General features: G+C 37.7%; 1 protein-coding gene across 1 annotated transcript; it reads left to right on the forward strand.

Annotated features, from left to right (window-relative positions):
* Positions 1-14,023: 14,023 nt before the first annotated feature.
* Positions 14,024-60,398, forward strand: OTUD4 (OTU deubiquitinase 4). Its single transcript, XM_074338473.1, has 21 exons — positions 14,024-14,766; positions 19,196-19,279; positions 21,770-21,820; positions 32,179-32,225; positions 32,880-32,952; positions 34,440-34,521; positions 36,130-36,262; positions 39,503-39,560; positions 39,788-39,905; positions 39,998-40,062; positions 42,419-42,513; positions 43,500-43,603; positions 43,705-43,888; positions 46,927-47,089; positions 49,151-49,274; positions 49,559-49,614; positions 50,308-50,388; positions 51,932-52,070; positions 52,660-52,920; positions 53,935-53,975; positions 55,431-60,398. The coding sequence occupies exons 1-21, from the start codon at positions 14,608-14,610 to the stop codon at positions 56,643-56,645; spliced, it is 3,333 nt and encodes a 1,110-aa protein (XP_074194574.1). The 5' UTR covers positions 14,024-14,607; the 3' UTR covers positions 56,646-60,398.
* The last annotated feature ends 550 nt before the right edge of the window (positions 60,399-60,948 follow it).

The following is a 60,948-nucleotide window of genomic DNA, read 5'->3' on the forward strand; positions in this document are numbered from 1 at the left end:
TGGATGATAAAATATTATATCTCCCTGTAATGGAATGTTATTCGGCTTTAAAAAGGAAGGACATTCTGACCCATGATACAACAGTGTTTAATGGGTATAGAGTTTCACTCGGCAAATGAAAAAGTTTTGAAAATGAATGGTGGGATGGTTGTACACTTAAAATTTATTAAAACGGTAAATTTTATGTTATGTATATTTTACCATAATAAAAAAATTTCAGTGGTGGTTTAAGCGGGATGAGATGCACTAGTACACTGCTGACAAAGTGATGTAATATTGCTGGAAAATATGTGATGATTAGTAGCAAGAAATTCTTAAATGTTTGTATCCTTTGATTTGTTAGTTGTGTGTCAGGACTCTACCCAAAATATATATATCAGCAATACATTCAGAGTATTATGTACAAGGATGATCATCAAAGCCTTATTTACAATAGAGAAAACAGAAAAGAGTTTACAAATCCTATATATAACAAGGGAATAGATAAATAAATTATAGAGGACCCCTATAGATTGGTGTGTTGCATTTATAACCATGTTTATGAAGAATACTTAATGACATGCAGAATGAAATGGAAAAAGGGGATTCTTGTCTGATTTATTTTTGTGTATTTTACATTCTATTATCAGCATTTCTCACTGTTAATTGTAAAAATGTTTATATACATAAACAATTTGTGACATGAGAGAGTTGAATTAATTCACTATTTGAAATACATTATGAAGTTATTTAAGCAAAGTTTCAGAATACCTCATGTCACATAATACTAATGGCCAAAACTATATTCTGTTTTAACTTGATGAGAAATCCATTGAGAATGTTTAAAAAATTTTAAGGCTTTTCTTGAGATGTAATTAGTCCCTTGTTTCACATAAAAAATTATTTGGATATTCAAATTTATTAAAAATTCACTATCTACCATTATTAGAATCCTCTATGAATGAAAAGATCTTACAAATCCTGTATATAACAGGGGAATTATTAGGCCCTATATTAATAGGCCATTAATAGATTAAGTAAGTTGTATCTAAAACTACCATCTCCTTTCAATCACCATTAGACTTTGCTTGAAACTAAAGACGTGATACAAATTTTAGATTAACAGAAATCTTGTTCTGTTAAAATAAAAATAAGCATTTGGCTCCATGCCAAAGACAATGTTTCAAATATTGATTGTTTTATTCAATTTAATGAGTATTTACTAAGTACTGTCTAGGTAGGTATGTGAGATACAGCAGTGACCAAAACAGATTAAAAATCCCTGCCCTCATAGAATTTACAATCTAGTGAGGAAGAAAGAAAACAAACAATAAGTAAAATATAGACTATGTTAGATTACGGTAAGTGCTGTAGAAAATAATAAAACAGAAAAAAAAGATAAAAGAGTTTTGAAAGGAAATGAACAGGGTGATAAAGGAAGGTGATCTTTGAGGAGACGTGATGGAATTGAGGGAGTAAGCCATGCATTTGGATACCTGGGTAAAAGGTAAAGGGCATTCCAGACACGTGCAAAGGTCCTGAGGTAGGAGAACGCCTGTATTGGACAAAGAAGAGCAAGGAGGCTAGTATACCTGGAGCAGAATAAGCAAGAAGGAAAATCAGAGATCAGAGAGAACAGGAGCTCATATAGGGCCTGCCCTTGTCTATCATTATAAGGACTTCGGCTTTTGTTCCACAAAAATGCCTGGGAAGCCTGGAGACATAATAACTATTTGTGTTATTTTAATTTTTACAAATTGAAGATGTCCTTGATAGCATTATATATATTAGCCTATGTTTTCAGACACACCTCTGCTCCACACGTCTCATCCTACCACAGGTTACCTTAGAGATGTTCCCATGGAAAAGGAACCAGACACCAAGTGGCAATGGGCATGCGCTTTTTCAAGTCTCTACTTGAAAACATCTCATTGGTCAAATCAAGTCACATGGCTAAGACCAGTATAGAGTCCTGAGGCAGAAAATCCCATCCAGAATGGGAAGGTACTACAAAGTTACAAGGGCATGGATATGGGAAGGAGTGAAGAAGTGGGGCCAATTATGAACACAACTCGTGGTTGAGAGGGGGTGGCTGCTGGTCCTTCTCCTTTCTGAGTCAGATGATAACCTAAGGACCTGCACTAGAGGACACCAATACTGGCATCTAAAATCCATCGTTCCTGTGGGAAGTGTGGTTGTCAAAGAAAGGTACAGCCCAACATGAAGATCAATCTATCTAGGTCCAGCCAGCAGGGAGAGGATGAATAAACAGAATCCTCAGAAAGATTCCTTATTGAAAGAGAGCTGCTGGAAGAGAATTAAAAGTATAATAAGAACTCAAAGAGTTTCATGAACAGCACAAATGGACTAGGAATTTAGCATATTAATACAAGAGAAGATGTTTAAAGTTGACAAATTACAGGCCTGAAGATCAAGTGAAAGAGATCTCAAAGCATAGAACAAAAATACAAAGAGATGCAAAATCATTAGGGAAATGAGAAGAGATTTGAAAGATAGGTCCTAAAGACCCAACATATGAATAATAGGCATTCCATGGAAAGAAATAATGGGGAGATAAAAGGGCAATAAACATAGCATAAGAAAATTTCCTTGAGCTGAAGAAGGACATGCAGACTGAAAGGACTCACCGAATTTCAGATGGTCTTAATCAGGAAAGATACATTCCTAGGCATATTCTGGTAAACTTGAAACTCTAAGTATTTTAGATAAATAAAAGCTTCCAGGGGCCGGCCGGTGGCTCAGGTGGTTAGAGCTCCATTCTTCTAACTCCGAAGGCTGCCGGTCCCATTTCCAAATGGCCAGTGGGCTCTCAACCACAAGGTTGCCAGTTCAATTCCTCAAGTCCTGCAAGGGATGGTGGGCTGTGCCCCCTGCAACTAGAAAATGGCAACTGGACCTGGAGCTGAGCTGCGCCCTCCACAACTAAGATTGAAAGGACAACAACTTGACTTGGAAAAACTTCTTGGAAGTACATACTGTTCCCCAATAATGTCCTGTTCCCCTTCCCCAATAAAATCTTTAAAAAAAAAGCTTCCAGGAAGAAATTTTTTCTTTTTTTTTTCTTTTTCTTTTTTACTTACGAAGGAAGTAAATAGAGAAACTGCCATCTAACTTCAACTCTGTAATATCAGAAGCTAGAAATTCGTAGAATAACATCTATACATTATTATAAAAAGAACTGAAACTCTAGGATATTTTACATAGATTAAAAAATATTTGGCCAACTGGGAAAGAAAGTTAAATGACTTGGTGTGAGCGAGTCCCAGAGTACAGATAATGTGTATTCAAAGCAGACAGAGGAGGCCATTTGTGAGAACAGTGAGAGTCACACATTATCCAGTCTGAAATATAAAACAAGGCCAGCATCTATGGCTGCAGTTCAGGGGTGGAGAAAAGGCTAAAGAAGACCTAGGACCTTGCTCTTAAGCCTCTTCCAATGACAGGGTAGCCTCATGTTTGCTGGAGAGAGGAAGAGCCATCCTGCATGGCTTGTTACCAGTCTTTCTTATCCTTCCTCTGTCATTGCTTCCAGAGTCATAACTAACTAGAGTCAGATGCCAGCATGCCCCAGAGGGACAATAGCAAGGCCTGATTCAGGAGGAGACAGCTCTATCCTAACATAAAGCAACACATAATAGCTGCACTATTATGGGCTCAGGTCCTTCAGAATAAAGGTTGTAGTCACCCAATCAGGTAAAGAATTCCAACAATGAAGGCCCTGGGTGAGGACAAGAGGACTATGGAATGGGAGGTGAAGGAAGTAATAAATATCACTTTGACCTTGTAATGGTTAGAGAAATAAGAGTTGTAGCACGTATGCAAAAATACACACACGCACACACTCACACACAATATCTATTTACCTATCATCTATTTAATCTATGTATACATATACACACCAGATCTTTTTCTTTCAGATTTTCCCCCTCTCGCTTCCCCACTATGTTGAAAGAATTGGTAGTGCTTAATTTTACAATTGAGTTCATAGGTCAATGTCAGGAGCCACGTTAATGAGGATTGCACGTCACCTGCAGAACCTTGAGATGGATGCAATGGCTGATAATACTTCAGTCTCCCCTTGCTGAGAGGATGTCAGTATCTTTGTTTGCATGATGGATAGTAGCTTCATGTTAGGCAGAGCATGAAGTTTCTCTTCTGTTGATCTAAGGGTAAGAATGGATGCTAAATAGCAAAGAGGCTAGATTCTCGAATCCATTCTCTGCTCTTCAGATGCTCTACTCTCAGAGCGTAACTATTATACATCTCCCAGTTCCTTCTTCCGCTGGCTTTAAGGTAGGTTCAGCCTATGAGAGGCCCTGGCAGAAGACTGAAGGACAGGAGGAAGGGAGAAAGTAAATTATTTGCAACTCTGCCTCATGCAGCATCTGCAGAAGTGGTTGTGTCACATTCTCGGTTTGGGTTCCTGCCAGGCAGCCCGTTCTGTCCCACCTCAGTGGGAAGCTGAGTCCCCCCCATTCTAGCCCATTTTCTGGACTTTAGTAAGTACACCTCCTCCAGTGGTCCTGCTTTGGGGTGGTGGTAGCCTAATCTCTGGGTTGCCTCAATGTCCTATGTCTCAGCTTTTCTATCTTTGGTTTGTGACTATTTAATTCTCTGAATTATTATCCCCTTTTGTGAAAGACCTTGAGTGGTTTCTGTTTTCCTGCCTAGACTCAAACAGAAACGTACATGTATTTCATTATAAATGACCTCAAACTCTTTTAGAAGTAGATAGGAGTTTTAGAAAGTAAAAGATATTATAATCATCTAAATACTTAAAAGTTTATCACAGTCATCTCTTTTAAAAGTCACTGTTATTGATTTTATAAAATGTAAAAAAAAAACTTTGTCCCTTTGTAAATACCAAAGCCCTTTAAATGTAAGATGGTGTTATTATTTACATGAATATTATTGAGTATTTTTCTTGTAATGTGGCAAAGAAATAACCTTTTAAATAGTCTCTTGATTTACACAATGGATGTAGATGATCTTTTGATGGATGGAATTCCACGAACCGACCCAAAAAAAGCATATTTCCCAAATTTTATATTTGACTAAGCTCTAAATATATTCTTTCAGGCATTTCTTTTTCTCCTTGAAATTGCATGTGAAGTTGTAAATAACCCAGATGTTACTGATTTGTTAATATTTAAGTAATCAGCATTGTTTGGTATAAAACATTTGAAGGCTTATGATGTTTTTCAAATATCTTTATTCTTTGAAGACCAAGGTTGAGGACTGCCAAGGCTAAATGAAACTTGAACTACGCAAGACTGAAGTCCAGTGAACCTTAGAAATGTTAAATTTGCACAAAGCCCAAAGCTAACTGATGTTTTCACATCTGGCCTTTGATAGATACCATGCCACCAAGGAAGAGTGGGTTATTTTTTGTTCTGTTTTGCTTTGTTTTTTTGATGGTTAATTTTGCTCTTGTTGAACGTTCCCATTCAATCACAAATTACATTTTATGATTTATGATTTTGACCAGATGGCTTCAAGATTACACTGCATTGGCATGCAAGAAGGCAGCCAATCATATTTGGCCTCTATTCTGAAGCCATGTTTATTTTGGTTTGTTTTGTTGTTTGTTTGTTTGTTTTGTGTTTTTTTTTTTTACTGATCAAGTGAGATAACCAGTTGCCAAATAATACCTATACATTTTTTTTCCCCACTTACCCAATTTTAGTAAGCTGATTACAGCCAAAGGTTTTTGAAGGATTTAAGTATATTGAAAGAAGAAAAGATCAACAGTATGGCGGAGTGATTGCACACAAGTTTTTGAGTCAGTAAGACCCAGGTGTGGTTCCTAGCTGTGTCAGTTACATCAATGGCCTTCTCTGTAAGTGAAGATAAGAAATAATAGCAGTCTCATGTAGCTGTGGTAAGTAAAAGAGAAAATATATGTGAAGAGCTGAGTATATTGCCTGGCACATACCATATCTTCAATTAGCTATTGCTACTCGTATTTTAGTACATTTTTCAGAACATACTTTTTCCATGTTAGAAAATTATTTTATACAAGATGAAAGACAGAGATGATAAGACATTCCTATATGTGAGTAGAATCAGTAAAACGTCTGTGGATCAGTGAATAGTTTGTTCACCTGTATAACATTTTTGTTTTGTTTACATTTATTTTTTTTCCAAATGGTACATTTACATAGTTCAAAATTCAAAAGGTACTAAAAATATAGAATGAAAGAACTCCCTTTCATCCCTGTACCCCACTTACCCAGCTTTACTCCTTGTGAAGCAACTAATGTTAGCACTTTTCTGGTGAATCCATACAAGATATGTTATGCATATACAAACAAATATTAATATGATCCCTTTCTTTTGCATAAATAGTAGCATGCTATACAGTTTGCTTGTTACTGAACTTGGCATTTTTGCTTCACAGTGTATTTTGCCTATCATCCCATATCAATATGACTGCATAGTGTTCATCTACGCATTGTTTAGCATATGTGTATATGCTATACATGTCAGTAGGGTCAAGTCTGTATATCTGTAGGATAAATTCCCAGAAGACCTGCTGGGTCAAAGAGTATATGTAATTGTAATTTTAATGGTTATTTGCAAATTGTTTCCCATAGAGATCACACCATCTTATACATCAACAAACAATGTATGTGGACATTTAAGAATCCATTTTCAGGGTTAGAAACAGACCAAAGGTTCAGCTAGCTCAACAGTGCATGCTGAGATCTGCATGCACTTTGAATCCCAAGTCCTTTTTTTAGTGATAAGCTCCAGGCAGAAGCATATCTCAGAGAGATGTCTTTTTGTCTCCATGGTGACACTTACCTATTTAGAAACTTCAAATTATTGTTTCTATGTTACAAAGTAAAATTTTTGGATTAAAACATTCTGCCCACTCCATGTTTAAATAGAAAAGAGACAAGAAAAATCCTCATAGGCAAACAATGGTGCACACACATGCCAGGGAATCGTTCCTTTTAGGAATTTTCTTAGTATGAATTTGGGGGTATATTTTTCTGCTCTCTGAGGCTTTCTTCAATATGCCCTCTGACTTTTGAGAAAGACTTTAATTTGTTTTGTTTATTGACAGAACATGGAAACGGGACAGGTGAGAGTGGGGCAGTTATGAGTTTGCACTTTATTTTCAGCTCCTCTAAGGAGAGAATTTTGCTGGTGTGGACTTTGATGACTTAAATGCATTTATTTTTTTTTTTTTGCTATTAAGAATTAAGATTATAATAAACAGTGTTTTCCAAGGACAAAAATGTGCCTACTTTTCTAATTTTCTTTTCAATTAAAACAGTAATCAGAAAAAAAGAATTCAGCTGAGCTATTGGAAAAATCTCACAGGGCAGAAGTAAACACGATCCAATCCTTAGTGTTATGAATTACAGGAAGAAAAGTCCCTGCAAGATAATCCTTCAAAAACATCAAAGAGGTGTTTCAGGTATGTGTGTGTTCCTGTCACTTGGGGTCCCTATGTGAAAATCTGCCCATTTGAAGAAAGGATTCGATTGGCTGTGAATGTACTTGTTTGCAACACTGAGCAGTTCATTTGTGAATGTGTGCCTATTTGAAGATTAACTGCCTTCTGCATGTGGGCCAAACCATAGGAAGGTGTTTAAAACAAAAGGTTTCTTAGGGTTTAAGCATTCACTAGAATCTCCTTTCACAGCATTGATTTTAAATTCAAATTCATCATTAAGTGAAGCCTAATTTAACTGGTCCAGCTTTCTCATGCTTTTCAGAGTGAATACTTTTCTCCTTGTTTCTTTATTGGTACAGAATTACTCTTTGAATTCTGTATGACTTGTAATTTCAGTTAAAAGAAAGAAAAATAAAAGCAAAACTTTGTCTATTGTGTGATAATAACTCAAATCAGTTATTTGCCATACTTGAGAACAAAAACTTGACTGATACAGCAAGCATTTTGCTTTCCTTCTGTCTGTTTTGACATCATAAATACAGTTATTGAAACATTTTCTGATTGCAAGTAGTCAATACAACCCCACCAGTCTTTTCAAACTTCTAAGAACAGATGTAGAGTTGAAGTGTGAACTATAGCAAATGAATTACAATTACTTTATTTACATCAATAATAATCCTTTTTAAAAAGCTAATTAAAAACTCCAGCAAGTACATTTTTATGGATAACTGCTCACAGTAGCTCTGGGAAAAAGGGAATTAGTTGGGTCAACTAACCAGAAAATGTTTTAAAATTAAAAGTAATTTTGACTTATGACCAAAAATCTAATAAACCCACACCAAAGATGTGGTAATAATTGAGAAAAATGCTACTTCGTGTATCTTTAGGTTACTCTGTTTTTGTTCATCAATGCATATACTTAATTTGATATAATATTTTAAATGGTCTCATTTTATATATCAAGCAAAATTTAAAAAAAAATAAGAGAAGGCAATTTGGCCAGGGGCTATTAAGACAAGAATAGCTATCAGGCTTACTTGCATATATTTGTGTTATATTTTTCTCAGAAAAATAAAACTAGCTTTAAATGGTCACTGATTTTATTTCAAGACTATGTCCAGGGCTTCTCTTCATGGCAAAATAGTAGCGTCAAAGGCAATCAGGCTGATGAGACCACATTCCAGACATTGCCCCCATCCCATTGTGTGTATGAGATTAAACAGGCAGGTAAAGAGGACCCTATCTTGAGTGGATTTAATCTTTCCATGTCTTTATAAGGGAAGAGGTGGACGTGCCTACATGTTACAGCTAGCAGAATGTAGTATTGTATTAGCCAGCGTCCAGTCAGAGAAACAAACAAACAAACAAAACACTAGGTATTTTAATGGGAGATTTTAAGTAGTGAATTGGTTATTTAAGAGGTGTAGGCCTGAGAAAACAAGAGTGGAGCACTGGTGTTACCCAAAGCCAACAGCAGAAGCAATAGCTATATCTACATCTGGGGAAACAAAAGGAAGGATAATGGGATTACTGTTCACCTCCTTGGAGGAAGGGCCTCTTTGGCGGCAGGGAATTGGGCCTACACAGTCAGGAACTGCAAAAAAATCTGGAAAGATGTCTCTTTTCTCTTCCTACCATCTTCTAATCTCACTCTATTGCCTCCTATTGGCAGAACTTAATAGCCAGATGGCAAAGGAGCCTGGGAAACGTATTTTACAAAGTCCAAGTCCTACTATCAGAGAAGCTATACAAGGGTCAATTTGGGGTTGTAGGATTCAATTACTTGAATTTTTACAGAAAACGAACCAAAATGCTGTGTGGCAATAAAATTCAGACATTCTTAGGTTACTCTGTTTTTGTAAAGGATTTTATAAGTCGAAAAAATTCCTGGGCAGCCGGTTAGCTCAGTTGGTTAGAGCACGATGCCCGTAACACCAGGGTTGCTGGTTCAATCCCCGCATGGGCCACTGTGAGCTGTGCCCTCCACAACTCGATTGAAACAACTAGTTGACTTGGAGCTGATGGGTCCTGGAAAAACACACTTAAAATAAATAGAAAGTTAAAAAAAAAATCCTATTTATTGGCTAGTTTAGCAGAGAACTAATAAAACCACTAAAGGTATTAAATTAGTGATTATTTTCATGAATTATTGCAATATATTTTCTGTCTCCCGAGTAAAGAGAAACAATGGAGTATTATCTCTATTACTTATTAATTGCTGTATAACAAATTATTCCACAATTTAAGTGCTTAATACAACAAACATTTATCATCTCACACAGTTTCTGAGGTCAAGAATCTCAGAATTAAGAATCTGAGTTTAGCTGAATGGTTCTGGCTCCAGGTTTCTCATGAGGTTTCAGTCAAGATTTCAGCGAGGGCTACAGTCATCTGAAAGCTTAACTGGGTTGGAGGATTTGCTTCAAAGCTTTCACATGGCTGCTGGCAGGAGGCTCCAGTTCCCTACCAAGAGAACCTCTCTGTAAGTCTGCTTAGGACCCATAACACCCATCATCCACCAAAGTGAGTCACCCATGAGAGAGGGAACGTACGAGAACAACCAGAATGCCGAAAGTGTCTTTTATAATCTAATCACAGACGTGAGGTACCATTACTTTTGCTCTACTGTACTCTATTGATCATCCAGACCAACGTTGGTACAAGTAGGGGCAATTATACAAGAGTGTGAGTACTAGGAGACAGGGATCATTGGGGGCCATCTTAGAGGCTGGCTACCAGAATACCCAACCTTTTTTTTCCCCAATTTTTAAAATAATTTTACTTATTTATTTATTAGCTTCATGTGTACAAAACACTGTAATAGTTAGACTTTTATCATTTATACCCTCACAGAGTGATAACCCCCTCCCCCAATCTACTATCCCTCTGACATCGCATACAGCTATTACATTTCCACTGTCTCTATTCCTTATGCTGTACTCCGCTTCTTGTGACTATATATACATATATATATATATATATATATATATATATATATATATATATATATATAATTATAGGTGACATTCATTATTATTCAGCTTCAGCTTCAGGTGTGCAGCGCAGTGATCAGGCATCTACATCATCCCTGAGGTGGTCTCCCTAATAAGACAAGTGTCCATCGGAAACCCTATAAAATCTTTACATTATTGATTATATTCCCCAAACGGACTTTCATATCCCTGTGGCAATCTTGTGGTTATTACCGATCGTGCTTTCTAATTCCCTCACCTTCCCCCTTATCCCCCCCATCTAGCAACCCTCAGTTTTTCCTCTATGTCTCTGAGACTGTTTCTGATTAGTTCATTCATTTATTCTTTAGATTTCACATATAAGTGAGATCATATGGTATTTGTCTTTCTCTGAGTTATTTCACTGAGCATAACGTTCTCTAGGTCCATCCATATCGTTGCAAATGGTAAGATTTCATTCTTCTTTATGGCCAAGTGTTACTCCATTGTATAAATGTACCACAGTTTCTTAATCCAGCCATCTACCAATGGGTATTTCGGTTGTTTCAGAATACCCAACCTTTTACTGGAAAAAACTCCAGAAAAGTATCATTTTTTAAAACAAAAAAATCCCATCCAGTACTGTTTTAAGCTCCAAAGTTTGTCAAGCAGACTTGAGGTATTGATTATGCATAAGAAAAGAAAGGTGACACATTTGTATAAGTTGAACTTGATTAATTTCATTTGGTTCTCAGTAGCATTGTATCTTTCAGGTTTTATTTGATTAAAATGTCTGCTTAAAGAGTTCTTCGCTTTTGCTGGTCATAAATGGATTCCTCGGAGTGAAGATTTTCATTTTAGATGTGGTTTCTTGAAAAGTTTCATAAGTTAATGTTAACAAGTAAAGATCCTTTGAAAGTGAGTTTCTGTAAGTTTTGGTCCAGTTTAAGGTCATAGGATCCTTTATCGTTGCCTGAATAGTGAGCTATATTTGGGGATTTGGCATACAGAGGGTCTGTCTTGGACTAGGTATCAAAATACCTAAAGGATTTCCTTAAACAGGCCCAGGGTCAGATACAACAGGTGCTTTACTTCTAATTTTGGAACCAGAAGCAGATAGTTTAGAGTGAAGCTGTTCTGTTCTCATTCTGTAGGAGTGAGAACAATAAGTAATTTTGTCAAGACATCGAGTGTAGAAAAGACCAGAAATGTGTTATTCCTTCTGATAACAAACCACATTTTTACAAGATAACACAGAATTTTGATGAATTCTGATAAAGGCCTCTGTTTCCTTAGTATTTAAAAATTCATTTAAAAAATTTGAAAGTGGACTTTAGTGTCAGGTTCTATGCTAGGATATTTAAATGACTATGCTCAGTCTTATTTTGATTATACTATTGTCAGTGAATTAAATTTTTGTAATAGAAAATAAACATATTGTAGAATTAATGATGTATTTGGTTTTCTTTTTTCTTTGTTTTTTAACTTTTGTTTATTTTAAGTGTGTTTTTCCAGGACCCATCAGCTCCAAGTCAAGTACTTGTTTCAATCTAGTTGTGGAGGGCACAGCTCACAGTGGCCCATGTGGGGCTCGAACTGGCAACCTTGTTGTTAAAAGCACCGCTCTCTAACCAACTGAGATAACCTGCCACCCCAGGTTTTCTTTTTTCGTTTTTTCGAAGTATTTTAAAAGAATTTTGGGACTTTAGAAGATGGTGATATTACTTTGTTAAAAATATATTAAAGCATATTTAAATAAGATTGAAATATGGATAAAATAGAAAGTATGCTTGAAACACTATGAGTCACCCCAAATGAAATTATTGTGCATATAAAAGCAAAACTTTTGACTTGAATGACTTTTTAAAAAATGAAAGCAATATAGTCACAAATGTTTCAATTACAAAAAAAAAAAAAACGGTTGACAAATTTTCAAATGTGAAGTCCCTGGAAATATATTTCTTATATATCCTTAAGATATTCAATGCAATCTTACCACGATATATACAGTATACTTTCCATTAATACATACTGAATATGAGATTAGCTTCAGAAATTCTGATTGAACGAATATTAAATGTTAGGAAAGGCATGGTTTTTTTTGGCATATCAGAAAGTCTGTTGCTTATAAAATGAATACTACAGAATCTACTCATTTAGGAATTCAATATTTAAGCTCTACAGTTTAGGTGTTAACTCTCTTTGAATTTTTCTGCAGATTGAAAGGCAAACCATGCTTAAAAAAAAAGAAAAAGAAAAAGGAAAAAAAGACAAGCCATGTTGTAAGTAGTGACAAATTTCAGTAATTCTTTTTGAGTTGAATGAGAAGTGTATGTAGTGTAAATGTTTTTAGAGAAAAGGTTTGACTTGAAACTAGATTTTTCTAAAAGTGATTCCATATTGTTTATTTCTCTACTACATGTACAAAAGTTAATATTGGGACAAGAAAATTTATTTAGGTCACAGTAACTTTTGTAGTCTCCAAAAACAGCAGGACTGGAGATAGAATCTTTAAACATTAAGACATCAAATTGAGATGCTCCAAGGAAAGTGAATACACGTCATTAATTGCTTGCACTTAAAGTACTGAAAACAAATTTCTAGAGTCTTCGGTAGTTTGCATTGGACTCACCATCTGGCCTACCTTGTCCCCATTCCAGAGTTTGACTACATGTCTAAACCTACAGTAATCCCCCACTTTTCCCTTCTTCTGACCCACCCCTAAACCCCACCATGGCCTTGAGACTGGAGTACATTTTATGATTAACTATGTATTTAAATAATTAGGATACCAGCTGCTGTTGTATTGTAACAAAATAAAATTCTGGTGTCACAAAAACGTGCTGGAGAAATGCTGGGTTCTAAACATAACTTGACATTCAACTTCAGAGGGTGGGAAGTTGAGCTGGAAACCTCAAGCACTGGAACCCATGGCAAGTCCAGTATGTTATCAAGCAATTAAAAGATGAATTTTTTAAGAAAAAAAATTCTAAGATTTTCCGACCAGTGACATCTTTTTGTGCTGGGGTGCGCAGCTACAGTGGAAGGGTGAACAAAAGTGTCTGTGGCAAAGGCATCATCTTGCCACAGTGCGTGAGCTGTACTTTGAATTTCTAGCAGGAATCAGCAGTTCAGGGGTGATTTATGGACAGTCTGTGTCGTCCTACACTGTGCCAGTTCCACCAACCTTCGCCAATTAACTGTATTTTCTGCTTAAGCCGTTAAAGCCACCTCCATGGAAACGCCTCGAGAAGAGGGGGTGTGGGGGTGCGGGAGGGAGCAGACAGGTGCGCCCTCTGTTTGGGAATACACAAAGGGCCCACCCAGCCGCCGCCGTGTCCCTGGCAACTCCGCGCACTACTCAGGGCGCGCACTCACGGCGCGAGCTCTTTCTGCGGCACCGCGGTGCAGTGGGCGGTCCGGCGGGCGGGGAGGCACGCGGAGATTACTGCGCGTCAGCTCGCTGAGACCCTCGGCCAGCTCGCGGACGCTGTGCCCGGGAAGCGCGAAGCGACGTCCGGGAGCGCCCGTGCTGTAGGGACTTGTAGTTCGCGTGCCTCCAGGGCGCCGCCTCCACGGGCAGGCCGGCTGCGCGTCCCCGCCCGTCGCAAGCCGACTTCCTGCTGCTGACAAAACTACATTTCCCGGCATTCTCCCCGCTGTCGGGCCGAAAGCGAAAACAAATTCTGGGCTGCGAGGGTGCTGTCCTCCGCTAAGCGCCCCCACCCGCTCCCCGCCCCTCCGGCGCCCTTCTGCGAGGTGGGGAGACGAGAGGCCGCGTCTTTCTCTTTTGGCTTTCTTGGCTTCCAGTGTAGGGAGCGCGGGGGACGCAGGCGTCGTTTCACCTGAGCCGGCCCCGCGCGTGTGGGGGGCGGGGGCTTGCTCGCCTCACCCCAGTCGGCACGAGGAAACTTGTAGGGTAGACGACCCCCGGCCCAGGTGCTGAGCGGGGCAGCAAGGCCGCCGGGACGTGAGTGCTCACTCTCGGGTTTTCTTTAATTTCCACTCGGTTCCGTGGGGCGCGCGGTCCCTCGGGAGGAGGCCGCGTGCGCACAGCCATGCATTAGGCAGTGCTCCCCCATGCGCGCGGAGAGCGCGGACCGCTGCCTCCGGCTGCCGTCACCGCCTGCCGCCCGCGGAGCCCGAGCCCGAGCCGCCGCTCGTTCTAGGCCGAGGCGTTGAGGAGCCGGCACCGCGGCCATGTGGGGCTAGCCCGCGCCGCGCCTGGCCTGCAGCAAGACCGGCAACATGGAGGCAGCCGTCGGCTCCCTCGACGGCGGGGACCAGGGCGTCTCAGAGCCCCGCGAGGACGCGACGCCCATGGACGCTTATCTGCGGAAACTGGGCTTATATCGGAAACTGGTCGCCAAGGACGGGTCGTGCCTGTTCCGGGCAGTGGCAGAGCAGGTAATGGGGTTGGGGGTGGGGTGGGGGCGTTGGGGCCGGGTGGGAAAGCGGCTGCCGGCAGCTGTCCCGGCCGCCCACGTCCGGGGCTGCGCGTGGCCCCGCTGTCGTCACAGCCGCCCATTGTAACGCCGGAATGGGACGCTAGCCTGTCTGGAAGCTGTAAATCGAAACTTAAAAACCCGTAAATTAACTGGGTGTCGTCCCTCTAGGTTAAGAGGTAATGAGTTGAGGACAACCTGTGAGGCCTGCTGAGAGCGTGTACGTTTGATTGATTGGTGGGGACTTGGCGAAATGGTATTTTTCCATTCTGTTCCGCATTCACCGTCTCTCCGTTTTAGAAGCAGAGCGTTCACACCAGTTAACCAAATGTTTACTGGAGGAGGTGGTGCACCAGACTTGACTCGCAGAACGTTAGTTTTTCTGCGACTGGACTTTGGAATGTGGGGTAGTCAAGCCCGCACGATGTCCACTGAATCAAAAGGGGGACAATGTGCAATTTGGGAAAACCAACCTTTTAAAAATACAGAATGTCTTAAAAATCATAGTTTTTGAGTAGATCCCACACTTTATTATGTTCTGCAAGGCAATACAGATACGCTGAAAATCGTTTACTTTTTAAAAGTCTGTTTTGATGTTGGTAGTAGGAAGGGTGTAATTGAGGATTCTTTAGGCCCTTCTTGACCGAGTATTTTCCCTGTTAATGGTCAAAATAACTTTGTAACACAATTGCCTAGGAAGGTATTTCTGGTTTTTCTTGTAAGAACTTATTCTATGTTATATAACACTGTAGTTGGAAGTTATGCAGTTACCAAAACCCATCCTATATTGAAAAATAGCTGTTGAAATAGTTGAATAAAAGTTTCAGGTTACCTCCCTGGTGTGTATTTCATACCTTTCAGTTTGCTTTCCTTTCTTCGGTTTAAGATTCCTCCCCTCCCCTCCGTGGAGTTTTTATGTTTTTGTTTTCTCACCTTTTTTGAATGCTAAATAGCTTTCAAAATTTCTATTTGTGAGTGTTTTACTTAACATCTGTAGACCAGTCTATTTTCATTTTTTTCGACGTTGAAAGGCCAGCCGTTTATTTACCAAGGGCGCTTATTTTCACATCAGTATCATGAAATTGTTTTTTTGAAACAAATTGATTTAACTGGTACAAACCTTTGCATTATATTGCAGGCATTGTCATTCAGACATTTTTCCTAGAGCTCCCCAAATCAAGCTTTGTCTTTTTCAGTTCATTACATTTCTCTAATTTTTAGAAATTCCGGATGTTTCGGTCTTGCCACCCACCCTAGTCGTTACTATTAGTAGGTAAACAAGTCTGTCCCATTTGTGAGTTTGGGGATCTCCATCTGTCCTACTTCCTCTGTCTCAGCCTCCCTGAACTCCTCAGCACCTCCAGAAGCAGAGGGAAGAGGTGGAAGTGAATTCAGCCTCTATTTATATGTATTAGCACTAGTGAGCGTTTGGTAAGGGAAGAGGTAGAAACAAATAGAAATAAGGGACATATGGCACTTATTTGGAGTTGGATTATCCAGATCCTAGTTTATATTGAAGCAGAAAAGAGTGTCTGATTTCCAGTATTCCATGCCATAGATAATTGGTGAACTTATTGTAGTGTGGGATCTCTATTTTTAGGTAGAAAGGGGCGAGAACTAGTTATACTGAAAACTCATTGGTAACATCAGCTAAACCTCATTACAATAAGATGCAATAAAATAAGTTAGGCATAAGGGACTATCTCCTCCACTTATGTGACTGATTTTTAGTATACTGAGCTTAGAAAACTTTAATACCATGACTTTTGGGGAAATTTCAGTAGACATGCACTAACCATGTAGCCTTCATGGCCAATAACAAATTGTGTGTGTGGTGGGTGGGTGACTTAGCAACAACCTCAGGCTGCTCTTAAAAAATATGTACAAAGGATTTAATTTTTTGCCAATATTTTCTCCAAAAATATCAAAATAATTGAACATTACTAAGAAGGAGTCACAGTAAATAATCTGAATGGTGTCTGGGGGGAGTGGGGCAGAGACTTGAATTAGGAGTAAGTCGTACCTCTCCAAATTACCTGATTTAGATAGGACCTTCCCTTTTTACACTACTGGACTTGGGCCTGCAGGAGGCCTGACCTGAATCAGCTTTGTGGCTATGGAGCTAAAAATAGGGCACTCTTTGAGGACTTGCTAAAGCAGTGTATCTGAGCCTTCCTCGGTGTTTATCACTATCGTTTCCCAAGTAAATATTGGAAAGCCGCCTTTTTCTAGCTTATTTTCACGGGTATAATAATTTGCAGAGATATTTGTAATACCATTTGAATTTTTCCTGAGTGTCCTTGAACTTGCACAATATTAATACTTTTTAAACACTTGTCGTGTATGTAACCTTGCTTCTCTTGCAGTGCTTGGTTTTGTAAAGCACCAGCACCCAATACTTGATGGAAGTTGCTGGGAGTTTTGCTTCTGAGTAACAGGTTCAGATTTCATGTGCTAATAAAATCTTTGTTAAAAGGAGAAAAAACAGGAGATATGCCTACCGTTGTTTTTGACAGAAAATAAGCTTTAATTCATTTATGTCTGCCACCTGTTGCTAGGTAAATCACTTTTAAGACTAGCTTCACTTTGCTAACTGCAGGAAAGCCATATCAGATGACACTATGGTTTACTCAAACTAGTAATTCCTTGATTCACAGTAGTGTCCAATATAGCTTCTGTGAAAGAAGTGTTGTTATCATTTGTTGAATTGACAAATTGTGTAATGGTTGTTTTTTCATATGGACAAGCCTTCTGGTGCTGGAAGGTTACAGGGTATAAGAGTGTTTTTAAATATTTCTTAGGACATCAATGTAGGTACACTCAGTTAAGCTGAAAACCAGCTAGTACACTGAACACAAACTCATTGCCAACCTCACTAGAAATAGTGCATCTTCAGTGTATCTCAGTGTAAAGGGACATACTTTGTTTCCCGAAAATAAGACCTAGCCGGACAATCAGCTCTAACGTGTCTTTTGGAGCAAAAATTAATATTAAGACCCGGTCTTATTTTACTATAAGACTGGGTATAATATAATATATAATACTGGGTCTTAATATTAATTTTTGCTCCAAAAGTCGCATTAGAGCTTATTGTCCATCTAGGTCTTATTTTCGGGGAAACAGGGTTACTAGCTGTCCAGACATTTGTGCCTCTGATTCTGTGACTATATAAATGAGTCTTGGCTGTTACTTATCCAGAGACCTATAAAATGTGCAACTGGAACCTCCCTTTAACTTAATTCTCTGCTCACCCTGACTATAAGGAAGAATCACTCAGTTGGCATTGTAGCTTTTTTTTTTTAAAGTATAGTTGGTATACAATGTTATATTAGTTTTAGGGGTTCAGTATAGTGATTCAACATTTTTGTACCTTACAATGTGATCACTCCTCTAATTCTAGTAATTATCCGTCACCATGTAAACTTCTGACAGTATTATTGACTATATGCCCCTTCAATGTTTTCATCCATCCCTTCATCCCCCACCCCTCTGGCAACCATCCCTTTGGTCTCCCTGCATCTGTTTTTGTTTTGTTTTGTTTTTTTAGATTCCACATGTGAGACCATATGGTATTTGTTTTTGTATGACTAATTTCCCTTAGCATAATACTCTTTAGGTCCATCCATGTTATTGCAAATGGCAAGATTTCATTATATTTTATTGTTGCATAATATTCCATTATGTGCGTGCATGTGTGTACACATATACATGCGTGCGTACACAGGCACACACATCTTTATCCATTCGTCTCTTGATGGACACCTAGGTGGCTTCCATATCTTGGCTTTTGTAAATAATTATGCAGTGAACACAGAGGTGCATATATTTTTTCGAATTAGTGTTTTTGTTTTCTTTAAATAAACATCCAGAAGTGAAATTGCTGGGTCATAAGTTCTGTTTTTAGTTTTTTGAGAAATCTCCATACCTCCATACTGTTTGCCACAATGGCTGCACCAATTTGCAGTCCCACCAAAAGTGCACAAAAGGTTCTCTTTTCTTCACATCCTCGCCAACACCTTATGTTGACTTTTTGAAAATAGCTATTCTGACTGGTGTAAGATGATTATCTTATTGTGGTTTTGACTTGCATTTCCCTGATGATTAGTGATGTTGAGCATCTTTTCATATGTCTGTTGGCCACCTGTATGTCTTCTTTGGAAATTTGTCTTTTCATATCATCTGGCTTAAAAAGTACTACTGTTTTTATATGTCATGCCATCTTTGTGGTTAGAGGAAGAGGTGGGAATGAATAAAGATCTAGAAATTAGATAGGGAAATGGAGGGAGACTAATGTGTGTTGGTTGTGAGGTTATTTTGGTGTGAAAGATAGAACTAGGTTGCAACTTAAATCTTAACAAAATGCTTAATGATGTGTTGCTTTTTCTTTTTAGGTATTGCACTCTCAGTCTCGCCATGTTGAAGTCAGAATGGCCTGTATTCACTATCTTCGGGAAAACAGAGAGAAATTTGAAGCGGTAATTTGGAATTTTAGCATGCAATGGTGTCTTGACTTGTTCAGCCTTTAGAAGTGGCCTAGTGGGAATTTCACAGGCTGAATCTTAATGCAGGTTATGAAAATCACCCTATAAAAAAGAACTGCTTTATTGAATTTGCATCCAGTTATGTTGTGTGTGTTTTTTTTTTTTTTTTTTTTTTTTGGCTGTTTTGTGGTATTCATTTATTCAGACATTTAGAACGCTTCTATGACAGATAAGACACTGAGTTGTAGAGGATAGAAGGGTGACTTGGGCAGGATCCTTGCATATGAAGAGTGAGCTTTGTCTAACATGGTCAGGGAATTGGATGTTGTGGTTAATAGAGTTTTCTGTGATTGTAACCCCTATGAATTTAAAATATTTCAGACTTAAAATAAAAAATGCTGAGTATAGCTAATAACCGAGCGTTTTATCAGCAGGCATTACTAGGTTTTTAATTTTTAGGGTTCATAATTGTGAATCACATCAGAACACTAATTATGTAAATAATGATTAATAGTTAATAGAATTTTACTTAGCACCTTATTGTAATTTTTTAGTAGTATGTATAGAAGGCTGTGAAAAAAGATGAGTGACCTATTTTCATTTTACATTGAAAGCCTTATAGAATTTACTAGGTATTGGGTTTATGACTAGGATTATGTCATCTGACAACTTTCAATGGTATTTTCCTCTGTTGACTGCCAAAAGAACGTTTACACTTTGTAAATAACTCAGTTCTAAGACTTAGTAGGTAAATAGTTCTCAGTTTGGATGTGCTCTTGGGTCGGTGTTCCTATATTCAAGCAAAATAATTGTTATTGGTGACATTTTTCTGGATGCCATCTTACAAGATGGACAGTAATATATTCCAGAGAGGAGAGTTACCTGCCTGATCAGGAGATATGAAAACTTGTCTTATAAAGAGAAAAGTGGTAATGTGGAAGCTCGATAGAGAGTTTTAGGTTGTAGTGGAGATGAGGGGCATAAGTGGAGTGGTCTTTAAGTATTTGAACAAATTACAAGTGAGTTAGTCACTATTGGCCCCAGAAGGTAAAAACCTGTTGTTGATAGTAATGGAAATTGTTAGCATTGGTTGAGCACCTACTATGTGCTTGGCATTGTTTTAAATGCTTTGTGTGTATTTAGCCTTTACAGTCTTGTGAGGTATAATCAGAGGTTGAAAGTTTCAAGGAGGTAAGTTTCACTTTCCTTATAGTAATAAGCACCTTTAGTTTCTATTGGCCAGATTGGAAAAGGCTGTCATGGGAAGAGGGGGTGTACCCTGTGACCAAGAACGTTCAGTTATGGCCTAAATGGATACTTTCTGATTAGAAAGGAGAATCTCATATTGGATGCAGGCTTGTGTCAGAACACTGCTTAGGTCTCTTCCAACTTTAAATGGTTCCTTGGGGTTTTTTTAAGTCTGTTAATAATCACTTAGTACAGATCTAGCCTCTGATTGGTGGGATATTTAAAATATGTAGCCATTTTATTATAAGTATGTGTTGAAACTTAAGATAGTTTTTGGAAATTTGACAGTATACTATGTATAAAAGAATCTGAATATTAAAAAAAGAGAAACAAAAAAAGACGTAAATCCATGGACACTTAAAAGATTTTTATAGACTGGGAGTGTACTTTAATGTTTTTAAGTGTATTACTTTGCTAAATTGACTGGGAGTGTAATTTAAATAAAATTCAATTTGGTGTTTCAGACATGTCTTTTAGAGCTTTCTGAATTAAATTAGTGCAATCGCTCTTAGAAAAACAAAAAATATTATCACATAGCTTGAATAAACTCAATTTTATTTTTGTTAAAGTAACAATGATTAAGCTGTATTAGAAAATTTTTGTTGGTTCTTCAAAATATTTTTAGCATTATTCTTACCTCTGTTTTTAGTATAACTGACCCAAGATACAATGAATGTTCATATCTGTATTAGTAAACTAATTTCTTAGCTAATGTTATCTGTCTTTATTTAATTCTCTTCCTACCCATTGGCCATTAAATTAATCTTAAAGTACTGTTTTTTTATGTAATTTTTCAGTTCATAATATCACCTGTGGTGACCTTGAAATGCCTTCTCCCTCTTCTGAAAGTCCTGCCTGGGCTCAAAGCCCTCTATAAACAGGTGTCCAGTTGAGTTCCTCTCTCCCTACGAAGAGGGAAGTGTTCCTTCCAGCCAGGTCACTCCTGTCTTCCCAATACGGTGCTGTCACTGCCTTCATATGCCACGTTGTCCCTTTGCCCATCCAGATTCTGTCCAGGAAGCCTTTTCTGACAGTGCTTCCTTCTGTAAATTCTTTTCTATGTTTATGATCTTCACTTAGTCATTTGTATTTTCATAATTAGATTATATATGTATATATATTTTTTACCATTTCTAATGTATGCAAGGTTTGTGTAAGAACTTGGTAATTCACGGTGAAGAGGTTAATTATTGTTTTGATGTATTCTTAATAGACTTTCTTTTTTTCTTTTTTCAGTTTGTAGAAGGGTCATTTGAAGAATATTTAAAACGTTTGGAAAATCCACAGGTATGCAGTAATCTAACATTTTTTTAATATTTAAGATTAATATAGTATATGAAGAAGTTACAGTGAGTTACCCTGTTTCTTTATAAACATTTCTTAGGTATACATTTTTTTTTATTAGTTTCAGGTGTATAAAACAATACAATGTTAGACATTTACTCCTCTCACAAAGAGATAACACCCAAAATCTTACTACCCCTCTGATATCATACAAAGCTATTAATAGTACCATTGACTATATTGCCTATGCTGTGATTTTCACCTTGTGACTACCGTGTTACCCTGAAAATAAGACGTAGCCAGACCGTCAGCTCTAATGTGTCTTTTGGAGCAAAAATTAATATAAGACCGGGTCTTATATTAATTTTTGCTCCAAAAGACACTTTAGAACTTAGTGGCTAGGTCTTATTTTCGGGGAAACGGTATATATACAGAGGGTGCCAAAAATATGTATACACATTTTAAGAAAGGAAAAAACTATTAAAATTGTAATACTCAATATGTACCAATAACAAAAGATGAATACAAATCACGTTTGACTTCTGCAATTACAAGAGGTGCTCAAAGTGCTTACCATCAGCGTAATCTTAATACAGTTTTTGCCTTTCTTAAAATGTGTATATATTTTTTGGCACCCTGTGTGTGTGTGTGTTTGTGTATTATAGTTGACATTCAGTATTATTTTATTTTAGTTGTACAGGGTTGTATTAGGCATTTATATAGTCGATGAAGTGATTCCCCCCAATGAGTCCAGTACCCATCTGATACCCTACGTAGTCTACAACATTGATTACATTCCCCATACTGCATTTCACATCCCTGTGACTGTTTTGTGACTACCAATTTGTGCTTTCTAATCCCTTCACCTTCTCCCCCGACCCCCATCTAGCTCTAGCTCTTAGGTATACACTTTACACGGCATTTAATTAGAAGACAGAGCTGTGTATTGTGCACTGGATGTTGCCTAAGGACAGAGTCATGGTGTTTTTATTTTTGTTATAATGGCATAGATTGTAGCATAAAAGACCTAAAATAACAGTGGTGATGAATTTCAGGATGCTCTGTTTGTATGTGTATGGAGATTTGTGGACAGGGCAAGATTTTTATTTATTTTTAATTTTAATTTATTTTTTTAGTTTCAGGTGTACAAAGCAACTTAATAGTTAGATATGTAAACCCCTCATTAAGTGATAACCCACCCCGCAAGCTACTACCTCTCTGACATCTTACACAGCTGTTATAATACCATTGACCATCTTCCCTATGTTGTACTCCACATCCCGTGACTATAAATACCTATATATTTAATAATAGTTGACATTCAATATTACTCTACTTCAGCTTTCAGGTGTAGAACGCATTGCCAGGCATCTACACAGTCTATGAAGTGATCCCCCTGATAAGTCCTGTGCCCATCTGGCACCTTACATGATTTTTACAACATTGTTGATTCGAATCCCCATACTGCATTAACTACCAATTTTTTTTTTTTTTTTAAATCATTTCCAGCTAAAGCCTCCAGTCTTTTTTTTTGTTTTTTAAAGATTTTTATTGGGGAAAGGGAACAGGACTTTATTGGGGAACAGTGTGTACTTCCAGGACTTTTTTCCAAGTCAAGTCGTTGTCCTTTCAATCTTAGTTGTGGAGGGTGCCGTTCAGCCTCAAGTTGTTGTCCTTTCAGTCTTAGTTGTGGAGGGTGCAGCTCAGCTCCAGGTCCAGTTGCCGTTGCTGATTGCAGGGGGCGCTGACCACCATTCCTTGCGGGAGTCGAACCGGCAACCTTGTGGTTGAGAGGACACGCTCCAACCAACTGAGCCACCCGGGAGCTCAGTGGCAGCTCAGCTGAAGGTGCCATGTTCAATCTTAGTTGCAGGGGGCACTGCCCACCATCCCTTGCGGGACTCGAGGAATCGAACTGGCAACCTTGTGGTGGAGAGCCCACTGGCCCATGTGGAAATCGAACTGGCAGCCTTCAGAGTTAGGAGCATGGAGCTCTAACCGCCTGACCCACCAGGCCGGCCCTTAACTACCAATTTGGATTTCTTAATACCTTCACCTTTTTCACCCTGCCCCCAACCCCATTCCCATTTATCACCCTGGTAGATCTAGTACCTATTTGGCACCATATCCAGTTGTTACAATATTATTGACTATATTCCTTACGCTATACCCTACATCCCCATGACGACTGTGTAACAACCAATTTGTACTCATTAATCCCTTCCCCTTTCACCCATCCTTAACCCCCCTCTCATCTTAAAGAAGTCCCTCTAAGATTCCTTGTAATACTGGTTTGGTGGTGATGAACTCCTTCAGCTTTTTCTTGTCTCGGAAGCTCCTTGTCTGTCCTTCAATTCTAAATGATAGCTTTGCTGGTAGAGTAATCTTGGTTAGATGTTGTTGCTTTTCATCACTTGGAATATTTCCTGCCACTCCCTTCTTGCCCGCAAAGTTTCTGTTGAGAAATCAGCTGCCAGTTTTATGGGGGCTCCCTTATAGGTGACTGCTTTTCTCTTGCTGCTTTTAAGATTCTCTGTCTTCAACCTTTGGTGTTTTAATTATGATGTGTCTTGGTGTTGGCCTCTTTGGGTCTGTCTTGTTTGGGACTCTCTGCACTTCCTGGTCTTGTATGTCTATTTCCTTCACCAGGTTGGGGACGTTTTCTGTCATTATTTCTTCAAATAAGTTTTCAGTTCCTTGCTCTCTCTCTTTTCACTCTGGTACCCCTATAATGAGAATGTTGGTACGCTTGATATTGTCCCAGAGGCCCCTTAAACTCGCTTCAATTTTTTGAATTCTTTTTTTTTTTTTTTGCTGTTCTGGTTGGGTGTTTCTGCTACCTTATCTTCTGCATTGCTGGTTGAATCCTCTGCTTCATCTAATCTGTTGATTCCCTGTAATACAGTGGTACCTCGGTTTTTGAACATAATCCGTTCTGGAAGATGGTTCGAGTTCTGAAACATGCAAAAACCGAGACACAGTTTCCCCATAGAAAGTAATGCAAAATGGATTAATCCATTCCAGACCTTTAAAATCAACCCCTAAAACCGCAAATTTAGCATGAATTTTACTATCTAATGATACCATAGATCCATAAAATTTATGGCGTTCGTAAACCTAAATGTTTGTCAACGGAGATGTTGGAAAACCGAGGAGCCAGTGTATATTCTTCATTTCCATTATTGTATCCTTTATTTCTGACTGGTTCTTTTTCATGGTTTCCATCTCCATTTTTATGCTTCCTATCTCTGTTCTCCCTGAGATCATTGAGCATTCTTTTTATTTTGACTTTTATTTTAAGTGTGTTTTTCCAGGACCTGTCAGCTCCAAGTCAAGTAGTTATTTCAATCTAATTGTGGAGGGCATGGCTCACAGTGGCCCATGTAGGGATCGAACCGGCAACCTTGTTGTTAAGAGCACTGCACTCTAACCAAGTGAGCTAACCGGTCGCCCCATTGAGCATTCTTATAACCAGTATTTGGAACTCTACGTCTGATAGATTGTTTATCTCCGTTTTGCTTAGTTCTTTTTCTGGAGCTTTGTTCTGTTATTTGGGACATGTTTCTTTGTCTCTCTATTTGGCTGCCTCCCTGTGTTTGTTTCTATGTATTAGGTAGGGCTCCTATGTCTTCCGGTTTTAGCAGAGTGGCCTTCTGTAGTAGGTGTGCTGTGGGGCTCAGTGGCACAGTCTTTCTGGTCACCTGAGCTGTGTGCTCCAGGTGAGTCCCTTGTGTGGGTTGTGTGTGCCCTCCTCTTGTAGTTGAGCCTTGGTTGATAAGTGCACATTGGTGGGAGGGACTGACCCTAAGGCTCACTGGATGTGAGGACTGGCCTTGACTACAGTGGAAGGGTTGTTGTTGCAGGGCTGACCCTACAGAGCAGGATCTGCCTCAGCAGGACTCTGGTGCCCGCCCAATCCGCCCCTTAGGTGTGTTGTACTTGGAGGCAGCTGGGTAATGCTCCAGCTTGTTTTGAAGCTGGCCACTGGGGGCGCCAGCCCCAGGACCACCTTGGAGAGCATCTGCTGTAGGTCTACTTCAGCTGTGCCCTGCACCCCACGCACCTCCGGCCCCCCCCCGGGCCACCCAACAGGAGCCACAAAGAAATCCGCTGCCACCAGTCACCAGTGCTGAGCTTGGAAGCGCCTTGAGAGGCCATGCCACAAACGAAGGCTGGCTGCCGCTAGTGCCACACTTAGGGCTGCTCATCCAGAGGTACAGGACGCAGTCAAGCCAGATGCTGCTTGTCTGGGGTCTGCGAACCTTTAAGAGACCCTAGGAAAGTCTGCAGCTTGAGCCAAAGCTGGCTGTCTGCATGAAAAAGCCTCTGAAAGCAGCCTGGGTGTGCCCAAAAGTTGGGCGGGCCTGGGTCTTGAATCGCCAGGGCATGGCGAACGATAGGAGGAGACTCAGATATGGCAGTTACCTGCGTCTGCATGCAGGGAGCGGGAGCCCTCAGCAAAGAAACAATGGCCTCTACCAGCGCCAGCTCACCTGTCCAGGAGAAAGCCGCCTCTCCAGCCCCTGTCCCAAGGCAGACAACTTAATTCCCCACTGTATGTCCCTGCCGCCTTTCCAGCTGCTGCCCCAGCGCTGGAGCTCAGAGCGAGTGATTCTGTTGGTGGGTAAGTCCTCGTGCAGTCCATTTAAGCGGAGCCCCTGTGAGTGCAGCAGTACTTGGTCTCACTCAGTCACAATCTACTGGTTTTCACAACCGGAAATTATGGGGACTTCTTTCTGTGGCACTGGAACCCGGGGCTGGGATCTCTCGCTCCTCTGGGGGCGTGGGAGAACCTCCACAGCTAAAATACTCCTCCCCATCTTGAATGGTCACATGCAGGTGTGAGACCAGCCCGTTCTGGTCTCTGCCCCTCCTACTGCGCGTCCTTGGTTGAAAGGCTTCAGTTTAGATTGGTTTTAGGTGATTTTTCAATACTAGTTGTTTTGCAGATTAGTTGTAATTTTGATGTGGTTGTGAGAGAAGGTAAGCACAGCATTTACCTACTGTGTCATATTGGTTATCTCTGGACAGGACAAGATTTGATTGCTTCCTTAGGTAACTGAGAAGACAAGGTTTTTTAATGGAGGTTCCATTTCACATGATGAGCTTGAGAAGAAGGAAGAATGAAAGGATAGGATAGTACTTCCACACCAGGTCCTGATGCCACACTTTGTCAGTCATGTTGAGGTTAAAAGAATATTTTTTCTGTTTACGAAACTAATATTCTGTGAAAATCCAAATATTGTGGAATGTCATATAGAATGCCATGTAGAATGTTCCATCAGCCCCAGAGGTAATCATTGTTTAAAATGACTTTAGGAAAGGAAGAAGCTACGAAGAGGAGTCAGGTAGAGATGAAAGGGGATAATAATACAAGATCAGAGTGTTTGATCAATGACCGGTGTCTCCATTTGATTCCCTACCCCAATTTTAGTGCTTGTTGTGGGCCAACATTTGTCGGTCACCCTGGGAATACAGAGGTAACTGAGATTTGAATGCTATTCTTAGGAATTTCTTTGTGGTGGGGAAGAGTATCTAATACAAGTGAGAAAGTACATGTTTCATAAGAAGTATAGATATGATGCTGTCGGCATTCAGTTTTATTTGCAGCTGTGTAGGCAAAGCAAGAGTTGGAGAGTGAGTTGGCATTTGAAGTCTGAATAGATTCTGAATAAGAAATCCCTGGGGTGAATATTAGTTTCGTAAACATTTCCGCGTACTGAAAATTGTGAGCAAGGCAGATTCAGAAAGCAGTCCAGTTTGTGTGGAGCATGGAGCTTGAGAAGGTAGGAGGTAGTGAGAAATAAGTCACAGGGCAGGCTGTGGGTCAGATCATGGGAGGTCCTTCATGCTAGGCCCAGCAGTATGGAGCTTATGCTTTAGGTCAGCATTTCTCAAAGTGTGAGCTATATATCATCTGCCTCAGAATCACCTGAGATGGTTGTGAAAATGCAAATTCCCTGGCCTCCATTCCTGACCTGAATCAAAGTCTCTGTGCCTGAGGAATTGGGCATTGGGAAGCCTTTGAAGTTTTTTGAGGCAGGAAGTATGTTTTGTTCATTGTTGTGAACCAGAGAATAGTGTGTGGCATTTTTACTGACTGACTGGATGGACGGATGAAAGAATTTTGTGTAAAGATGGTTTGGAAGTGGCTCAGACCAGAGGCAGGAACATCAGTTGCAGTGGTTGAAAAAAATTGTTTAATGCATGGAAAATGTGCACACTATATTAAGTGTGAAAAAAGGAATACGTATAGTATGAATTCAGTTTGGGAGAAGAACACCCTCTGAATCCACTCCAGACCATGATTTCAACACTGAGTTTTGCCGATATACCATGGTCACAAATTCATTTTCCTGAAGTTTATATTTTTTTCTCTTAGTTTATGAGCATCTTTGAAGGCAAGCATTGTATATTGCTTTTGGAATTCCATAGTTATCTTTCAGTTTGGGGTGCCTAATTGATGGTCAATTTGTGTGTGTTAAATAAATGTTAAATCTATGTTGTGTTATATGTTATAGATAGGAAAAATAGAGGCCAGAATGTTAGAAGTTCTAATTTCTAGGTAGTAATATTACTAGTGATTTTTAAAAATTGGTAACACCCCATTGGTAGATTTTATTGCAGTCAAACTTGTAGAGAGATGAATCACACAGTTAACATATTTTAGTGTCTGTCATGTCCTTGGGTGCCAGAAACCATGGAGAAAAGGACATGTGAACAGACATTAAGATTCTTTAACTTGATTTAAGGTAACTTAAATGAGAGTTACTGGTCATTTGTACTTCTATAGAAAATAAAGGAGATGACAAAACCATTTATTTTTTAATCAGAACAAAGTCCACAATGTTATTTTATAGTAATCTTTGTGCAGCCTTTCAGGCTGTTGGACTGTGAGGGTCTGAAAAAGGATAGACATACTGGGAGTGGAACGAAGGGCACAGAGGGAGAAATGAGGTAGCGTGAACTGAACTGAGACTGATCTGAGAGCCTGGGAGAGGAAGGAGGGAAAGGAAGGAAAGTTGATGTGGTTTAAGTACATAGGACAGGTGCCTCTTCTCCAGGCTGCTGGATGGGAAGATTTTTAATTCTTATGACCCCCCCTTCCATCTTATCAAACTTCTTCCCCAGATGTTTTCGGTACCTTCTGAACAGTTGTTTGTTCTTTGTTATTAGCAACATGTTTATGTCTTCATTCGTTTTTTTTTCTCCCTGATATATGGGATGTATGAAATGAAAAGAAATAGTTGACGGATAAACTCCATTGCTTCATCCAATTCTCAGAGAAAGCATCTTTACCATTTTTTAAAAATTATTTATTGGAATATTGGGGAACAGTGTATTTCTCCAGGACCCAAGCAAGTCGTTGTCCTTCAATCTAATTGTGGAGGGCGCAGCTCAGCTCCAAGTCCAATCGCCGTTTTCAATCTTAGTTGCAGGGGGCGCAGCCACCATCCCATGTGGGAATTGAACCGGCAACCTTGTTGAGAGCTCGCGCTCTAACCAACTGAGCCATCCGGCCGCCCCATCCTTATCCTTTTATTTATGAAAGCAGTGGAACATTATGAAAATACCTCAAACATTTTGCAAGAATTTATTTTTGCCCACTTTACTAAGGTAAAATTGACATACAAGAAAATTCACCGGTTGTACAAGTAAGTGTATAATTTGATGAGATTTGACATACGTATTTAGTGTGTAACCACCAGCATAAACATCATATGGGACACTTCCATCACTGCAAAAAGTTCCTCATGCCCCCCCCTCCCCTTTTTTTAAAGGAGGGCGCAGCTCACAGTGGCCCAGGTGGGGATCGAACTGGCAACCTTGGTGTTATTAGCACCACACCCTAACCACCTGAGCTAACTGGCCACCCCTTCTCACACCCCTCTCAGCAACCACTGATCTGATTTCCAAGTTTCACCTTTTCTAGACTCAGAGAGTGATAACAGTGTGTAGTCTTATGTGTCTGGCTTTTTTTCACCTAGCATAATGGAACCTTTGAGATTCAGCCATGTTGTCAAATGTATTAGTAGTTCTTTTTTATTGCGAAGTAGTCATTAGTTATGTGGATACACTATAATTTGTTTATCCATTTACCAGTTGATAGATATTTGGTTTCTTTCCACTTCTGGGGCTATTATGATTAAATCTCTAAGAACATTTGCTTTTAAGTCTTTGTGTGGATGTATGTTTTCTTTTCTCTTGGATTAATACCTAGGCATGGAATTACTGGGTCATATGGTAAATGTATGTTTAAGTTAATAAGAAACCGCCACGCTTTCCCAAAGTGGCTGTGCCGTTTTGCTTTCTCATTAGCAATATATGAGAATTCCAATTGCTCTACATCTTCAATACTTAGTATTGTCAGCCTTTTAAGTTGTAGCTTAAGTTTTAGTGGTTGTGTAATGCTATTACTCTGATTTTTAATCTGCATTTCTCATAATGTTGAGCTGCTTTTCATGTGCTTATTTCCCATCCATATGTCTTCACTGGTAAAATGTTTAGATTTTGCGAATTTTTTATTATGTTGGAGGTTTTATTATAAGAATTCTTTATACTGCATGGGTATATTTTTTGTAAATATTTTCTTCCAATTTATATCTTTTCATTTTCTTAATAGTATCTTATGAGGAACAAAAATTTGCTTATGACTATGAACATTTAAATTATGCATTTTTGATATAGTTCATTGGTTAAAGCAGATCTTTGCAGAAATACTTTCACCCACTGTAAGGAAATATATCAAACATCATAAAAAGTGTCAAGTAAATAAAATTATAGCCTTAAGATAGAAGACAGTGGTAGAACGTAGATTTTTTTTTTGTAATTTAAAATTGATTGGTTAGAGAAGACAATAGGATATTATAACCATTGTTTAGTTAACCACACTACAGCAGAATTTATTCTGAAGATTAAATACTTATAAAATGGTACATTATTTAAGAAGTATTTTGTTGACATGAGTAGAATAGTTTTCCATTTTTTAAGTGATGTAACTAACACATTTTGCAGAAAGCAGATGTGCTTGTGATCTATGCAGACTGGTTTCAGTGAAGGATTTCATCTACACCAGAGGGTGTTGCTTGTAGCAGTTTATGAGATGCCATGATTGTTAAGCAGAGACTTATTTTAAGAAATCTGTTTTAATATATGGCACCCATTTCATTTTGAAAACCAGAGCCAACTTTTAAGAGCTACTAAAATGAAAAGTCTAGAGGGAAGGACTCTGTTCCTTGTCTGAGATCAAAACATTGTCTAAAATCTTTTCCCTATCTCAAATTTATTTCAAGGAAAGTGGCAGCATTCACTTACCATAGTTCATTATTTTTAGTGAGTGTTGGTTACTAATTTCATTGAATACATTGTTGTGTAGAATACATTGTCGTAATAAAAGATTTAATACAGAATGAAGAGTGAAAAATCTTTCATTTTCTCTTATCCTGAATTCCCTGTCTGCATTGTCAGTTTAAGATGTGTCCTTCCAGTTCTCTTTCTAGGAATGTACACATACATATTAAACATACCTTTTTGTTTGTTTTACACAAAAGGGTTATTTTACTATGACTTTTCATACTAGTCTTGAGTGATCTTTCCAAGTCAGTTCACATGGGTTTACCTCAGTCTTAATGACTGCATGTTGTTCCATGCGTAGTGCAGATGAAACGTAAGTTACTTAATAATTCTTTACCTATTAGTGGAATCTTGGGGCTTAAACTTTTTTTTTTAAACTATTACAGATAGGTACAGTGAACATCTTTGTGGACATACGAACTATTTCTTTAGGATAGATTTATAGAAATTGAATTGCTGTCTGAAAGGGTATATGGACATACTCTTAAATTTTTATGTATACTGTTCATTTCTTTCTAAAAGGCATAAAGACTTACAAGGACTGTAGAAGTTGTGTCTCATTTCAAAAATGATTGCTGGGACACTGCTCTGTTTCTGTCTTCAGTCACCCTGAAGATAAGAGACCTGTCCTTTTTTTCTCTTTCTGATTTCTGAGTTCTGCTTCTATTCCACATCGCGTTTTCTGGGCACATCTCATGTGCCGGGCTCTGCCGTGGGTGCTAGTTTGGAGGACAGAGCTCTTGCCTTCAAAAAAATTCAACAAATTCTCACCTGAGAGATACCACTCCAGGGTCTTACCACACTAGTACTAAGGATTTTTTGCAACAGAGACTTGGGCTTTTAAGTACATATTACAGCCTGTTTTATAGAAATGTTTTTGTAATATTTATAATAATGAGCTTTTGTAGTTTATTAGCTATATTGTGTAAAAGCATGTTAAGATTGTTTAGAGGTATGTTGTAAAAAGCATGAGACATTTATGTGCCAACTTTTTTTCTTTAATACAGGAATGGGTAGGACAGGTGGAAATAAGTGCCCTTTCTCTGATGTACAGGTAAACACTCTAATAACATTAAACAAAAATAAAGTTAGTGGGAAATTAGTATATTCCATTATACTAAAACTGTTTAAATAGCAGTTTTATGCATTGGTTATGAAGTGTATTTTCTAAGTTGTTTCTGACATTTAGATATGTCAACGTTTAGAAATTCTAATATTCAAAATATTTTTGGAAAAGCATACAGAAATTTTTCCAGGCCTATAAACTATATCACTTACCAATCAGCCTGATAGAGAAATTATTTTCTACTTTGTCAAGGCTGGCATTAAATGGCCACTAAACTAGGCAAAACACACGTTATTAATTTTACTACTATTGACTAATAGAGGAGCAGGTGAATGCTTTATTTTTTTGTTTTCAAAATGCTTTTATATATTGCATCCTTATGATTTCTGAGTTTTGAGGTCTCCTTTTAGAATTATATCTGAAGTCACACATATGCAAATTATATTTGAAATTGTATTAAAAATACTTTTATATAGGTATTTTACAACTTATTCCATTACTGCCTTTTGTTTACTGCTATATCTTTAATGCCCAGACCAATGCTTGGCACATACTAGGCTCTTGATGAATGAATGATTGAATGATTAAATCTCAATTTATGAAATATATTCCATAAGCAGTAATTTCTAATGTTATTTTCAGGAAAGATTTTGTAATTTATCGGGAACCAAATGTTTCTCCTTCACAAGTAACTGAAAATAATTTTCCTGAAAAGGTAAGAATTTTTCTAAATGTTTCCTGAAGGATTTAAGTAAAAGAACCACTCAGTTGCTACCTTGACCTCCTAAGCAATAATTTTAAAGTGATTTTTCGAAATATTTCTACATGAAGGTTACCTGATGATTTTTTTTAAGTTCCTGTTAATCATCGATCCATATTATTTTGTATATGTTTTTCTCCACAAATCACTGTGTTGGACCCTGTCATAACATTTTACCAAAGGGAAAAATATTGCATGTGATTAATTAGATTATTGTTTTACATCAATATAAACATTAAATAATAAAATAACTTGTGAAAATAGGTTCTGCTATTGCATCCAGAAGTACTTTGGTAATTGTGATATATTTACCATTATAAAGATAATTTGCTGGTTAAGGTGTCATTATCTATTCACAAAGCAGAAACAATTGAAAAATTACATTAAGTCTAGGAAGAAAACTGATTCATTATAAGAAAAACTAATTTGTGTTAATTAGCTGATTGGTAATCATTCAGGCCAAATATAAGTGTCTTATCACCATTCTAATGGTGGTTAGGAGGCAGGGAATTGAATGAAGGACTACCTGTGTAAAGACTTGGGCTTTCCAAGGTGCTTGGCTCTGGATCTCACCTTTCTCAGTATTGGAATATGACATAATTAAACAAAATGTGTGTGCATTTCTCTTTGCATAAGTAATTGACTAGTTAGGAAGTACAGTTGACCCTTGAACAACATGGATTTGAACTTCATGGGTCCACTTATACATGGATTTCAAAAATAAATATACATTCTGTCCTCTGTGTCCCAGAGTGTCACATTTGTGGATTCAGCCAACCGCAGATCAAAAACGGTATTTTCCATCCAAGGATGGGAATCTGCAGGTGCGGAGAGCCAAGTGTATACATTGTTCTGTACCATTTTATATAAAGGACTTGAGCATTCTCTGATTTTGGTATTGCGGGGGTGGGAGCTGGGGACTGTGTTCTGGACCAATCTACTGTGGATATTGAGGGAGGGCTTGTTAAGTTTTGGGAGAGTTAAAAGTTACATGTGGATTTTTGACTGCGCCCGGGGTCAGTGCCCCTAACCCCCACATTGGTTCAAGGTTCACTGTACTTAAAACTATAAAGAAGCAGGAAAAAATCTTTTGAGCCTGCTTGTTAAAGGTAAGCATTAATAAGATTTTGGAATATTTTCTTAAAAGCTCTTGACTCTTGTTCTTTAAATAGTTGAAATCATGCTGTTTTCATATATTGTAGTTTTTATGATCCATAAGCATTTCCCCAAGTCATTAAGAACTTCTGATTTAATGACTAGGTAACATTTTAGTATATGGATGTACCGTAGTTGACTGCATTGGAGCTTTAGGTAGCTTCTAAAATATTTACTTTCTGTTTAGAAATTATTTATTAGTACTTCAGAGATATTGTAGGTAATAAGTGGCTATATAAATGTCGTATGTGAAGGACTGAAAGCTGTCTTTTATTTTTCCCTTTCAGGTTTTACTGTGTTTTTCAAATGGAAATCATTATGATATTGTCTATCCCATAAAGTATAAAGAGAGCTCTGCTATGTGTCAGTGTAAGTATCTCTCTTGTGTTTGTATAGGAAATGATATTCCTAAGCTACCCAGTCTTAATACAAACAAGTCAGGGCAAATATATTCTTGTATAAAAAGATATTTCTGGGAACATTAGGTTACCAAAAATATTAATACTATAATAACTGGGGGGAAAAAGAGCTAGTAGCTTGAGTTTGACTTGTAAATACAAAGTTATTTCATTCCTGCAGTCATTAAGTTTAATAATAAGGATTTGTATGTGTTTTTAAAGCTGCTGGTGTATAGCTTGAAAGCCTAAATGACCGAGCAAATCAAACATTTGATTGTATTTAGCTCTAGAGTAGGGGTTGTTAACCTTGGCATTATTGATCTTTTGGGCCAGGTAATTCTTTGTTGTGGGAGAGGGCTGTCCTGTTCGTTGTAGGGTATTAAGTAGTATCCCTGCCATCTACACAGTAGATGCCAGTAGATTGCTCTCCCATTGTGACAATCTAAAATGTCACCAGATTTTGCCACATATTCACTGGGAGGATAAAAGGCTTCCTTCCAGTAGTTCCTTGCTTTACCTCTTATCATCTGTTCTGACAAAGTGCACATCACTCATACAAAGCAGTAGTTGGGCATATAACAGCTTTTTCCCCTGTTGTTAAGCCAGTGGTGACCAGTAAGATAATGTGTAATGCAGATTTCTAAAATTGGTCTCTTTTGAGGTATGAAAGTCTAGCTGTCTAAATCCTGGGCTGTTTCCACCTCTCCCAGCTAGTCAAAATCTGGACGTTACAGCTTTGGGAAGGATATCTCATGGAGCCTACCTTCCTATATTTCTCAGTGTCTGTGGTTTCGATGATATCAGGGGTAGAAGAAAGATGATCTGTGAGACGGAGGTCTCTTTGGGGACTCATTTCGAGGGTGGGCACCCATTGTTGATGAATTCTTAGTGCCCTTGTTTTCATAAAGATTACTGTAGTAAAACCAAATGAGAGTCCTAAATTCTATATGTAAGTGTTTTTGACTATTTGGTCATATATATTTCCATGTGTTTTTTTTCCATTTTTTTTGGTTTTGTTTTTGTTTTTAAAGCAAAACAATTGTGTATGCTTCTTTAGTGGTTGCAGAGAACACATTTTATAAGTTTCTTTTTAGTCTCTTATGAACAGTTATCTACTTTCTAGTAGTCTTACTATTTTCCATCCAAACCTCTTAAGGTTGGGCAGATTGTATAGCATCTATAATTCTCAAATTCCTTGTCCATACAATTAGAATAATTACATTATTGTGTGCTGGGATTAAATATGAAGGTACGTAAAGGCTTAACACAGTATATAGAGTATAGTAATTGTTCAATATGCATGTTTAGCTTTTATTATATTTGTTTCGCAGTTGTGATACCTTTTTATGTTATTATTAGTTTTTAAAATTGTATATCTTATTAAATTATTTCAAACTAACTGCACAGACAGAAATTCTGGCTGCTCTCTAGGTAAATTTCTGATTAAATTGTGTTGACCATGAGATGTTGCAGATGTCTAGTTAGGATTTTAGAAGCCTGGGCAGTAGACATTCACAATTTTATGTTAGAACATAAAATTAGTTAATGTTGTATAACATCTCTCTCTTGTTAATTGCAGCTCTCCTTTATGAATTGCTGTATGAGAAGGTCTTTAAAACTGATGTTAGTAAAATCTTGATGGGACTAGACACCTCTGAAGTAGCTGATGAAAACAACAGTGAAATATCAGATTCAGAGGATGACAGTTGCAAGTAAGAATGAATTTAAGTTCTGAAATACCATTATAGTGCCACACAAAGAAATGGTTCAGTAAATGTTGCTGCATGGCGTTGCCTGACACATTGCAGTATTATGATATTCCTAAAATAGAGAAATGTGCAGAAGTTTCTTTTTCCCTGCCACTAATTTTGGGACTGTTTCTTTTGAAAATTGATGTTTTGGGTTGATAAGGATCTATTTCTATGTAATCTAGGTGTTGAATATATGTAGAATAGATTTGGTCCTACCTATATGTGTGTATATTAGAAAATTTTAAGGTTAACCTGTCAATTATTTACGTATCCAGGGATGAAAAAGAGCCCATTTTGATTTACTTGACTTTATTTTATTGTTTTCTTTCTTAGATAATGCCACCTCTTTTTCTTTTTAGATAAAAATCCCAAGGTGGGGTAGAAGTGTGAACAGCCTCTGTTTAGGTTGTGAATAGCATGTAACTTTGATTTTCTGAGGCTTATTTTCTTTTTCCACACAGGACGTGTAGGGTAGTGGTTAAAAGCTTGGGCTCCGGACAGGCATCTAAACCTGGTTTCAATCCTGGCTTCCTGCCAACTTACTAGACTTGGGGCAAAGTTACTGTATTTGGCCATGTATAAATAATGTGCACTTTTTGGCCCAAACTTGTGAGGGAGAAATAAGGGTACGTATTATACATGGGTAGTAGTACTAATTCTGTATCCATACAAATGTTCTTAATTCTTTTATTTATGCTTATGAGTTAAAAGTGTAACTCTAGAAATCAATAACAATATCCGTATGCAAAATAACATCCTGGAATATAACAATTGGTTTTGTTGAACTTAGGACAAACTTGCAATGACGAAGAATTCTTGACCTTCTATGATGCGTAAATATTGTAAATGTGTTACTGGTACATAAAATTTCTTGTACCTGTATCTGTTCTTATGTTTTGTAATTATTTGTTACATAAAATTTCTTGTACCATAATATGTTAAAAAATAAATGCTAAAATTCCTTTACAATACAAAAAGCAAGTACCTAAATATAAACAAACAAAAATTTGAATTTAAAAAATTAAGATGAAAGATTTTTTCCCCTGAAAGTTTGGGCCAAAAACGTGGGTACGCATTATATACGGGAGCACATTACACCCGGCAAAATATGGTACTTAAATTCACTGAGAAGCCTCAATTCTGTAGCTAAAAGATGAGGATATATTTCTTCAAAGGGGAGAATTTATAAGAATTAAATGAAATAGCATTCAAAGTGTAGTCTATTTCTTAGATAGTGTGTCTAACATATATTAGTTTTTATCAACAATTAAGAAGTTTGTATTTTATAAGAACCAACTCTTTTCATTCCCAGTGAAGCTAAATGTATATTATTCCTCTTGCATCTTAAATAGGGAAGTATCCTATTTGGTTACATACTGTGAAACTAGAGAAAGATGTAATTAAGCCTTAGGATATCAAATCTTTATGAAATACTTAAATCTCCTTTTATCTGTAGTTCTAGGCATTTGCTGAATTAAATTTTTCTGATCCTGATTGAAAATTTGATTGACTACCATGTCTTTGTATGAAGGAAATGAATCATTTAGGTTAGAATCTGGGTCTGCCTTTGTAAATATAACGCTAGGATAGACTAACTTTGCATAGATCGTTCTGCTCCATGGTTTTCTCCAGGCACCTGTCTGATTAAGACATGTCATTAAGCATAGAGGAAAGTTAACCAGGGAAGGTGTGCTCCTTGTGCTGTTGTTTTTCTTTTTATACTGTACTTTTGTAGCCCTTGAAACATGGAAGCCTTTCTGGTTAACTTTCTGTTGTATTATTAAAATTTCTTTTGATTTGTGTCACATCTGGCTTAGAGTGGACAAGCCTTCAATTATGAAATACTGCTATATAGTTATGGCAAAATAGGTAGGTAATGAGGAAGGACCAAGGATGTCATTGTACTCTTGTGCCTGGATTCTTTTTGCGTTCATATTGGTCAGTTCTGAAGTACTGGAAATGATGGGTGCATTTTTAGTGTAGACTGTATACACTTGGGGTCTCTTAAAGATTACTGAGTTTAAGGGTATACACTTGGAAAATGTCCTGAAAACTAGAGATTGATTTAAAGACGAATTGTAGCACAGAAGAGGAGTACAGGGAGCCTCTCATCACATATCCCACTAGACTTGCGATCACTCTGTTGCAGCCTTGCCAGCCCCTTGGTCACCCCAGGGTCTTTGTACTTGCTGTCTGTCCCCTCTGCCTGGAATACTAAATAGCCAGCCATAAGCTTTGCTGTCTCACCACTTTTAATTCTTTATTCAAAAAGAGATCTCACGTCGTTTCCTCATTCCACTTTTTATCATTTGAAGCCTATAACTCAGCACTATCATTTTTTCCTACCGACGCCCCCATAGCACTTACCAGCATTTAACATACTGATTACTTAGTTTGTATCTACTCTTAATAGAATGTACATCTTGTTATAGTGGAATATTTTCTTTAATGGAGCCTCACCTATATATTAAAAAAAGGGAAATTTTTTACATTGAATGTTTTATAAACTCATTCTGTCCACCCAAATTTCTTTTTTTTTTTAGTTTATTGGGGTGAAAATTGTTAGTAAAGTCACATAGATTTCAGGTATACAACTCTGTATTATTACATCATCTATAAATCCCATTGTGTCTTCACCACCCAGAGTCAGTTCTCCTTCCATCACCATATATTTGTTACCAAATTTCAATCTATATATGTTTTCTTGATTGAGCCAGTAGGATTACTGATAAAAGTCTTTGACTTATCTCCCTCCCTCCCTCTCTCTTCTCTCTCTTTTTCTGACACACACACACACACACACACACACACACACACGCTCACGCTCACTCCTTCTCCATATACACTTTACTAAAACTTGTATGAGCTCATTGGAATATAGCAAGGGTGTCAAAACTGCGGCCCTGCAATCCATTTTCATATCACCCGCAGCAAATTCCAAAAATATATTTAGTTTACTTAAATAAACCAGGTGAGGCAATATGTACTTCACCTTGAGTGAGTGGCCCGGCTGTTTGTGTATTTTACTGCATATGGCCGTTGGTGAAAAACGTTGAAAAAAGTTTGGACACCCCTGGAATATAGCTTTGACTTTTGGAATATAATTGACTTTTTTGAGATTTTTATATGAAGTTTGACTAAGTTAATTGCCTGCAAACACATTTTGTACTCCTAATTATAGTTACATGTCTTCCTTTGTAGGAGTAAAGCTACCACTGCTAATGCTGTGAATGGATTTAAAAACTTGTCAAGTGATCAGGTATTTTTTTTTCTGTTAATAATATAAGAGCTTATGAAATTGTAATCTTATTTTTTTTCCTCTTTTCTGGTACATTTTCAGTACTCAGGAGCATCTACTAGTAAGAAATTTTTCAGCAACTTTAATTTTTGAAGTTTTGTTTTGATTTTATTCTTAAACGTATCTCAAACAACAATGTTATGTAAGCATTTCTGTGTTGATTGGACTTCCTGACTTTGTTTGTTTAGCATCTGAAAAACAATGGGAAATCCTCAAGCCTTCCTTTGTCTAGAAAGGTTCTTAAGTCACTCAATCCAGCAGTCTATAGAAATGTGGAATATGAAATTTGGCTGAAGTCTAAACAAGGTGAGTTTAAAAATCTGCATCTTCCATAAATTTGCTTTGTGGCATTGAAAATAATTATATCAACCTGATATTATACTGATAATTGTTTACAGCTCAACAGAAGCATGATTATTCCATTGCTGCTGGCTTACAATATGAAGTTGGAGATAAATGCCAAGTAAGTAATTATATAGAAGAAAAGATTTTACTTGAAATCTTGTTCTAACAGGAACCAAGAAAACAGATCAAGTTTGAATGTGTTGTTAATTTGGGGTTTCAGAATATATTTATAATATATACATTATAATAGTCACATATATTTGGCATTTTAATCTATTTAAATACATTACCAAAATTGTATGTATGTAAATTTATCACATGATCTTTAAAAAACAATTCAGTCTTTGATACTATTTGCTTCAAAGAAGTAATAACTTTAGATTTTAGGACAAAGTTTCATTACAATTGGCAAATAATTTACTGAAATTGAATCAAGCTTGACATTATAGGTCAATATGTTTTGTTTATAAAAGTCTTCCTGAAAGATGATACATTTATAATCTTTTCTGTTGAAGAAAGGAGAGTGAACAAGAAGGAGTTTTACCATTTACTTTGAATAAACTACAGCTCTGGATTTAAGTAGCTCCTTAATAAAGGGAAATGTTGGATTAGATCAGTGTTTCTTGGAGTGATTTTGCACCCTGCCCCCCCTCCATTTAGCAATGTCTGCAGACATTTTTTTGTTGTCACAAATGAGACGGTGCTGTTGACATCTAGGTAGCATAGACCAGGGATGCTGCCAAACATCTTACACTGCGCAGGACCTCCCCGCCCCCTAACAAAGAATTGTCTGGTCCAAAGTGTCAACAGTGCCAATGCTAGAGAAACTGGATAAGATAATTTCCAACGTCCCTTTTCTGTCCTTTGTTTACTTAAAAAAAAATAAAAAGCTATTTCCCAAACAAAAACAACCCACATACACAAAAAACGTTATTTGGAAGATAATTTTCATCAAAAAGTGTTACCTTTTAAAAGCTAGTTTAAAAGAGCCACTGACAAGCATTTCTTCTTGACATGTGGGGAAATGCTCATTTCCTTTGTGGTAAAGTAGTTTATGTTTTAAGTATCTGATTGACCAGGATTATATCTGGGCACTTTTAAGAGCTTAATCATGTTCTGATTCTGGGGTATTTGAAAAAGGAAGAAGAGGATACGATTCACTTGTGTTCTTTCTTACGGGATTATCAGAAACATGCTCTAATTACAGAACAGAATTGTGGGATCTTTTACTAGGGTGCTTTGGAAAACATGGAAGACAACACAAGAGTAGAACCAGGAGGGCTTAGGGCTCCCCCCCTCTCGCTACCTCCTTAGCAGAGAAGAGAAGATTGCTTATCTTATGCTGCATCATTTAAGTTGTGTTTCTTGTTATTTCAAATCAAGCATATTTCCTTTGAGGTTGCAGTTGCTTTTGGTAAAGTAGATGCTGTTGATAAAGTAGATTGTAAAGCAGATACTTGTTTTAATTTTTTCCTTTTTAGAGTATTTTGTTTCTATTTCTACTACTTGACAATTACACTTGGATAAAATTTAATTGAAATTTTACTATGGAAACTGCTAGGACTCAAAGATGACTTGCTTACTGAAGTAAGCATGTAAGATGTAGTTTAAACTTTTGATAAATAATAACGTCAGAAAAATCTTTTTTATTATTAAACTGTTGGAAGAGAGGAAGGCGAAGTGTGTCCTGATGTGATTGGTGAAGAATGAAACCTCAGCTGAGGACTTGCACTAATAATGAAAGTAGGAGGTTACTCAGAGCACTGCTGCCTGCAGTGTTCCTAGTGATCCTGTGCAGTGAGGTGCAGGTGCCCTGTTTTGACTAGAAAGAAACTTAAGGAGTTACTCTTGTGTCACAATTTACTATTGGGAAATACCAGTTGTATGTTAGAGAACAGATAATGGATCTGTTTTTAGGGAGAAGATGGGTCACAATTACCCACTTTAAGTATTGGAAAAGTGAGAAGATAATATAGTAATAATAATTGATCTCGTGTCCTTTATATATATCATACCTCCCTCATCCCATCTCCAGAGGCCTATGACTTTGGTACTATTATTAGCCCCATTTTGCATGTGAAGACACTGAAGTATAGTTGTAACTTGCCCAAGGTCGAATTGCTGGTAAGTAGAAACGCCAGGCCTGGAATCCTGGTGTGTATGGTGCCACAGCCCTGAGTTCAGAACCAGGACACGCTGCCTCTCTTGTTTGGAGCTTTAGTAGATTGTGCTCCTACTTGAACTGGTTAGAAAAACAATTTAGAACAATTTTGGAAGGGTAAACAAAAAGTGTTTTAGGTTAGAGGTACATGAGTCTGGGAATTCAGAGAGACATATTATACACTCTTTTCAATTTAGTTTGTGTTTAACAATATATATTTTGTTTTCTCTTTAATTGAAAACAAAATAAAATTTAAAAAGTGATCCCTCGTGCAAGCAAGCAGGTGACTGATCTTTCTGGAATTGTTCAACAGGTTAGGTTGGATCACAATGGGAAATTTTCTAATGCAGACTTTCAAGGGGTTCACTCTGTGAACGGACCAGTTCTGGGTGAAGAACTTGGAAAGAAGTATGTACTGCTTTTCATCTAAAACACTTACTATCTTTTCCATTACCCTAATGTAATCATGGGAATTTCTAAATGGCCCCATTTATTTGCAAATTCAATTAAAGGTGTCGCCTATGTGTAGAAATATATTTATTTAGGTCTTTTAAAAAAACAGTTCGAATTCAAATTCAGTATCTTGCATGATGAGATAGTTTAAATAAAAATACTTGTTTTGTTGCTTACTGTTTAAAATGTGCCATTCTTCACAAAGGCATTTTGGGAAATTAACTGTTGTTAACTGTAAAGTGGGAGCTTTGGAGGGCAGGAACCATAATCATTTCTAATGTTCACTACTGCATTACATGGAGTTACTTTTCAGTAAATGTCAAATGGAGTAAAATTTTATGGTTAACTTTCTGTTACACAGTGTTACTTTAGAGCACCTTTTGTTTCAGTTGCTGCTGCCTTTATTAGAGGCACCTAAACTTTACTATGGAAAATTTCAACCATATGCAAAAATAAGGAGGATAGTACAGCGAACCCCAATATACCCATCACCCTATTTCAGCAATTAACATTTGGTAGTTTTTTCTAATCTGTTCTCCCTAGCCCCTTTTTTAAAAATGGAAATGAAATTGGAATGTCTCAAAAAATCTCAGACATCACACAATTTCTCATATACAACCTTAACTACAGTACCACCACCACATCTAATAGGACAGCAACCATTCCTTCTTTATCTGATCTTTTGCTTTGACTGTATTAAAGCATTTTAGTGTTTTTTTCAGGTTAGAAAATATGCTTTTGATTTATGTCATTTTATTTGATTAGAATTATATCTCGATTGCTAAATGCTTTGTTTTTACTTCAATTTGTTTTTAATACAAGAATTAAAACGGGAAATTATTATGTAAGTTGCAAATAAAATAGTTATGCAGAATTCTTTAATAGATACCCTTATGAGGAATACTTCAAGTTATTACAAGGTTTTTTTCTTCCTTTTGAAGACAATTACCGAAGAACCTCAAACCACCTCCCTCAGAAAGCTGGAACACAGTGTCAGGGAAGAAGATGAAAAAAACTTCCCTTTCTGGACAAAATTGCCATTCTGGTAGGAGCACATGAAGTTATTCTTTCTTTGGGAGAGGGATGATAGTACATGGGGTTGTTTATAATAAGAAAATTATGAGGTATTTTGGCTTCTTGTCACAGACGTGGATTACAGAGGGCCAAAGAATTCAAACAAGCCAGTAAAAGCCCCATCAGCACTACCTCCTCGACTCCAGCACCCTTCGGGAGTAAGACAGCATGCATACCCTAGTCATTCTGCAGGGTCACAGTCTCAGAAACCCACCAGCGAGCACAAAAATCTTAGGACACCCTCACAGACCATAAGGTAAACTTTCTGAATATAAGAGACGTAGAAATTAAGTGAGGGGCATTTCTTTTGTTTGCCGCATTACATGCTTTTGAGTAGTTACAACTTTTTGTTAATATGCATGTCTACAGCATATCAAAAGTATTGTTGGTAAACTATTATGTGAGGATTTCCGTCTTTATAATTCTCTTTAAACACATGACAGTAATGTAGGGCAAGAGATCTTTATTTTTGAATATTTTTTTTCAAATGATTTGATAGATCTTATCCTAGCCAAATCTTATTTCTGGTACTTGATAGTTTTCTGGTAGCCCGTAATATATTAAATACTGGATTCCAAATTGCATTCTAATATGCTCGCTTCGGCAGCGCATATACCAAATTGCATTCCAAATTCCTTGGAGGATCTCTCCCAACAAACAGAATTCTTTGGATGTTTCCCTTTATATAGGAAGTTAAGTCAACCAAGGTGGTTGGTTTACTGGTAAGTTTGGATTGTTTGTGGTAATGTGTCTTAAATGGGGTACCTGTTTTAGGTTTATGTAATCACAAATATCAGCATTCTGACTGAATATCCAGAGACAGATGAGTTTCAGGGTCATAAATTTCTGTGCTGTGGATTTTGTTTTTTCCCTAATCTGCCTTTCTGTGTAGTTTATAACCCTTCGGAGGTGCTTTATTTGAGAGTGTATCTTAAGTGCAGGCTGTCCTTTTCATGTAAACTCGGCCATATTTCCTGTGGGCGCTGGAGCCATCCTGGGTTACTGTGACCAGTGCATTCCCTGTCCAAGCTTCCTCTCCCCAACTGTCTCAACAGCTGTGGCATCATCAGCTTATGTGCTTGCCAAGCTCTAGTCTTGAGTTCCTTTATTTCTGGCATTTGGGCATTCCCCCTTTCTTGGGAATGTACTTAACATTTTGTCATTAATGATAGTTTATGTAATGTCTTCAAGACAGTTGTAGGTTCTTAGTCTGACGTGTTACCAGTACTTTGTTTCCTTTGCCTGGCGTAGCAAGGTACCACAAACTGGGTGGCCTAAAACAACAGACAGTTCTTCTCTCATAGTTCTGGTGGTAGAAGTCTGAAATCAAGTTGTCAGTAGGGCCATGCTTTCTCTGAAGACTCGAGGGGTGGTGGCAGGCATTTTAACCAGTGCAGGCAACGTACCTAAGAGGTCTGACTTATTTTGAATATTAACTTTGGAAACCATCGGAAAGTCATAGGCAGAAATGAGATTTTAAAAAAAAATTCTTATTTTTTTAACAGACTAGGAAAGAAGCATTATTTTCCCTTAAACACAGGGATACTCTGCGGTGTCTTAAAGATTAAAAAAGGGGCCAGCCGGGTGGCTCAGCTGGTAGAGCGTGAGCTCTGAACAACAGGGTTGCTGGTTCGATTCCCCCATGGGCCAGTGAGCTGCGCCCTCCACAACTAGACTGAAGGACAGCGGCTTGGAGCTGATGGGCCCTGGAAAAACAGTTCCCTAACATTCCCCAATTAAAAAAATGAATAAAAGATGAATTATGTAAAAGATCCATGTTATTTGTTAAAAAAGAAATTAAAATACACATAGACTACTGAATGGCTAATTTAAACATACTTTTGTTTACCACAAACTGAATTTATGTCCAGTGTGTTTCTCGTGTTGTATTATCCAGTCTCCCAGGAATTGTTAGAATGATCAGGCAGGTATGAAATGTCTTTGTCTCATTAGGATCCTTTTTTCTTTTATGTGTTAGCTATATATTACTTGGTATATCAAAAACACTTTGGCAGACAGCAGTGGCTAATACATAGACATGAAGCTTTAGAGAATTTTTGACGTTGTGACTGATTACATAGGAACCTAGTTATATTTGCAGTTAGTATGCCTTCTTTGTGGGTATGAGAGTGGATTTTACTAGTATATTAAAACAAATTTAGGGACTGATGTGGATCGGATATTTAAAGTAATATTTAAAAAAGACCTAGTCAGAGTTTAGAATTTTATAGTCAACAGGCCACTTGATTTAAGTCCATTAGAGTTTATCTTGACTGTGATGTTCTGTAACTTTCCAGACACTCATGATATTTGCTGAGTCTTCCACCACTGGGGTTTGAGGACTGGTCTAAAATTCTGAGGCTCCAGATTTGCCCCCCTGCTTTTTTTTCCAGTATCATTGGGGTTGGCGTCTGCCCTGTTGGATTTAGGTTGTGATTTTAAGTTGGACTATCTGAGGGCATTAAGTGACTAATCTTTACTTTGAGAGTAAATCAGATGGTATTACTGTGTTCTTCCCACTCTTTAGGATGATTCTGTCTCTTCCTATTGTGACAAGATTTTTTCTGTAGGTTTTGGATTTTCATTTGCCACTGTTGTGGAATTGTTAGACATGGTAGAAATAGTATTCATATTGCTTATACTAGTTACAAGCCATATAAAAGCATCAGGGTTATATTAATAGGCTATTAAGTAACTCTATTTGTGCATTTTTTGTCATCCTTTAACAAAATTATATTGAGATGATAGCAGTCTTATCTGTGCATCTAGTATTTAGCCTGGCACATTTTAATTTTTCTTTTCAGCTTTCCATCTCCGTTGGTGGTGTCATAAAAAATTAGGATAGTCTTGGTGTCTCCTTTGATCATTGCCCTTTACTTAGAACAGAAAGTAAGAATGCTTTTAAGACCTAAACTAATAACTCTCTTTCTCTTGAAAGGGAATTCTTATGAAACTGTTGGAATATGGAGTAAAATAAATACAGTGCTTACATTTCTGATCTGATGAAAAGTAAAAAAACACCCCATTATTTCTGTATTACTTGGAAGCGAGTTGTATTTTTCTTTTCTTGTTTTTCACCTAGCTATTGTAAGTTTATCTTCTTGACTCTGTAATGTAGGGTGATGCTACAGGAGCTTCCCATTTGCTGAACATTTATTGATCAGGTTTCCAATAGTTCTGTAATGTCACAGTGTAGCTAAATTAGTCAAATTTGTATTGCAAAACAGGTTATTTTATTTTGGGTACTCAATACATTTGTCTTCTTTTTTATGACAAGAATGTTTTATTTGACAGAAAACCTGATCGTGAGAGAGCTGAGGATTTTGATCACACGAGTCGAGAACCTAACTATTTTGGCTTCTCCCCAGAAGAGCGCAGAGAGAAGCAAGCTATAGAAGAATCTCGTTTACTCTATGAGATTCAAAACAGAGATGAACACGCTTTTCCAGCCCTTTCTGTATGTATAACAGGAAATTATTGTTTGGCAATCTCTACTTAATATACAGTTGATCCTTGAACAGGGGTTTGAATTGTGTGGGTCCACTTATAGCAGATTTTTAAAAATACATACAGTCGGCCCTCTGCATCCCACCCCCCCCTCTGGTTTTGCTTCTGTGTATTCAATGAAACGTGGAATCTGTGGATGTGAAGGGTTGACTGTATGCGCTACGCTGTTTATGGAAGGCACGTGAGCATCTATAGGTTTTGGTATCTGCGGGGGTCCTGGTACCAATCCCCTGTGGATACTGAGGGATGACTAGTTAAGTTTATGCAGATTTTCGACTATGTGGGAGGGGGTTTGCATCCCTAACCCTCATGTTGTTAAAGAGTCAGCTGTAGTATTTATATTAAACCACAGTTTCTAATGATAGACTAATAATTTTTAAACTGAAGGGTACCTTAATGATCATGTAATTCCCCCACCTTTTCACATTTTTTATGAGGAGGGTGAGTTCTAAAGATATTACTAGCTGGTGGCAGGGGTGAGGCAAGTAAATTGGTTAGCTCACTTCTAGTTTAGTATTTTCTTTTGAACAAAAACATGTTTATTTTGCTAGCCAAAGTAATAATATGCAGTAGAGGCTCACAATTCACTTACTAAGCCACAGGTATAAAGTCAGGAGAGTCTCTTCAGTGTTCCGTGTTAAACACACTAGGACCTGGTGACATAATGTGTGCAGTGAGAGCTGTTGTTCAGAGTGTTTGCTCTTGGAGATGGTGGTACATGTGTTCCATGTGTCAGATGCTGGCTTGCAATGGATGCTTCTCTGATGAAAGAAATGTTCTCTACTTTTTGGTTTCTTAATTCTTTTGGGGGAGTCACAAGGGACAACTGTTCTCATGTAGAGTGAAGTAAATGCCAGGTGAGGAGGGTTCATTGGCAGCCTAGGTGAAGTGTCAAGTCAGTTTCGGGCCCTGTGCCTATGGGCTCTTTCTCAACAGTGGATGAAGCGAAATGAAATGTTACAGGAGGCTACCCAGTACACGGTGTAAAACTAATGCCCCCCCCCCCCCCCACACACACAATTCTCTGTCTACTGGCCTCAAATCATTTAGAGGTGTGAGATGCTCCCTTTCAAACAGTTCATCTGGAATAATAGGTCAGTCTGGCACAGGTGTTGAGGCTTAGGAATTATTGGGAAAAGTGCCCACACCCATGTGTGAATTAGGCATGGTCTGTATGCTAAGTATATTTATGTGATACGGTATTTTCCCATAACTCTTAGATAAAAAAAACTACAAAGCATTTAAGTCTGTACTAATAGCATTTTGTCCTTTTTCAGTTAGTGAATGGTACGAATACAACTACTGTAATGTGGGAATAGATTGTGAAATTTTTTGATTGTTAAAATGGAGTCTTCTTACTCATTTTTAGACTGGGCAGTTTGAATCCTGTCTTGGACTTGGTGGTTATTCAGGTTTGTCTTCTAGAAAACGCCTGCCACAGAGGGCTGAGATCCCCTTCTCAGCGTTTACTCAGTGCCAGAGGAGTAAAGGACCCTCTAATAATTTAGTTTAAAAACCTGATTTATTCTAGTCCCTTTGTTACACCGATTAGAAGGTTGGATCTCAGGCAGAGCTTACGTGAACTGCTGACAGTAGCATTTCAGTGATAACAATCCTAGTGGCACTGTATCTACTATTTGCACTTAAGTATCTTTCCCCACAAAGGATTGTGGCTTTACAATGGCTGCTTTTGAAGTCTGTATGAAATGAACGGTGCTGTTCTTTGTGCGAAGAATGTAAATTGTAAGGTGAAGTTTTGGTTAGGGTGACTTCTTGAAATGGAGATATGAAGAAGTCTTAATAGTAATTTAGGCCAAAGGTCTGATTGACTAATATTTTGGCTTAATATAATTCAATATGACCCGTAGGTCCTATTTTTTGAAGTTTTGGAAGTATACAGGGTTATGAATTTTGAGATTTTTAGTTAGACGTATAAAGACTAAGATTAATTACTTTAGTTCATATATGTGGGTAAGTCTAACACAAAGTATTGGGTTTTGTTTATTTGAAGAGTTCATCAGTCAGTCAGTCAGCTTCTCACAGTAGCAACCCGTGCGTCCAGAGAAAGCCATCCCATGTGAGTGATAGAAAAGGAAGCAGGCGGAGAATGGATGCTGAAGAACGAAAAGATAAAGGTATGTTATTTCATCATTCAAAAGCAGATGCTAGAAATCTGTGTCTAGTTTAAAGTCATACATTGCGAAGAGAGAACCCGTTTAAAATAGGTAAGCAATTTGATGTCACGTCACACTGTAGCAGAGAAACTGACTCTAAAGTTCACGGTAAATGTTATTCTGAAGACTGCATTTTTTGCTGACTAAACATGATTCATGTGGTACTTTTGGTTTTCTGTCTTCCTATTTTGTTCTTCACATCTGACTTGTGGCTGATGCTTTCTTTTTATCTTGATCTGTTTCAGACTCTATCCATGGACATGCTCACTTGGATAAAAAACCTGAGCCAAGCACATTGGAGGTAAAGGTCTTAAATACTAATTGCATCTTTTCTTTTTCCTTAAAATTGTGATAATATAGCAGGAAGAAGTAGAAGAAGATGATGACTTCATTTATAACAGGGAGGTAGACATAGTAGAGAAAAATGATAGTGCTTGAGGAGAATTCACTCACAGATTGTAACCATTTCTTCAAGGGTACATTATGATGACTTATCTGAATTGGTGGAAAGTAGCTTTTACTCTCCATTACCCTACAGTAGATTGAGGTGTTTTTTTTTTTTTTAAACTTTTAAAAAAATTTAGTTTAAGTGTGTTTTTCCAGGACCCATCAGCTCCAAGTCAAGTAGTTGTTTCAGTCTAGTTGTGGAGGGCACAGCTCACAGTGGCCCATGTGGGGCTTGAACCATCAACCTTGTTGTAAGAGCACCGCCCTCTAACCAACTGAGCTAACCGGCCGCCCCAAGACAGATTTTTAAAGGAAGAGTGTGCTGTTTGAAACCATGCCCCCAATAAAAACATCCCAGTACTTTTGATGTGATAAAGTTGTGTAGGCAGTTACCTCTCTTTTGAGGACCAGATGTAATAAGAAACAAAACACCTGAGCTGTGAGAGGGTACAGTCAGGTGCAGGTTGGGGGAATTGTGAAGGCAACCATGATGATCCTAGAATGTGGGTCTTTGAAATAAAATTATTTTTTATTTTTGCTTTTAAAGAATATTAGCGATGAGAAATGTGCAAGAGTTTCATCACCATCAAAGTCAAAGAAATTAGAGTGCCCACCTCCAGCAGAACAAGTAAGTACATTGTTGCATCTGACACTGAAGGCTCCATTCTCAGCGTTTCTCAGCTCTGTATGTGGTCATTTAAAAACAAAACATCTACATAGGAAATAGAATATATTTTAGTATCATAATTTGGGTACAGTTATGATTTTTCTTTTATAATTCTGTTGGTTAGTCTACAATGTTCTCAGTTTTTACTTTTTTACTTTTTATTTTTTTAATAATTTTTATTGGGGATTATTGGGGAACAATATGTTTTCTCCAGGGCCCATCAGCTCCAAGTCGTTGTTCTTCAATCTAGTGGTGGCCATTTTAACTCTTTAGTTGTGGGGAGTGCAGCCCACCATCCCATGTGGGAATTGAACCAGCAACCTTGTTGTCGAGAGCTCATGTTCTAACTGAGCCATCCGGCCGCCCCTCCGGAAGCTCAGTGGCAACTTGTTGTCTTCAGTCTAGTTGTGGAGGGCGCAGCTCACTGACCCATGTGGGAATCGAACCGGCAACCTTGTTCAGAGCTTGTGCTCTAACCAACTGAGCCATCCGGCTGCCCCGAATGTTCTCAGTTTTTATTGAATGTTGTTTTATAATCACTGTTTTTTGGACATAGAAGTCATTCTTCAGAATTATTTCATAGAAGGGAGGGGATATAATGATTAGACTGTAATGACAAGTCTAATCATTTTTAAATGAGAGAAATACACATTTAAAAAGCAGTATCATCAGTTTACAAATCTAATGATGAAGGAACCTGAGCTCTAACAGACATTTTGGTTCTTGATTTAATACAGGAGTAGAAAAGGTTCTTAGTCCTTGCCTTTCAGTCAGCGTCCTTCACGTCAGTTAAATAGCATATAATTTTGTGGCAAGTCTTTGTGTGAGGAGTTCTTCTAAGTAACTCATGAATTTCAAGGTGATTTCAATGATTTTGCTTCCTTGCCTTAAAAGTATTGTGTTCAAATTGCTTTAGGATTTGTTTCTGTCTCTACCAGTGACTTTTACAACTTTTGACAGGCAGTCCCTGGTTAGGATCAAATTTGTGTAGAATTTTTCGCTACTGGTTTTTTTTTTTTTAATCTCTTTAATTGCTAAGACCAGAAAGACCATTTATATACTGTGTTTCTCTGAAAATAAGACCTAACCGGACCATCAGCTCTAATGTGTCTTTTGGAGCAGATATTAATATAAGACTCATCTTATTTTACTATAATATAAGACTGGGTCTTATGTAATATAATGTACTATAAGACCGGGTCTTATGTAATGTAATGTAATGTAATGTAATGTAATGTAATGTAATGTAATGTAATGTAATGTAATGTAATGTAATGTAGTATAACATAAGACTGAGTCTTATAGTAAAATAAGACCGGGTCTTATATTAATTTTTGCTCCAAAAGACACATTAGAGCTGATGGCCCAGATAGGTCTTATTTTTGGGGAAACACAATAGATATTGCAGTTGTATAAAAGATAGACAACTCAAGGTACATTTGGTGGTTAAAATTAATGTTAAGCAAAATGAACTCTTGTCTTTTTCTACTCTCTCTTTTTGCAGAAGCCAGCAGAGCATGTGTCTTTGTCAAGTCCGGCTCCCCTTCTAGTTTCTCCAGAGGTACATCTAACTCCTGTGGTGCCTTCTTTACCAGCCACTGTGCCCGCCTGGCCAAGTGAACCTACAACTTTTGGACCAACAGGTGACATAAGAATTAAAAAAAACTAGTGAACCATCCAACAAAAGCCTTCTAAGTCAGAGACTGAATAAATTCTCAAGTGAGACCTTTACCTTAGAGTAGGGCTGGGTGTGTGGAGCCTCACAGAGCTTTTTGTGACCAACGCTTTGCTGTGTTTCTAGTGTGGAGTACCGTGTTCATTTGGTATTCATTGCAGATATGTCCTCAACGTCTCAGGAACAAGATGTTTGAACTGGTTGATTGTCTTCACTGCTTGCTTTGGTTGCTCAGCACTGACGCCACAGTTTGCATCCCGCATGGGCCAACTCTTTCTGGCCCCATATTAAACCTTTTGCCAGGCTCTGTGTTTACACGTTTGTAAGAGCTACTGTTAGAAGACATTGACACAAAGTTTGTTTCCTGGGCTTATTTCCTCCTGTGTGTCCAGGAGGGTTCTTGGTTGATATAAAAAGCACTTCTTTAGATTGCTTTTTACAGCTTTTTCTATTGTGCAGCATTCTTTACTTTTTAGCTTAATGTAAACATATTTGTAGAGGAGAGAATTATTTTCATCTTTTTATAGTTTTTTGATTCCTTTCCCTCTCTTTTGTAGGTGTTCCTGCGCAAATCCCCGTTTTGTCAGTGACACAGACTCTGACCACTGGACCTGATTCTGCTGTGTCCCAAGCTCATTTGACACCCTCTCCAGTACCTGTGTCAATACAGGCAGTTAACCAGCCTTTGATGCCTTTGCCTCAGACACTGAGCCTTTACCAAGACCCGCTTTATCCTGGGTTTCCTTATAATGAAAAGGGAGATCGAGCCATTGCACCACCGTATTCACTGTGTCACACCGGGGAGGACCTGCCTAAAGGTGAGCTGCTTCTCCAAGTCCAAATTGATTTTATTTATCAAGTACTGATACAGGTTCTACTTACTGAGAAATGTAAGTAAGTAGAGGTCAAGGTAATGTTGCCGAGTAAGCCAAAGGACTTACGTGGGAAGGACAGCAGAGGTTTGGCTAGTAGTCATTCCCTCTCCTGTTTCAGCTTGTGTTTGATTGGATTATGTTTTTTGTATGTTTGGTGACTACCCGTGTCATATTTTTCAAAAGCAGCCTAAAACCATTTTGAATTCTTAATAATGTTAATAACAAGATAACTAAACATTTACTGAGCTTTCTCATCGCTGTTCATTACTTCATCCATGAAACTATAGAGAATGAATATAATAAACAGCGTTCATAGTACTACATGCAACAGTATATATCTAAAAATTTGCTTTTAAAAATTGTCCCTTTGTTTTTTAAATGAATTTTAGTTGCAAAATTTCCTATTTGTAGAAAAACTGAAAGTAATGCAGTGAATCTCTCTGTGCTCTTTGCCTGGATTTATGTAGATAATTCTGTTTTATTAGTCAGTGGTCTGATGTTTGAGTCTGTGGGTAACTGGCTTAATGCCAAGTGAATACCTTGGCTGATTGCCGATTAATCTTATGTTATTAATGAGTTAGGTTTGTGTTGATTTTACTCTTATCCCCCAACATTTTGATTTCATAATTTTTTAAACACCACAGAGAAGTTGAAAAAGAAATACAGTGAACACCTGAGTTTCATTCACACAGATTTAATAGAAATCAGATAAAAATCTCAACTTAGCCATTTTGAGACTTAGATGTTAGCACAGACAAAATATTGAACCCGGAATTATCCTATAGTAACAGCGCCTAGTTTTGGTTATACTATACTTTTTATCTGTGTTTTACCACAGGCTAGAAAGTATTGCAGTAGGCAAGATTGTCTTTAGAACTCTGTTGTTTGAGGATAATGAAGAAAAGCTTTTTGAATGTATTTATCATTTTAGTGAGTGATTGTTTTCTTTATTTTCAGATAAGAACATTCTTCGATTCTTCTTTAATCTTGGTGTAAAGGTATTTACGTTTAATTATTTTAAAGTTAACACTTCAAATTATTTCTGGTTAAATAATCTTAACTCTTATCCTGTCAGTCATAACCTGAGGTTTACTAAACCTTATTATTTTAAGAATTGCATTTTCAGTACTGTGTAGTCTCTTTCTTTTTGGTGGTGATTGAGGCTCCAGTTTTTGCTTAATTTTCCTTTTATTTGGCAGTGATTTCACTCTGTGAGTATATTCAGGAAATAACCCTGTCCTAGGTAGCCTAGTGGAAATGACCTCACTGAGGAATTAAGTGAACCATCTGGGTTTGAAGTTCTGCTTCATCACTTTTTAGGTGTAGAGCCTTCATTTGTGGAATGGGGATAGCATTTTCCACTTACCTCAGTGTTGAAAAGATCAAAGGAAATCACATGGGAAAGCTCTCCTTTGGAAGGTGGTGTGTTCACTAGTAGAGCAGAGGTGTCCTTTGGAAAGTGGTCAGCCAAGAGCTAGCTTGTCTGAGAAAAAGGGTGGAGAACTCTGTCCTTGTCAGTACTGTGCTGTCTCCTGGCTTGGATTCGTTTCTGTGAATCTTAGACTGTTAACACAGAAAATGAAGTGCCCTTCTGTAGCCTCTGACAGTTCATAAAGAAGACTTGATTAATTGTACCATTCACTGCATTCCGTTGCCTGATTTTGTGTTTATCTAGTTAATGTTGGCTTTAGCTAAATTAGCCAGTTAGCTGGTCAGCTTCGTGTGTGTGTGTGTGTGTGTGTGTGTGTGTGTGTGTGTGTGTAGCTAAATTAGCCAGTTAGCTGGTCAGCTTCGTGTGTGTGTGTGTGTGTGTGTGTGTGTGTGTGTGTGTGTTTAGCTGACCCTTTGCAGGGGAGGGGTTTGGAGGGCTTTGTTTTCAGTTTTACCCTTCTCTGCCTGGGAGCCTAACTTGAATCCTTGTGGAGTGCTCTGGGGGGCGCTAGAACTACGGAGTCCTAATTAACACTGGGGGTCATCTACTCCTGTCAGCATTTTTCTGGTAGAACAGGCCCAGACCAGTTTTCTGGGAAGCATGGGGTCACTCAGTGAGCCAGTGGTAAAGCCAGGATATGAGTGCAGGTCAAGCTAAACAGCCGGCGATTTGAGACAGTCGAAGCTGGAGGCTCAAGTGCTTGCTGGTCTTTGTTTTTGATACTTGGTATCATCCATATTATTTCTGTGTAGTTGTAGCTAAAGGATGGAATTAATCGTCACATTAATTGGGTGGGTTCATTATATTGTTGCCTGTCAACCTTTATATAGGACTTTGGCTTGGTTTCAGGATAGGACAAGGAATGGAGTTTCAGAGCAGTGGCTTAATTTTGTACTTTCTTTTCATGTTGAGTGTCACAGTAATCTAGAACTGGACTGCACATCATACGGTCTTTGCAGGCATGAGAAACTTACCTTGAGCCCTCTCTAAACTTTGTTTTGCCCCTTTTTGTCTCTTTTAGGCATATAGTTGTCCTATGTGGGCCCCACATTCTTACCTGTACCCTCTGCACCAGGCCTACCTGGCAGCCTGCAGGATGTACCCAAAGGTCCCTATCCCTGTGTATCCTCAAAATCCTTGGTTCCAAGAAGCTCCTCCTACTCAGAATGAAAGTGATTGTACCTGTACCGATGCGCACTTTCCTATGCAGACTGAGGCCACTGTGAATGGTCACATGCCACAAGCAGAGATTGGACCGCCAACATTTTCTTCACCTCTGGTTATTCCTCCATCTCAGGTGTCTGAAAGCCATGGACAGTTGTCTTACCAGGCTGACCTGGAATCTGAAAACTCTGGGCAGCTTCTTCATGCTGAATATGAAGAGTCACTGAGTGGCAAGAATATGTTCCCACAACCATCCTTTGGACCTAATCCATTCTTAGGCCCAGTTCCCATTGCACCTCCTTTCTTTCCGCATGTTTGGTATGGGTACCCTTTTCAGGGATTTGTAGAAAATCCAGTAGTGAGGCAGAATATTGTTGTGCCCTCTGATGAGAAAAGAGAATTGGATGTACCCCTGGATAATGTGGAACTGGCTAAAGAAAGTAGTTCAGTTTCAGCACTAGGTGAGTTTCACGAGGTCAAATGTGAAGACACACATTCTCTCCCTGAAGCAAGTGTGAGGAGGCATGAAGGCCGTGCAGAGCAGTCATCCCAGACACCTCAGGCAGATCCGGCACTGGCTTCCCTCCCTCCAGTAGCAGAGGGAGAGGCTCATGTTCCGACTCAGATCCTAAACAGGGAGAGAGAAACTGTGCCTGTTGAAATCGAGCTTAAAAGGACCATTCCAAGTCTGAAAGAGAAACCAGAAAAAGGGCAAGATCCTAAGACTGCTGCTGATACGGTCAGTGGGGCCAATTCTGTGGACAGCAGACTGCAAAGACCAAAAGAAGAGAGTTCGGAAGATGAAAACGAAGTGTCTAATATTCTGAGAAGTGGTAGATCCAAGCAGTTCTATAATCAGACGTATGGAGGCAGGAAGTACAAAAGCGATTGGGCCTATTCTGGTCGAGGGGGCGGATATCAGCATGCAAGAGGTGAGGAGTCCTGGAAAGGGCAGCCAAGCAGAAGCCGAGAGGAAGGTTATCAGTACCATCGGAGTGTCAGGGGGCGACCATACAGGGGGGACAGGAGGAGAGCAGGGATGGGAGATGGCCACCGGGGACAACATACTTGATGGTTGTTGCTGCAGTGTATTAGAGCAGAAACCCTTTCTTAGGTGGAATGTTTCCGAAGGCTTTAAAAAAATACATTAAAATGAAAACCCAAATTGGAACTCTTTCCTCCCCTCCCCCTTTACCCTCACTCCAATTCTGGACAAGAGATTTTGGATATGGTTCAAGGGGGCAGGTGAATTCTTAGTGTTGCCATTTTTCTTTGTTCAATATTTATCAGGTGACTGCTCCCATAAAAAGTAGAAAAGTTTGTTAAAGTATTTTTTATAAACAGCTTAATATAATACATAGATTTAGTGTTTGGTTTTTTCCTTATCTAAGTTTAATTTCAAATGTTGGAAATGTGTGCTTTATAGTGTTTACTAAAGTGACAAGAAAATATAACATTTGACACACTATAGATTCAAAAACATAACATTGCACCAAATAGAAATGTATATTTTATTATGCAATGCCTTAGTCATAAACTGGGCTCCAACAGTTCTTAGCCTAAAACACTGTTGTTTTTTGAAATGCTTCCAACCCAAAGGCCTTTCATCTCAATATCTGTCAAACTTGAACAATGTCTTCTCTTTAATATTACACATGAGACAGCCTATTAACCTGTGTCTTAGAAATGTTGTATATAGTACTTTTAATATTAATAGGGTATATTTTTGAATTTTGGTATTTGTTGAACGTGAGATCGCATACAACAGATGTTTAAGAAATAATAGGAAATCTAATGAAATGGCTGTTTCCACCAAGGATTCTTAGCACTGGTGTAAATATCATGGTGCCTACTCGAAAGAAATGTAGATGCTATGCATTTTGAAAATAATCTGCATCTATTAAAACTGCAGAAATTTTTTAATGCCACTTTAACACTAATGCACTGACAGATTTAGATATTTTGTGAGAAGAAAAGTTAAAAATTTTTAGCTTGACAAGTTTCTAGAGTTACTGTTTTTTTTCTTTTTCTTTTTGCACCATTGTTTATATGTATCACTTTACAGTTGCATGTTCAATTTGTCACAGCTGGAACTATTGTACAAAAAAAGGATGATTGTGACTTCTAGTTCTTTTCTAGAGGATGCTGCTAGAAAATGGTTTTGCTTTGCATTTTATAGCTGTTACCCCTTGCGTATATGTCTCTCGATCATGCTCCCTCCCTTCCAGTCTTTGCAGTATTCACTAGAAGTTAGTTCCTTTTGCATGTTGCACTCTGTTTTCATTTGGAGATTTGATTCTCTGAATTAACACAGTAGTCCTTCATCTGTGTTACACTTTATAAATGACCGTAGTTTGTATTTCTTATTTGTACATACTAATGTGAAAATCTACCCTTTTTTATGTTCTTTTGATCAGGAAGTTTGAGTGCTATGCAAATAAAGTAGTTTCTCTTTGCATGCCATGTATAACTAGCCAAAAATAGATTTTTTTTTGAAGCAAATTACTTTAAAAGCAAATACAATTCACTTGAATTTGACAAACTGAAGCAGATGAGTTTTCTGGGTTCTCTGATAACCTACAGGAATGTTTGGATGCCAGCTAGGCTCAGTGAATCTCCACTGTACTGTAATAATGGTTATTTACCTCTGTGTTGTTTTAATTATCTAATGTCTGTGTAACTGCTGATTTGAGTAGTGATTAGCATTTTAGATGTTTCATAACAGGATTTTTAGAGAGCACTTTGAAAGATAGTATTTTATGATGGTGCTAGGTAAAAATTTTAAAGACTGGGATGGTTGTGTGGAAAAGAAAAAATTCTTGAGAGAACCTGTTGAAATTCTGTTGTTACCTTCTAAGCTTGAACAATTGGAGAAGATACTGCTTTTAAGCCATTTTTTCTTAGTGTTAACATCAACATTTGTTATAGAATGAGATTAGAGGGTCCTTCACTTTCAGTTCATGCTTTTTTTTTATGTAGTTTTAGCTCACCTGACAATTTTTATGAAAATCACGTTTAGATAGGACGACCAGATTTAACAGTTCAATAAGTTTAATCTCAGGAGTCCAAAAGAAATAGCTGTTTCCAGTGTCTTGTTTTATTGACTAGGATTTCATCTTCTCAGTTTCTTCTGGAAATGTTTAAAAATTGGATAGGAAAGAATACTGTTCATTTCTTCACTGTCAGTCTGTCTTACCTCAGTTGAGTAACAATACTCTATAGTTCCTGAAGGAAATACTGATTTGCTTCCTGTTTCCTATATTTTACCTCCATGACATGATGAAAGAGAACTTTACAGATGGTACTTTAGTCGGTAACTTCTGGAATAAAAGAACTCTGATTTTTGGTAATGAGTTTTTAAATTACCAGTTTTTGCATGAAGGTCAGTTTTTTTTTTCTTTAGGTTTGTTTTAAATGTATTAGTTCAGGGGATTTTGCCTTATGCTGAGGTCGAACTAGGGCCAAGCAAGCTTTTGTCCTTCATTTTAACTGAGTCATATGGTTTGTTGACCTGAGATGTAATGTTTCTATAAGAAAAATGCTTGGAAGTGAGAATCATTTGTATTTTGAGTTAGAAATTATGGAACTTCATTGTGTTATGATTATATATGTTTTGAAGAACAAATGTTTAGAATGACCAAAGCTCACCTGTTCTGTTTGTTAGTTGCTTTTGCTAAACTTGATTTTTGTCCCTTTCCTTTTAGTATTGTGTATATTTGTTCTCTCAGATAAATCTTCGGCTCCTGCTCCATGTACTTGTCGGCAGCAGGATGCTAGCCTTTGTGTCGTCCTCACCTGTTTCCTGTATCCCATATGTTCATTTTCATGGCTGACCTAAGCTCACACACACCCTGCCTTGACCTGGCAGGAGTAGGTTTTCCCAACCCACAATGCTGATACAGCTTATTTGATTCAAACTATATATATTCTTGTATTGTGTTTCCTTTGTGACTCAAGGTTGAATTAAAATGCCTGTGAACTGCAAACTTGCTTATGTTTGACTTGGTGCAATAAAGTTTCTTTCTAACCATTTCTGGTTTAGAAAACATTCAGCCATCCTAGAAACTGGCAATATTTATTTATGCCTCATTTATTTTACCTTCAGTTTTAGATGGGGAAACCTTAGTCTTTCACTTATGGGTACTAAGCAAGGTCCATTTTAGTGTAGCTCAATAGATTACATATTTGGCTACACTATTTCTGTTTACTGTATTTTGCTTCCAATTTAATGTCTAAATGCTATTTTTGTTTAAAATCTTAATGGCTCAGTTCCAGTATGTCAGTTTCAAAGAACTAAGATTTTACGAGTGTTAGCCATTTACTCTCCCATGAATTGGGATTTCCCACTAACTGGGGTTTTTTTTTTCCCCTCCTGAAATACTAAGTTTTAGAAAATTCTAGAAGAGGGGTGGGTGCATGTCTTAATGCTGGGAAACAGCACCTTTAGAGTTGATTTTACTTGAATGGATTGAAAATTGCATTGTTACAGAGCTAGAGAAAAATTTAAGTATGAAAAATAATAGCCTTACACTGAGTACAAATAATACTTAAAAGCATGTGAAGATGTGATCATTCGTGATGTTACTTGTAAAAAAAGTATATATACATATCTTTTGAAGTGTTGAAAGGAAAATAGTACTTTATATTCTTTATCATATCACTTTTTGTAAGTGTTGACTATATTCCTGTTTATTTTTCTATGTTCTGTTTTGTAGCCTTAAGAAGTGTTTCAAACATACCTGAATGTATAAGAGTAAATGCCCTACATGGTGTGATGCTGCATTATATATAAAACTGTGTGCATATATTAAATTTTGTCTCTTGATTCTGCTTGTGATTCTTTGGTTCCTGGGTAAACCAAGTACTATAGCATATAGATCTTAAAAGAAATTTAGTAAACTTCTAAAAATAAGAGATGGTTTCCATGGTTTTTATCCAGTCAGAAGATAACTCTAGTATGTGCAACTAAAAAACCACATGGGATATAAACTATGGGGTAGGTACTGTTGTTTTCCCTACTGTATATATATAATAAAACTGACAGGCCAAGTAATTTGACTAAGGTCATGCAGCTAATAAGTAATAGACTTTGGAATTGAACCTAGCTGAGTGGTTTTAAAGCTCTGCCATTTTTTAAAAAGCAATCATTAAATGAAATAGGAATGTAGAATATCTAAAGACTAAAGAGTATATGGTCATTTTATTTTTTTAAAGTTAGTATTCAATATTTGTCTTCTGAAGAAAGAGTAAGTTTTTTTATTTTGAAAATAAAAGTAAACCTAAGTTTCTTAAGGCTATATTTCTTCATTAAATCAAGTCACCTAAGAATATTACTAGTCAGTACTTGATTAACCTATTAATATGGACTTTATCTT

This window comes from Rhinolophus sinicus, chromosome 15 (genome assembly GCF_057876585.1).
Source record: "Rhinolophus sinicus isolate RSI-liver-muscle chromosome 15, RSI-T2T, whole genome shotgun sequence".
NCBI lineage: Eukaryota > Metazoa > Chordata > Mammalia > Chiroptera > Rhinolophidae > Rhinolophus > Rhinolophus sinicus.

Coding starts and splice junctions, on each gene's coding strand:
- OTUD4 (XM_074338473.1), top strand. CDS start 14,608: ATGGAGGCAGCCGTCGGCTCCCTCGACGGCGGGGACCAGGGCGTCTCA. Junction 21,821..32,178: donor AACGTTTGGAAAATCCACAG/GTATGCAGTAAT, acceptor TCTTTAATACAG/GAATGGGTAGGACAGGTGGA. Junction 32,226..32,879: donor GCCCTTTCTCTGATGTACAG/GTAAACACTCTA, acceptor TGTTATTTTCAG/GAAAGATTTTGTAATTTATC.